The sequence below is a fragment of the Rhinolophus ferrumequinum genome, chromosome 21 (assembly GCF_004115265.2).
Source record: "Rhinolophus ferrumequinum isolate MPI-CBG mRhiFer1 chromosome 21, mRhiFer1_v1.p, whole genome shotgun sequence".
Lineage (NCBI taxonomy): Eukaryota > Metazoa > Chordata > Mammalia > Chiroptera > Rhinolophidae > Rhinolophus > Rhinolophus ferrumequinum.
The window spans coordinates 38,884,556-38,955,704 of record NC_046304.1 but is presented as its reverse complement, the minus strand read 5'-3'; the positions used below and the strand labels follow the sequence as shown (position 1 = coordinate 38,955,704).

The window sequence follows — 71,149 nt, the reverse complement described above, 5'->3', positions numbered from 1 at the left end:
TAATTTCTGCTCTCCCTTGCCTGGCACATGGCACTTAATCAGTCAGGGCTGAATGGATGACTTTGTGGCTGAGGTTACATCAGGAAAGGGAGGCCCCCCAAGAGGTTGCCAAGATTCCCAAGCCACGAAGGTCAGGAAGAGGTAAAAGATTTTAGCTTTGGGGTTTTGAAATGACCTTGGACTCCTAGTTCTCTCTCTTGGATGTTCTATACGGCACTTCAAATATTATATATATATATATATATATATATATATATATGTATATATATATATATATATATCTCCAGTCTTCCCCCCACAAGCATTATTGAGATATGATTGACATATAACATTGTGTAAGTTTAAGGCGTATAATGTGATGATTTGATACACAGATGTATCGTAAAATGATTAACACAATAAGGTTAGTTAACACCTGTATCACCTCACACGGTAATTACCATTTTTTGTGTGTGGTGAGAACAGTAATTACTCTTAGCAACTTCCAAGTATACAATATAGTATTGTTAACTGTAGTAATGATGCTCTACATTAGACCCCCCAGAACTTATTTCTCTTATAGCTGGAAGTTTGTAGCCTTTGACCAACGTCTCCCTATTTCCCCAACCTCCTGCCCCAGGAAACCACCATTCTACTCTATATTTCTATGAGTTTGATTTTTTTATATTCCACATATAAGAGATCATACAGTATTTGTCTTTCTCTGTCTGATTTATTTCACTTAGCATAATGCCCTCAAGGTCCATCCATATTGCTGCAAATAGCAGGGTTTCTTTCTTTTTTATTGCTGAATAATATTCCTCTGTGTGTGTGTGTGTGTGTGTGTGTGTGTGTGTGTGTGTATGTTTTCTTTATCCATTTTTCTTTATCCATTCTTTATCTATTCTTTATCCATTTTCTTTATCCATTCTTCTGGTGATGAACACTTAGGTTTGTTTCCATGTCTTGGCTATTGTGAATAATGCTGCAATGAACATGGGGGTGCAGGTATCTATCTGAGATAACGATTTCATTTCCTTCTGCGTATACCCAGAAGTGTGATTGCTGGATTATATGGTTGTTCTATTTTTAATTTTTTGAGGAACGTCCACGGTTTTCCATAGTGGCTGCATCAATTTGCATTCCCACCAACAGTGCACAAGGGTTCCTTTTTCTCCACATCCTCACCAACAATTGTTATCTCTTATCTTTTTGTAGAACACTTTAAATCTTGAGCCATGCTGATTTTGGGGTTTCTTCTGACCAGAAAGCTGAGTGTCTGGGATTTTTCACATTTAGCTTGTTCTGTTGTAAGGAGGAAAAAGAGAGCCTGGTGAGCCACACTTGGCTTTGGAAGCTTCTGCTCCCTACTGACTTGTATGTCCCCCTTCACTAGCCAGAACACATCACGTGACAAAGCCTGAGGGAGGCCAGTGGGTCAGAGAAGTAGCATCCTTCTCCAGAGAGGAGGAGGGACTATCTGTGAACTTGGGGACATTGTAGCACAGGCATACAAACCAGTAATTACAGGATGTGAGAAGTACCCCAGACTTCTGCATAGTGCTAGGACGGGAAAGGGGCAGGGAAAGCTTCATGGAGGAGGTAACATATGAGTTGGGTCTTGAAGAATGTGTAAGAGTTCACCTGACAGAGAAAAACAGGAAACATTTAGGCAGAGTGAAAAAGCAAATGACAAGGCCTGAAATTGCCAAAAAGCCTTGTATGCTCTCAGTGGCTGGAGCACGGAGGTGCAGGGGTTAACTCTGGAAGAGTGAACTGGACCAGGACACAGGAGCTTTGACCATCAGGTTAGGGACTTTTCTCTAAAGGTGGTGGGGAGACACTGAGGCATCTGAGCAAGGAGATACGATTTTGAACCCTGGGGTGACTGGATGGAGGGATGTTTTCATGCTAAGGACAGAGAAGCAGCCAAATACAAGGGCGCCCTAAATTGGGAGAACCCCTCCATCCCTTCCACCCCCTCACTCCCCCCACCCTCCCACTCTCCCCACCCCTGCCCAAGAGAAAGTTTTCTGCACTGGAGCCCATGTAGGAACGATCTCCTGAGGTCCCCCTTCCTGCTGCAGGGAGCGGGTACAGCTCACTGCCAACCACCTACAGGGACGCAGAAGGGACGAGCGTCCTAGCGTCTTCTTGGGGCTGAGCCCCAAGGACCCGCCTGACCCCGCGCCACCCCTCCCCCAATCCCCTGCGCTTGGAGAGAGGCCCCTCCCCGGCCTCCGGAGGCCTGGCGTGGCGGATATTTGTCTGTGATACGATTGTAATTTGGGCCCCTTTTGGCCGCAGTAAATTGTCCTGTTTGCACAGCGCCAGGCTGAAATAGACCGGCTCGCGCGCCCCAGGAAATGAGCTCACGGCCAGGCCGCCGCAGAGAGCGCGCTGCAGCCGCCCCGGCGCTCCCCGCGCCCCCGCCGGCCCGCGTGCGGGCGGAGCTGCTATTTTTTCATTTGACCGACTTAAACAGGTAATTTGAATTATGATCATGAAAAAGTGCCCCAAAGTACTCTGCCACCGAAAGCTCAGAGCAAAGCGGGAGACGCTGCCATGGGGAGTCGGGCGGCCGCAGCATCTTCCTTTGTCGGGAAGGGTGGGGGCAACCAAGGCTTGGTCTGAGATGGGCTTCTTGCGCCACCTCCCAGGAGGCAATAAAGAAAGCCAAAACCCGTGGTGACAAATTATAATTTTACAAAAATGATTTCTCAGTAGGACTTTACAGCCATGGAAAAGGACATTTGAAGCATAGCGACACCCACCTTCCCATCTCCTGCGTGCAACACAACAGCTATTTTAATTTCTCGAGTTTCTGGCGAGTCTTCACCTCTACACATGTACAGACTGGTCAGCATGTAATAATCATGGCATATATACCATTCTGTGCTCCTTTTTTCACATGCTTTTACTTTGTAAATACTGTCTCGCGTTACACAATTTTCCAATTTCCCATTTTTATTAGAGGCATAGTACTTCTTTGGATGGATGTGCCATCATTTATAGGACCATCCCCCTACGTTGGCCGGAGAAGGTGTCTCCAGTTTTTCCCTATCATAAATAACATCGCAGTAAATGTCTCGGTAGATATAGAATTGTTCTCTCTTTCTGATGAATTATTTCCTTAGGATTAATTCCCAGGAGGAAGATTATTGGGCCAAAGGCTATGAACATTTTTATGTCACTTGGTATTATTGCCAAATTGCTTTCCAAAAGGGTTGTGACTGATAATTTACAGTCTTAAAAGGAGGAGCTGACCAAATGTGTACACGGCACTTCCTTACACACAAAGACCATGACCTTGGGGATCAGAAGAGCCAGTCCCTGTGGGCAGCTCCAGGTGAGGAGAGAGGTACAGGTGAAAAATGACTAGGAGGGAGGGGTGCTGGGAGAGCCCTTCCCCCAGTGTCAGTACTTTCTGGAAGGGCAGGTGTCCTGGATTTTGGACTCCTTCTCCTGCCCTCTCTGCCCTCTCGGTCAGATGTTTGTTCAGACCCGTCATTCCCAAGCCCCCAACTCACTGTCCACCCCTCAGAGTTCCTCCTGCCAGGCTGCCTGGGAGCGGCTTAGCCTTGGCCCTGAAATAGCATGCTATTTGGCTGAGCCAGCGTTATGAGGAGCTATTCACAACTTTAGCTTCTTGTCATCTTTGTTTTCTGTGAAGCAGAGCTAAGCCCTCAATGACAGGCTAAGGAGGGGCAGCTGGAGTGGGCTTGGAGAAGCCATCTACCTCACAGTGCATCCAAGTCTTTGCCAGGTTGGGTTATGGCGGGGTCTTCTGTATTTACAAAGACCAAGACTGGGAGACACAACTTAAGACAAAACATCTGCTGTCCACACCTCAACCACCTGGTTTGCTGATGTCCTTTCTCCCACAGTGGTTTTGGTGTCACCCCAGCTGACATTGTAGACTGTTGTATTACTTTCCGGGCAACACTATAGGAAGAAAGCACTTGTAGGAGAAAACTGGGCAAAGAGAAGACCAACTTGATTTCTCCTCTCTATACTAACCCATGTATTCTTGGGACAAGCCACTCAGGGAATGTAGGTCCCAACCTTGTACAAAACAAAGTTCTGGATGGATTGGCAACATCAGTGCTGTCCTGGAGACCCAAAAGCCATTGTCAGAGTCTCATCTTCCTTCCATGGCTATACCACGGAGAAGTGAACAGAGGGGCTTGGGAATGACGGGTCGGAACACCTGACAGGGAAGGGAGAGGGCAGGACGGGGAATCTGAATATTCCTGGGATAAACTGTTACCTGCCAAGGAGAGCCGAGACCCAGGTAACATGGCGTTTTCCTCTGATCCCTCAGGTCCACAGCTCCTGTCTCCATGCCTGCTTCCTGAGGGACTGCTGGAAAGCCACCATGCTATCCTCTCTGGTAGGTGTCACATTCAGAATCCCCCCTCCACCCCAGCTCCCAACCAGGGTCCCAGGATCCAGCTATGCCTCTGACTTGCCCTCCTCCCTGGTGAAGTTCATGCCCATTGGCTACTGTGCCTGAGAGGACAGAGGGAAGCCATTATCGCTCCAGCTGCCTGGAGAGCGTGGTGCTAGCATGTTGTGGGATCCTACCATGGCTCCTTCCTGAGGCTCCTCAGCCTCACATGTAAGCAGAAGCCCACATACTGGTGATGAGTATACCCTTAGTCCCTGCTGAGTGGAAATGGGTGTGAATTGGGGGACCTGGCTGCTCACTGTTAGGTTGGTCCTTTCGTGCCTTGGGCAATGTTTTCCCACAAGTACTGCCGACTAGCAGGCATTCGTTCTCCTCCTCCCCACTCAGCCCTCTCCAGCCCCTTCGGCTCAAGTCCCTAATCTGGAATATTGTCTCAGTGCCTCCAGTTCTCACAGTCTAATTTGTTTTGTACTTGGTGACGGCACCACCCAATGAGTGCTCAACGTCATCTTCTCCAAGTGTCTGCAAGGCCCAGTAATCCAGCTTCACGTCATTGTCTTCTTTGCCTCACACTCAGTCTGTCTCCCGCACAACAGGACCCTCTGGGGGGCCCATCATTTGAACACCGTAGTCCCCAGCCCGCCTTTTAAAGCACTCCCAGATAGAAAGACAGGTGCAGAGGGCAGCTACCGTGGTGGTATCATGGTTGGGCTGTGGTGCTAAACTGCCCTGGTTTGAATCTCAGCTGCCCCATTTAATAGCAGTGTGGCCGTGGGCAAGTTATTTAACCTCTCTGTGTCCAAGTTTCCTCATTTATAAAACAGAAAACAATCCCTTAGAGCAGTTGGGAGGATTAGAGAAGATGCTTTATAAAGTATCTGGCATGTAGTGAATACTAAAAAAAAAAAGCAATTTCTTAGTGGGGAAAAAAAGCAGTTTTGTTCCATTTAACACACACTGCATGATTGTCCCATGGATCCAACACTGTGCTATAGGATGAGGTAGGTGAGACCTCTCAGAGTTGCTGCCAGGGTGGCAGGTGTGGAAACAAGCTCATGGTCACGCAGAGCACAGCCAGGGCCGTGAGAGCAAACCCTGTAAGGGCCAGAGGAAGGGGAGGGCTTCCCTGGTTGGAGAGTTGGGAAAGCGTCTTTGATACAGCGGAATTTGGGTTCAGCTTTCAATAATGCGTAGGTTTGTAAAACCTTGATGAGGAGACATTATTCCAGGTGGAAGAGAGAGCAGAAGCCACGGTAGGGAGGTAAGAGAGGGGAAGCCCTTTAACACATCAAAACAACCCCTAAACACCCGACAACGTCTAAAACTTCAATGACAACGTCTAAAACTTCAATGCCGTGACAACAAGCTTTCCCTCTCAACTCATCCTGTCAGCCGTGTGTTTCACACACAGATCTGAGAGAAGCTCCCGTGTTGATAGACTGGTCCTATGAGTTGGGCAAGAGTAGCTCCCCCTCTATTCTGAGATTTCCCACCCTGGCTGGGCCCCCCAGAACCAGACATCTGCCTGAGATGCCACAGCAGAGCCCTGAATGCTGGTGTCTGGTCCTGCCCTGGAAAAGTCCAGACTAGGGGCTGAAGGAAGGAAGCTGTTTTCTAGGAAACACATGGATTTAAGTCCTAACTCTGCTCCTCACTGCTTGTGTGCACTTAGGCAAGTGGCTAGCGGCTCTGTCTCTTGGTTTCCTGGGCTATAAAATAGAGATAGTAATAATTGTGTCTGTTCCCCAGCCCCCCAATTTGCCCTCACCACTGTTTGTATTGTCTTGAGGAACAGGAAATCCAAGTGCCTGCCATTTGGGAACTCCTCTTGCTGCCCCCCATTGAAGGCCAAGGGGGCTGTGCAACATAACCGAGGTCTGGGGTGGGCGTCTGGGATGGGCAGGGTGATCAGAGCTTGTTCGTTTCCCTGGGGCACCTGGGAGGACAAGAGGAGCCGTTCCAGCTCCTGAGGTCCCCTGATGCTCCCTGGATCCTGTCTGCTATAAGTCTCTTCTCCAGCTTTCCTGTCTGTTCTGTAAGCACCCCCTCGCCCTTTCAATAAATTCCCAGTTTGCTTGAGTCAGCTGGAATCGAGGTTTATGGCTTGCAGTCGAACAATCCTCCCAATTTAGCACGTCTGTCTAACTCATAGATTTGTCATACAGATTAAAGATGGATGCACATGACGGGCAAGGGTGCCAGAGATGGTTGTCACCATTATTATTCTCAGTTAATCTTCACAATAACCCATGCATGAGGCAGGTGGTACACCTCCTTGTCAGATGAGGAAGTAGAAGTTCAAAGAGATCAAGTGGCCCTCCCAAGTTGCCTCCCTAAATGGCAGAGCGGGGACTCAATGCCAGATATGTGTGATTGCAATGTCCCTGAGCTATACACTGTCTCTCACTGCCCCAGGGCTCCTTCTGTGCTGGCACACCTTGCCAGAGTGTAGCCCATCAGCTGAGACCACACTGCCTTCCAGAATGCCTACTGCAGCTCAGGTATTGGCCCAGGAAAGCAGGGCAGGATCCAAGAACGTTGCTCTGGGGGATGGGAGGGGGGCATCCAAGCCCTCCACATGAGCATCCTGCAGCCCAGGGCTTGTCCCTGCTGTCTCAGGTAAAACTTTGGAAACCTCAACCCCTAATTACCGCCTGGCACAGGGCACCCAGTGGTTTCCGGGTGGCTTGTATCGACTCGCGCAGTCTTCATAGGACATGGGTCTGGGCTAAATTTAAGCACCGTCACAGACAATTTAACAGTTTTCTGTGGGGGGGTAATTTAATGGTAAACCATAATTACCGATACAACTGATACCTTAATTCCCAAAACAATCTGTGGAGGTGTGTGGAATTCAAATCAGTCCAATTAGAATTCCATCTTCTCATAATAAAATACAGCATAATTGCTAATTGCCCCCCTGGCTCACAATATTTTAAGGCAGAAAGTTGGGTTTGTTTTTTAATATGGCTTTTATTTTAAAGTGTTTGTTTTCAATTTTGGACCATTGCCCACAAGAGGGAAAGGATCCAAGTCTCTGTACTCAGGGCTCTTGTAGGACCTTAGTGCTTCTCCCCTTGGCAAGAGCAAGGCCCAGGAGAGGGCCAGCTGTACATAGGGCTCCACTCATATTAGAGGCCCAGCCCTTAGCAAGGCCAGGAGACGCTCTGTTGATATAAGCCAGTTGCGTTTTAGGGTACATTTGAGTTAATAAAGAATTTCGATGAGCACTAGAGTCAGACATGCAGAGGTTGAAAGCCAGTAGGTGGTGGGACAAGTTATTTAACTTCCATGTGACTCAGTTTGCTGGTCTGTAAAATGGGTATAATAATTGAACTTCCTTGTGGAGTGGTTGTGAAGATGGCCACAGTGCCCGACACATAGTAAACACTCCAGAAATTATAGCTGTGTTGTATCATAAATTCATTCATTTGCTCACACAGCATAAATATAGATACATACCAAGCACTGCATGTGCCAGGCATGGTTTTAAGTGCTGGGGATAAAACTGTGAACATACCAGATCAAGCCCTTGCCTTTTGTAACTGTCATTCTAGTGGGGAACAGATGATGATAAACACATGAAGATGTAAGATAATCTGACCCCTGTGAGAATAATGGGCTCTGGTTCACATGGTGTGATCAGGGGTGACCTCCCTGAGGATGTGGAATCTGAGCTTATCAACCCTAGGAAGCTGAATTTACAGATGAGGAAACCGGGGCTAAAGGTTAAACTGTGAGAGGCTTATACATACCATAAAAGTTTGGGAAAGATGAGCTGGGAGGAACAACTCAAAGGAAAGGCACTAGGTGGTCAGGCAGAGAAAGCCACAGAGAAGGCATGAGGACCTGAGGGGCTGCAATCACAGCTCACTACCTTTAGTCTGGAAGACATCCTCAGGGTCACTTGGAGGTCGCAGCAGAGGAGAAAGTGCTTAGGCAGTGGTTTGAAGAGACGTGGCTTCAGATCCTGGCCCTGGACCAAGTTGCTATGAGGCCTGAGCCAACCACTGCACCTCCCCCAGGCAGCATCTGTAAACCGAGAACAAGATGTGTCACAGGGTCATTGGCAAGGGTTGTATGGGATCACGCGTCTTAAGAACTGGGCCCTTAAGAAGTTCCAACTTGGGGCTGCCGGTTGGCTCAGTGGTTAGAGCGCAGTGCTCATAACACCAAGGTTGTAGGTTCGATTCCCACATGGGCCAGTGAGCTGCGCCCCCACAACTAGATTGAAAACAATGACTTGACAAGGATCTGATGGGTCCTGAAAAACACAGTGTTCCCCAATATTCCCCAATAAAAGTTAAAAAAAAAAAAAGGAGTTCCAACTCTGTGTGTCCCCCCTACTGAAAGTGAGGCCCAGAGAGGGGAAGTGACTTGCCCAAGGTCACACAGCAAGTTGTGGCAGAGAGGAGACAGGTTTTGGTCCAGTGTTCTTACCCTTCCTGTCAGCCAGGAGGCAGCTTCTTAAGTAGCCAGGTAGAGGGTCTTTGCAGGACAGTCATTGACAGGCACCAGGCCAGAGAGGAAGTTTCAAAGGAGGGAGGATGAGGGTCAAACAAAAAGGAACCCGCCAATTAAAGTGTACCTGAGTTAATACAAAATAAGCATCCTGATTTCGAATTCAAGCTTTCATTTACTTCCAGCTGTTGGGCCTGTTGGAGACACTGGGAGGAGCAGAGCTGACTTCAGGGGTTGGGGAAGGTTGGAGGGATGGCGGGGGCTGGTCTGGAACGAAGACATATTGCTCCAGGACAACCCCCTTCTGCTGAGAAGCCCTCTGGCATTGCCAGACAGGCCCTCCCCTCCCCATTTGACAAATCCCACTTCCCAGCTGAGATCCAAGGGGCCTCCAAGATTAAAAACCTGGTCACCCACTGGTTATGGGGCAAATGGCTCCTATTACGAGAGGGCTCCAGGGGCCTGGGAACCCAGCAAGGGGTGGGCAGGCCTTTGCTGACACGTCTTATCCAGGGCCAGGGCCATTCACTGCCCACAAGGAGGTGGGGATCTGGGGGGCCCACCTGAGCTCCTTGCACCTCGCAGTAATTACCATTCTTTGGCTGGCCGCTGTACAGACCACCCCATGGATGGGAATCTGGGTCCGGGCTGAATAGGGCTTGACTTACTGCTCAGGAGCTCCCCTTCCCACGACTGGGGCCTGGGGGAAGAAGGGAGTGGGGACAGATGCAGGCTTCTAGCACCCTATGGAAGAAGAGCAGCAAGATTCAAGGACAGAGTCCCTAGAAATGAGGGCTGACAGGCTGGGAAAGTTCTTGGGGTTTAATTCACACTTTTAGCCAAGGGACTTCTTCTGCTCCCATGCCCTCGGAGGCCTTCTGGATATGACTTTAGACTCCTGGTTTCCTTAACTCATAACTTCTGTGATGGCAGATATAACTGGTACACTGAACCAATCACAACTCCTAGTATCATCAAAACGCAACTTTATTTTTGTCTCCCACGTTTCTTTAAATTTTCTTTGGTGAGAGCATTCTCCCCCGTTTCTGAATGAAAACTCTCAGAGGCCCATGACTTTTCTGCCCGCCCACTCTGAGGTTAAACAGAGTCCCGAAGTCACTTTAAATCACAAACACCATCTCAGTTCAGACACTGGAATTTCTGGGTTCTGTATAATATTACTGTAGCAAGAATGGCCCCTTAGAGTAACAATAACTAAAATAAGATAATGTCTACATTTGTATTCTGAAGCAATTCTCATTTACTCACTCATTCAGCAAACTCTGATTGAGGGTCCATATGTGGTTGATGGTAGCTGGGAAAGCTCCACAGATAGAGAAGACATCTGGATGTGTGCCGACCTGCCACCCTGCATTCAGCCACCCATTCACAATGACCAGAAACTCAATGCCACCCTGGATGAAAAGAAACTCATTTATATCTCTGTTTAGGCAACAATCAGGAACCATGGTGCTCTACAGTCTAGAGAACACTTGTAAAGACCACATCTCATTTAACCTTCAGCAGTACCCATTTTACTGATGGGGAAACTGAGCCTGAGAGAGATTAACTAATGTACCTGACAACGCTCAGTTAGTAATGGCAAATTTTAGGTTCTAACCAAAGTCTTCTAGCCCCAGCTTTGGAGCTCTCTCTGCTTCACCACAAGCCTCTTGTTCTTTTAGGGCCATGATCTGACTCTCTCTCTTTTATTGTAGGGCCACGATCTGACTCTCTCTTTTGTTGTCTGTGTGGAAGAGCAAGGCAGGGAATCTGCATTCTGAGAAATAACCAGGGAGGAAGGGTAGGCAGGCTAAATCCTTCCCCATGATCAATAGAGAATAGCCAGGTCTCAGACCAGGAAAGCTGCAAGGCAAAGGCTTTTAACTCCAAAAATTTGAGAAACCATGTAAGATCTCTAATGCTATTGGTTAGAGGAAGAACTTCAGGAAAAATTAAGATTTAAAATTAATAGAAGGAGTGAAAACACTATTTGGAAGTTGAAGGGAACAGCATGATGGCTGCCAGCAGCTCCTGGCTCACATTCAGTCTCTCAGCCACCCCAATATTAGAAGAGGTTTTCTTTTCCCAAGAGTTCAAAAAGAAGTCCCAGAATTGATCCTCATTGGCTCTGGTTGGTCATGTGTCCCTCCCTAAACCAATCACTATAGCTGGGGGATTCAGTGACCTGATTAGCCAATCCTGGGTCACATGATTGGTCTGAAGTGAGGCAAGCTGAGATCAGCTCCCCCAGAACTAAATGTATTGCAGGTAGGGAAAAAGCTATTACCAGAAGGAGGGTGAGGGGCAGGAAAATGGGAAATTAGATAAGAAAGAGGGCTTTGTACAGATTAAGGATTTCTATTTTACAAATTGGCAGTAGGCGCTAACAGGGAAAAGCTGTTATTGACATAGGGTTCAGGGAATTCAATCAGGCAGCAATGAACTTGCTGCTGTTCATGACTTCTAATCATTAAATGTCAATTAAACATACATCGTATCTATTAATGTAAATACCTTAACAATATGGCATAATGATTAAGGGAGTAGAACCTGATTCTGTCACTTACCAGTGATTTTGAGGAAGTTACTTAACTTCTCTATGACTCAGTTTCCTCATCTGCAAAATGGGTACAACAATAATTCCTGGTTTTTCTGTGCAGATTAAATGAATTTATACACATAAGGCACTTACAGCAGAGCTAGCCAGAGTGTTTGCTTCAGTTCCCAGGAGTCAGGACACCTCAGATCCTGCGGGAACCTCTAGTTCTGGCTACACAGACCTGACCAGGCTGGCCTGGCAGCGGTAGCCAACGTGAGCAGTGACCCACTTGCCCGCTGCCCTCTGTAGCCTCGCTTGGCTGACAAACAGGAAGGTGGCAGGGCTGCCTGGGTGCCCATGCCACCCCCACAGCCCTGTGTCTGGCCCCAACCTTCGTCTCTACTCGAGGCTGCGGTGAACTTGGATGGTGCTACTCTCACCGCAAGCCACAGACCATCACAAATTGCCCTGTGGTGAGTAGCGAGCACATTTATAATTGATGAAATCAGGGTGGGGAGCCAGAGCTCATTGCTGAGATGTTTAGTAAACAAGACCCTAGGCCCTTGAGTGGGAGCAGGGATGCTTGAGAGAAAACAAGGGACAGAAAAAGGGGGGAGCAGCTCCCTCGAGAGTGCTTGAAAGGCCCCAGCTGTCAGCTTGTTTTTATTATTAAACTTATTTTGAAAATTTTCAGTCGTACAGAAAAGTTGCAAGAGTATTATAAACGGCCATATACCTATCACCTACAGTCAGTCACCCATTCGTAACATTTGCCACATTTGCTTTTGTTCTTTCTCACTATACGTATGTATATTTAATATAATAACATACACATTATTATTTTTAGTCTTTTATTTTGCTGAACCATTTGAGAGGAAGTTGCAGAGATCATCACTATCCCCCCTAAATATTTCAAGGACATTCTTTTAGATACCTTCAGGAGAATGTTCAACGTAAAGAAATTGAATATCAACACAATACTATGATCTAATATATGGTCCATCTTCGAATCTCACTGATTGTCCAATAACATCCTTCAAAACAAGGTTCTTTTTTCATTCCAGCCTGGCAAACTCTTCAATAGTCTCCACAGTCAGGTAGGAGGGACGAAGTTATCGTCAGGTCAGAAAACAAGACCAAGCTTGGGATGACAAGTGGGGCCAGACTTAAGAGTTGGATAAACTTGGGGACCCCTGGAAACTTCTTCCAGAGGGACCCAGGGGATGGGAGTTCAGGTGAGCGGGAGAAGGGCACACAGATTCTGAAAGGACTGGGAGCCCAAGGGAGAGACAGGAGGCTCCCATGTTTCCTGTTACAGCATCCAATCCCTGGGCCCAGATAGGTGGGGGCTGGAGAGCTGTGTTAGAGAGACGGGGAGACGATCAATCTTTTAGGCACAGGAGTTAGGAAGAGAGAGAAAGCCTTGTCATTCGAATGTGAAGTGGCTAACTTGTATATTCACTTAACAAGTGTTTATTGCACTCTTGCTATGAACGGAGAACTATTCTAGGTGCTGGAGATACAGCTGGATAGAGCCCCAGCCCTAGCCTCATGGTGTTTATTGGGGGACGTGATCGTTTGGGTTGTTGTTACAGAGATAGTGGCTCCCCTTTTCTCGCCCCACCTGGTCCACCCACACATTTACATACCTGTTGTAGGGGGCAGGGGTGTATACTTCTCCACTCTATTAACACTGAACTTCGTCATGATGCTTCTTTGGTCAATAGAATGTGAGCGGTGTGTCATGAGCATCCTGTGACGTTCGGCTTAGCTTTTAAGTTGCTGCCATTCTCTCCGAGAAGAACATGCCCCAAAGCTGCTGGTCCAAGGAGAATGAAGAAATACTTGGAACAAACCAGTATCCAAGCCACAGCCTGGAGGCACCGTGCCCTGACAGACCCACAGGCTCCTATTTATATAGGAAGAAGAAATGTGTGCTGTCTTAAGCCCCTGAGTGTCGGGGTGGTTTGTTATGCAGCATTATTTCAGCAATAGCTGACTAAGATTGGCAGAGAGAGAATACAAACAAGCCAACTAGTAAATGTATGATGTCAGGTGGTGATAGGAACAACAGACAGAAGACTGGAGAAGGGGAAGAGGGAGGTGAATGCAACTGTAGATAAGGGTGCCCGGGGAAGGCTCTCTGATAAGGTAACAGAAATCTGAAGGAAGTGAGGCAATGCGTCGCGTGGTTATCTGGGGTAGAGAATTTCAGGCAGAGGAAATAGCAAGTGCAAAGGTCCCGAGGCAGGAATGAATTTCGTGGAGGAGCAAGACTGTGTGGCTGGAGCAGAAGGAGCCAGTGGGGACAGGGTGGGGGTGACAGGAGATGGCTTTGGGGGAGGAGGGCTGGGGACAGATCCTGTGGTAAGGATGTGGAATTTTATTCACACATCTAGTATAACTTGTTTCTAGCTGTCTGATGAAAGAGCCAGAGAACATGTGAAAAGGCAGAATGCGGAGGGAGGGGGTCACTGGTTGAGCCCCCCTGCCCTGTTTTGGGATCTTTAAGAAAAGGACCGTGTAAGCTACAGTCAAACCTGTGTCCTGAGGCCTTTTCCCAGCCCTTGTTCTCCTCCTTTTCCCTGAGGTTCCCCCTCACTTGTCTCGGTGACTGTTCCTGCCCTGACTCTGACTCCCCTCCCACCTCCGACACCGCGCTGCCTTCCCTGCTTCCCCTCCCTAGCCCTCCCCCAACACTCAGCCCTCAGTTTTCTCTTCCTTTCAGTCACAACCCCCCCCCCCCCCCCCCCCCGTCTCATCTCTCAAGGTGGGCACAACTCCCAGGTGTCTCTGGGACCCTGAGCATTCTGCCTGTGATCTTCTCACACTGGACTTAGTTTAAACTGAGCCCACCACCAGGGGATAGGCTCTCCGAGGGCTCTGAAACCTAGGAGCTCCGTAGACCTCTCCCGGAGTCCCTTCAAGTTCACAAGTCAGCACTGGCTGAGCTACTGGCTCCATTTTTCTAAACTGCAGATTTCAAATGTCACTCCTCAGGCCTTGCCTTGGGTGGTTGCTCTTCCCCAGGGGATAAAGGAACCCTCCTGGGCTGGCACTGAAGTATGTCTCTAATGGGGTCTCATCTCAGTTCACCTTTGCTCCCTGGGTAGACCTTCCCCTCCAACCTAGCAGGATCCCATCCCTCTGCCCAGGCCTCAAGCACACTTATACCTAAGCCTTTGCCTTACCTTGTGATCAACAGGTATTTCCTGAGGGCCTACTGTGTGCAAGGCACTGTCTGTGGTGCTGAGGAGCAGGGGGTACCTGGCAGACCCCTACAGCCCCCTCGGGTGCCTTCCCTCCAGGCTGGGCCACTCAGGGCCTCAGTGACCAATGCCTTTCCTGCCACGGGGCTATTAGGCTCTTAAGCATATCTTGCCTTGTGTCTGATTATTCTTTTAGATGAAGATTTCTTTCTTTTTATGTTTATTTTTTTAATTGTAAAAGTAATATGTGCTCACTTCCCTTTAAAAAAAAAAGGATGTCTTCGGCTGCTATTTCAAGGCTGCCCTCCTCTGCTAGGAAGGGGGCCTCCATCCCACTTCCTAGCAGAGGAGGGCAGCCTTGATTTCCCCAGTGGCAGATGAGGCCAGCACCAGGGACCCCACAGTACTTTGGGTGTGAGCTATGGTGCAAATAACTGAATCAAAGCCTTTTATGAGAGTGGGAAGAGTTTTCCAGGGAGACAGGAGGTGGGGAAGAAATAAGAGAGAAGATAAGAGAATTGCATTCTTGATGGAAGTTAGGGAGCCCCACAGAGGGGAGACCCAGAGTCTGGGAAGGACAAGAGAGCATTAAAATGCAGAGCCCTGAAAAGGCACCGGGAGACCCTCACTTACTGACTGCGTGACCTCAGCTTCTCTGAGATGCTGGGTTTCCCCCATGAGAACAGGCACTACCCCACGTTGTAGGGAGAAGCAAGAGCCACAAAAACCCTCATCAACTGTGATGTCAGCACAGAGGGGAGGGCATGCTGCTTTCCTGGTCTGTTTGCCTCATCCTGCACTGGGTCCTGAGTCACTCAAGGACCAGGACAACAGGGATCCATATTTCTCCTCTGTGTGCCCTAGTGCCCAGCACTGGGCAGGTGGGGACACAAACACATTTATTATGCACGTGTTGTATATTAGATACCCTACAGGGGTCCCACACATATGGCTAGAAGGAACATCAGAGCTCAGACCCACCCTCTACACAGATGGGAAAATCAAGGCTTACCAAGGTGCCTTGACTCCCCTGGTAGTGACGGAGCCAGCAATCAGACCCTGAGGAACGAGTGAGTGGGGCAATGAATGAAGTGAAATGGAGCAGCGGTCAGTGGGATCTGTGGTCTGTTGACCTTTGGTGAGTCTTAACCTTGACTCTGCTCAGTGACCGTAGGAGTACCACTGTCTTTCTGGTGCTCTCAGGCATCTCCAGGGACCCCCCTGATGTGCAAGGCATGAGAGCAGACCCCTGGGCCCAGGTGTGGGCATGTGCTGGTGGCCTTTACTGTGAGCTGCCAGCTGTGCCACCCTGCACCAGGAGCCCCAGCCGCTCCCCAGGGCGCAGCACCTCACTCCCAGCCACTCTGGCCCAATTTCTTACAGGCTGCTCTGGAGTGGCAGCGTCCCAGCACCTCTATAAATAGCATCTCTCCTGGGCTCCAGACGGCCAGTTGGCAAACACTGTAATTTGCTGAAAAGTTTGGAATGTGTCTAAAAATGAAGGCAAATGAGACCAGCCTTGAGGGGGTGCGACCGGCGTATCCATTTCAGAGAAGGCCTGAGCCAGTGTCCTGCTCTTCGCCAACGTCTTTATGGGGGCACTGCAGGCGAGGCTTCAGGGACAGGGAACAAATGTGAGATGGGAAGTAAATATTATCATTTCTACTGACAAAGGCCACCTCCTGTATTGGCTTCATCCCTGACCTTCCTGTCCAAAGAAGGAGAGGGGCTGCCACTGCTTAACCCTTTATTGGACTTTGCTGGCTAAATTGAAAAGGACGTGGTGAGCACATAAGGATTGTGAGAGCCAGAAGGAAACCGCCCAAATAATCTCGTCCACCTTGACTTTGTACACGAGGAAATGACGTGACAAAGGCCAAATAGCAAGTTGCAGCAGAACCAGATTTAGGTCGAGGTCCCTGGGCTCCCAGGTTGGGGCCAAGTGTTGGACCCATGGCCTCTGGGACGGGCCACTTCTGATAGAGATGAGGGAAGGGTCCCGTGGCTGTGTTGAGTGCTGACATCTGACTAGGCGCTGAGTCTTTCTGATATTCTGGTCTGATCCTTACTGCTCTCCTGAGAGGCACTGTCCTCAGGGCCCCCGGGGTTCACTCACCCTTACCCACAAGCCAGAGAAAGCCTGAAGTGGAACTCATAGCTCTGTCCCCAAGCCAGGATCAGGGCTTTCCCCAACTTCTAAAAAGCTATCTTTTATTCTTCTTTATGCTATCGTCAGGGATTTTGATTTTTCCCTAGAGGAAGAAGCAGAGCACTGAAATAGTGGTAGACTGGGAATCAGGAATTCTGAGGTGCAGCCCCAGATCCAGAACTATCTCATTATGTGGCCTTGGGCAAGTCATTTCCTTTCATGGAGCCTCAGTTTACCCATATATAAAACTATGACCGACAAAAAAAAGCTTCCTTTTGTGGAGGACATAACTATGTGCTTTACATGCATTACTTCTCTTTGTCCTTGTAACAACCCTATGCACAGATATATTCTTATCCCATTTTACAGATGAAGAAATTGAGGCAGAGAGGCAGATAAGTTGTTCAAAACCACACTTTTTTTTTTTTAAAGTTTGAAACCCACTGTACTAGATGTTCTGAGGTCCCTTTCAGCCCCAATAATTCTGCCCTTGGTGTCTCCCAACACTATAGGAACTAGTAAGAGCATCAGTTGGTAGCTCCTAGCTCTTGTCTGCTAAGAAGCTTTGTTTGAGGCAGGAGCAGGCGGGGAGAGGGGATAGTTCACATCCGTGGAAAGGCTGTATATCGAGAAGGAGCCAGGATGACCCGGCCTTGGCCCATCAGCTATGGCTGTGTCTCTCTCTGCAGAAGGCACCTGCCTCCCCCAAGAGGCCACCCGGCAGGGAATTGTGACTGAAAAGCGACATCTCGTGGTCAGTTGTAGTATGGCACCTCAGTAGAACTCGGCTTTATTTCCAGAACAATGAAGAATGGGGGGAAATATTAGATTAAAAATATTATAGACTTGGATAGTCATCTAAATTATTTGTAATGTTTTTAAAACAGACAGGAGCCAGTGCCTCACCACAGACCTAGAGAACCAGAACCTCAAGGAGAGGGAGGGGGGAATCTGCATTGTAGGCCCTGGCGAGAACCCCGAGTATAAATAAATGTCTTTCAAGGGGGTGCGGGAGAGCTGGTCAGAAGAACTTCTCAGTTGCAGCGCCCCCAGTTGGTGCTTCACTTCTGTCTGAGGTAACCGAACTTTCTAGGCAGCAGGCAAAATTAAATCCATTAGGCATTATTTACAAAAGGAAATCTAGCTGTACTTTAAATTCGATTTGTGCTTTATTAGGAAATAAAATGGCAGCTGGTAAAAAAAAAATAATGGTAATATGGAAATGGAATTGGTGATTTTAGATTAATGTCAATGAAATTTAGTCCAGGGGTAGAGGATACAGGAGTCTTTTTTCTTCTTCTTTCATTTAATTCAGTGGTTCTCAACTGGGGGCAATTTTGCACTGCAGAGGACGCTTAGCAATGTCTGAAGACATTGCTTTGGTTGTCACAACAAGGGGATGTGCTGGCATCTAGTGAGCAAAGGCCAGGGATGCTGTTGAACGTCTTACAATGCACAGGACAGCCCCCCACGACAAAGAATAATCCGGTCCAAAATGAGGCTCAGAGCCCTGCTTTAATGAGCGAGCACCAAGAGCTCCCATCTTCAGGCCTTCTGATGATGGGACTCTGACTCCTTCATCCTCCCCACCAGGACCTGGTGATGGGCATGTTCTTAGTCCACAATGAATGACAGGAGTATAGGGAGAGGTACTTGGAGGAAAAATATTTGATGTGGACACATTTGAAAACCTCCCTAACATGCACACAGTTCTGGGTACATTTCTACATGACACAGACTTCTTACTGCTGAAAAATCTCATTCTCCAGCTGGACAGTGCCCAACGAGACCAAATGCTCTAACGCTGCAGGTCATAGACTAGATGTGATTCAGGAGTTGGAAAGCTCTGATTCTCCAGAGGCAGCTGGCTGTGGTGGCATTGAAAGTCTCAGGTCTGCATTTTCATCTGCCACATACCAGCTCTTTATCTCTGAGCAAGTGGCCTCAGAGGCTGCCACGTGGGAGTGAAGTAATCACAGCCACTTTGGGGTCAGATGGGCCAACCGGGAGTGGGGGTCTGGGGTGGGGGAAGGGCCCAAGGGGCCTGAGCACTTGCCACATACCAATCTCATGCCATCCCCTCACAGCACAGGGCCAAATATTTTTATCCACATCTTGCAGGTGAGAAAACAGAAGCCCAAGAGGCAGTGCTGGAATTCACAAGCAGCTCTCCCTGCCTTTAATATCTGAGCTTGGCCCTAGGGCCAGTGATTCTCAACTCTGGAGACACAACAGAATCATGGGAGTGGGAGGGTTTCAAACACCCCAAGTCCCAGGCTGCACCCAGACCTTCTGCAGGTGGAGCCACGTGACAATATTTTTAAGTCCACAGGGTTTCGAGTATCCAGCCAAAGGGAAGAATGGACACTAAGGGCTGAGATAGCACTATGCACATGGTCCCTTCGTGTCACTGCGTAGTTCCAGATCCACCCTGAGCCTCTTAATTAACGTTGAAACCTACGCCAGGCTGCACTCGGCTCCCTTTACCCTGCTCTCTCGCCAAAACCTTATCACCTGCGAACATACTGTGTATTTTCCTTATTTATGATGTTCATGCTTTCTTGTTTGACACCCCCCTACCTCTGCTAGAACAGCATCTGCATGAGGGCTAGCATCTTTATCTTTGCTTCATTTTGGTTTTGTTGTTGTTGTATCCTGATCGCCAAGCGACACACACAGCACTTGGCGCATAGTAAGGGCTCAATAAATATTCATTGCATGAATGAATGAATGAATCACTGTGCTGGCCGCACGGCAGGCCTCTAAGAAATGTTACTGGAGTTGCTGTTGCTGCTGTGGTTGTGGTCTGCAGCCTTCGAATCTGAATTGCCCATATTCCGAACCGCTTGCAAACCTCAGGCCACCCAAAGTCAAGCTCAAAGTTCCTTTCCATTGGAAACACGCCTCTGTGCCCCACTCCTCAGGGCTTCCTCTTCCCGCCAGCTCTTCTTGACCACACAGTGTCCAGGGAGCAGCAGGGAGAAGTGGCAAAGTTTCAAGATTTCATTTGTAATTCCTTGCAGATGAGATGTCAGAAATATTGGAAAGGCAAAGTCATAAATCTGATCCTAATATAGCATAGAGCTTATTAATGAAGAATAAATCACCGAGAGGAACCTCCCCGGAGTGCTCCGCTGGGGACTGCGGGGTGGATGGCATATTTATATGCAAGTGCATCAGGTCTTTTACTTTCTCAGATATATGGCCAAGGCAGATTTGTCAGGGCGGTAGCCTTAACGTCAACCAATTATATTTTTTTCTAGTAAAAATTAATCTATTCTATAGAAATCTCCTAAGCATTTATTGGATTAGGACCACATCCAAATGTAGAAAATTAAACACACACACACACCACTGTGGGACTCTGGCAGGCCCTGAAATGGAACAGCTATACGCCCTTCCCCCAGATGCTCCCCGACTGAAAAACTCGGGTTGAAGCGGCGGGCAGGAGGGGCCCAACTTCACTGCACAGGTGGGGAAACCAAGACCCAGAGAGGGAATGGCCTTACTTACGGTGACCCCAATCGCTATGGCTGATGTGAGACAAGAACCCCAGGCCCTTATTCCCACCCCTAAACGATGTCCACATCCTAATTCCCTAATTGCCCTATGGGAATATGTTATCTTACGTGGCAAAAGAGACTTTCCAGGTAGGATTACATGAAGGATACTAAAATGGGGAGATTATCCTGGATGGGTCCAGTATAATCAAAGGAGTCCTTAGAAGGGAAAGAGGGAGGCCGGAGAGTCTGAGAAGGAGAAGTGAAGACGGAACAGAGGCCGGAATGACGTGGGGCCACGAGCCAAGAACCACGGTGGCCTCTAGAAGCTGGAAAAGGCAAGGAAACAGTCTCCCTTAGAGCCTCCAGAGGAAACGCAGCCCAGCTGACACCTTGATTTGGGACTGCTTACTTCCAGAACTGTAAGATATGTGTGTTGTTTTAAGCCACTAAATTTGTAGTAATTTGTTACAGCCGAAAGAGGAAGCTAACAGTGTTCAAGAGAAGCTTTGACACATGAAACTGCACTGACAGGTCTGCAGACAGTGCCAGTGAGAGACCCCTACTCCCAAGGGTCAGCGCAGAGGCTCCCTGGCGTCAAGTGGCTCTTCCTGTTCAGAAACCACGGGGCCATCGCCTCCTGCCTGCTCTTCCCCCGACTGTCCCACCCGTTTGTGCTGGCTGCAGTGGAGTCCTCTCCCATTTTCTTGGTCCCTCCTCTGCAGCTTTTCTGCAGCCCAGCCCACCTAAGTCTTGGCTGAGGAAGTTATTCCCCCACAAGGACTAGCACTACACCCTCACCTCTCCCATCCACTCCGCTGGAAGATTTTTCTTACCATGGAGAAGATAAAGAAACAGTGACCTTGTCCAAGACATTTCCTCTGCAGCCCCTCCTGTTCTCAGCCACCATCCCCACCAGCCCTCATAGCCTCAGGAGCCAAAGAGCGAGCCATCCCTTCTCAATGCCACTTTGGTGGCCTGCTCCAGACTGGCGATTTCTCTCTCCATCCCTGGGCCCTCAGGGACAGAGAGGTGGCTCAGAGTGTTCCCAGGAGGAGCATCTGGGGGACAGACCCAATCAGAGGGGAGGAGGGAAAGTGGAGACTTGTGAGAAAGAGGCTGGCCTCCTTACAGCTGTTCTCGAAGCCTGGACGGTGGCTAGGCTAGCCTAGATGGTGGCTTATTAAAGTGCATATTTCTGACACCCCAGTCATCGCATAAATGCCCCATTGCCAGGGCAGAGTCTCTAAGGGTGGCCCGGGAACCTGCAGTTTAACATGCTCTCCAGATGTGTCTTGTGACACGGAAATTATGGAGTGGAAATGGCTGTGATGTCTGCAGCCCTGGCTGAACCCCCCTAGTGTGGGAGTTATTTAACCTCTCCAAGCCCCAGGGTCACTCCCATAAACTGGGGGCCTCTGCTATGCATATGACAAGAATTATGAGGATTAATGTAAATACATAAAGCAGAGGCTGTGGGTGCTCTGCCCACATCCCCCAGAGCCCCATCATCTTGGAACCCAAAGGACCTAACTTCTGACTGCCTGAGGGCCAGAGAACGAATGCCCCCACCCACTCAGCAGGCTCGCCAATGACACAATGGAGTTGGTGGTTAAATACCCCAGCTCCCTCGTCCTTCAGACATGCTAACCCTGAGGCATGGCTGTCACACAGGCCCCCCTAGTCCCCCAGCGAGATTAAGCCCCAGTCACCCACAGAGTAACTTGTCTAATAACACACCCTTTGCAAACTGCCTTCCCTGCCTCATTCCTCACTCTCCTCCTGGAGTTTACTATGAGCACCTCTCAAATAAACACCTTGCCCTTGAATCCTTGTCTCAGGTTGGCTTCTTGGGGACCCCATGCTAAGACGAGCCCCAGAGCAGGGTCTGGCAGCCAGGAAGTGAGTCCTCTTTGGCTCTCAGTGTGACTAGGTTAGCCCAGACCAGGACAGTGGGTAGTGCTGTGGTCTGGAGGGGGGCGTGTAATCACTGCTGTCCAGGGACCCGGATGGGCCCCACCTGGCTGAAAGAAGGTCATCATGGTCCCAGGGAAACCAACTCACCCTTTCCTTTCCTAGACTCCTGATATCCACTAGCGGGGAACCAAGCTATATTCCCAACTCCAATAAACCCATCTCCCCTGATCCCAAATCTTTACATCTGAAATCACCCCTAACCGTTACCATCTCTAACGCCATCTCGCTTTCCTAGTTCCTCCAACAAAGCAAATACTCCAGGCAACACCTCGAGTCTAAATCACCTCACGTCTAAATCTTGAAGCCGCCATGCCAAGCCCCAGCTGCCTGGGCCCCCGGCCACATGAATTCTAGTCCCTCAGGGCATTGAAGTCACATCCCAGAGAAATCCCTATGATTTCATCTTCTATTTAATCTTTATTCCTCCTCATACTTTTTAAAACTTCAAATAATTTCTCATTTGTAGTAACTAGGAAGCCATAAATCGCCCCTTTATGTCTGAGGAAAATCAATTGTTATTTGACACTTTACCTTAATATTCCTGACTTCCTTCAACTGTAATAAAGCTTCCATCTGCCTTTTATTTTACAGGCAATTAGTAAGTCACCTTTTAAAAATTTCTCCACATTTTCTATCAAATGAATGCCAGGATCGAAAGGGGAGAGCTGTTTTATGGGATTGAACTCAGTGAGTAGAAGAGGTTTATCTGTAGCCTTCGCGGTACCAACACTCATTAATGGGTTTTATTGATTCGGGGGCTTTTTAACCCTTAGCAATAATACAGGTGTCACCTGCCTGCAGCACTTGGGAGGGGGTGGGGATGCTGGGAGGGGCAGGGAGAGGCCTACACAGTTCTGAGCTCTGGGCCCAAGCAGGAAAAGTAGAAAAATGAGTTATAATCCTTTGAAATGTGATCACTCCTGGCCCAACCACCCCCTCAGAGCTAAATCACAGACCAGACACCCTCTTTTCTCCTAGAAAGTTTTTGGGGGAGGTCGTTACCTCAAATTACCCAGGGGAATGTGACACTGTTGCCCTTGTCCCATGGGATCAAAGGAAAGAGGCCTGTTCTTGGGATCCGAGGACATGGCTGTCGTTGCTGGGTCTGCCTCTTTGAGCCCTGGGACCTTGGGCAGGTAAGTGAAGGAAACTGAGGTTCAGTTTTGCCAAGCTGTGAAATGCTCCCCTCCCTGTCCTCCTGCCCCCCTCACAGGGCTGTTAGGGTCTGCCCACCAGACCCCATTTGTGATAAACGCTTGGAAAACCATACGAGGCATAAGAAACTACATGAGGAACTAGCAAGAATTATGGTCACAGGTAGGAATCTCAGTCCACTAATTCCAGAATGACACCTTCCTTGCTTTTCTAGAATTCATCCTAATCTGTCCTGCACCTTCATTCTACAGGGCTAGTGGAACGTTGCTCCAGCTTTCCCCCAGCAGGTTCTTTAGAACTTCAAGCAACCTTCCCCCCTCATCCACAGGCGGCCTTCCTGCAGGTCACTGTCTGTCACCAAAGCCCTTGGAGAGCTTTCTTGGTCTAAAGAGCAGGGCTGGAAGCGTAAGAGCTGTCAGCAAGAGACAAGAGTCCATTAGCTGAGGACAGAGTCCAGGGTGAGCATAGCTAAGGTGGCAAATCTTCACCGTAGATACGATGAAGCAAGTACAGGAAATGTTCATGGTGAAATCTGCGTGGCAGGTGGATGGGTGTTCACTCTAAAATTCTTTCAACATTGCTGTATGCTTGAACTTCTTCATTAAAATGTTGGAGAGGGAAAAAGGCTGAGTCTGGGGCAACTGGTGATGGGAGAAGGGAAGTGGCATGAACAGAGGAGGAAGAAGACCAGGGGCCTTCAGCATCCAGAGAAAATTGCTTGTGGGAACTGCTACATTTGTGGGCCCAGGGCAAAATGAAAACGCAGCATCCCTTCTTCACACATTATTAAGAATATCAAGGTGACAACAGCAGGGCATTAAACTAAATGGGTTGCCCATGCATGAGGCCAGCCCTGTCTGCTGGGATGAGAGGCCTGTTTTGATCAACTTCTTCCCACCCATCTTTCCATGTCTGATCTTAAAAAAGAACAATGCTCTGAACCTAGCATCTGATGCAAGTGAACAAGAAATGGGTAGGTTGAGGCCTTTTCAAATAATAATATGAGCTAATCAATGCTCATGTCGTTCTTGCCATGTGCCAGGCACTGATTCAGCATGACATTGTATTAACTCATTTAATCCTCCCAACAACCCTATGAGATAGGACTATTATTACTCCCATTTCATAGATGAGAAAACTGAGGCACAGACAGGGTAAATCTTGCCTAAATTCTCAGAGCTTGTAAGTAGTAGAGACAGGCGTTGGTCGCAGGCAGTCTGACTCCAGAATCATGCTTTTAATCACTGCACTCTGCTGCTTCTCTATAAAAATAGCCGGAAAAAGCCCAAAAGCAACAGCCCCCTGGCTGGAATTTTTGCTTGTCCCAGGAGGGCAACCTTCTCAGCATTTCTAGCTCAGTGCTTTTCAACCACAATATCACAACACACCATCTTGAAGTATGTCATAGGTATTATATTACTAGTTTTAAAGTACCAAAGTCTGTGAATAATTGAACTTTTTAAAAAATTAGGGTAGATGCAAGTGGTTTCACTCTTACTCAGTGGCATTGCAATTGGCTTTCCTGACTGTAGGAGAAAGAGCTGCAGGAAGAGCCAGCACCAGAGTCCAACGCGGTCCCTGAAGTATAATAGATTCTCGGGGGCGTGGGACACCACTGAATATCATCACAAGGTGTGGAGCGTAGGAGAAGCAAGAACTACAGCTCTACCTTTTTAAAATGCGATTGAACAAGTGCTAATTTTTTTTTTTTAAGCAATGCTTTCTGCTTTGTAGGCTCCCTCTCTCAGCATAGCTACCCCATTGACAGCACTGACACCTGGTGACCAGAAGTGGAATTGCAGGCCTAGTGTCTGGGAAGGACCTGGCAGGATCTTCTTCCTATCTGCTGGCCTGGGAGAGAAGCTATATCCCTAACTCCAATAATCCCATCTCCCCAATCCCAAATCCCTCAGTTTGAAATTGCCCCTAACCAATACCCTCTCTAACATCCATCTCCCTCCCTAGTTCCTCAAACACAAAGCAAACACGGCCATTTCCACTCTTCAGAGACACATTGTCTCTAAATCTTGAGCCACCATACCAAAGAGTCCTAAGTGCAGTCACAGCAGGAAGCAGAAGACCAGCTATGTTTGGGTGATTCACAAAGACCCTCTGGGAAGGAGGGCCTTGTGGATGGGTAGGAATTGGCCATGGAGACAATTGGGGAAAGATGCCTGAGGAAGAGGGGACAGAACTTGAGCCAGGCTTTGTAAGAAAAGGACACAAGCCATGTTTTGTACCAGGATGCAGCCTGTGCTTATTATTGCATTTTACCCTCACAAACAACCTTGCCAGGGAGCTATTATTGCTCGCATTTTAAGATGAGGAAATTAAGATTCGGGAAGGTGAATTTACCTGTCCAAAGTGGTCAGAATGTAAATGGCAGGGCCAGCTTGCCTAGTGTGAGTAATGGAGGGTTTGGTACAGACCAGGAAGAGTTCTGGATCACCTAGGAAAAACAATTAAGCTGCAGGGTGGCTTTGGAGTGCCCTCATAGTCCTTGGCACTGAAGCCTGCCCAGTCCTCAGAGGCACTGCTAGAATGGAAAAGGGTCCCACCAAGGCAGCTGGCACTGGCTGGTCTGTGCTTCCAGGCAAGACAGAGAGGGCTGCAGAGATCGAGATTTACGATGGCCATGGCCTTCATGACTTAATGGTCAGGAGTTGAGCTATTTCATCTCATCATACAGTTTTGCCTAGAAATAGCTACAAACCTTCACTCCAGGATGGCTTTCAGTCATGAGACAGTGACCTGTGTATCTCCTAAATCATATTAATTCCCTGGGCAACAGGCCTGTGCTTCCTTCCTTCCCTCTGCAGCGTCTTTTGCCATCCACCAGTCATTTTCTTCTATAAAAGAAAAGTGTGTTTGGGCCAGCAATGCCCGAGGAACACAGAGAAGGGGCAAGAAGGCCATTCTGGTGTGGCCCTGTCTGCCCACCCAGACAGAACTAGGCAAACTGTCAAGAGCAGCAAATTGGCTTGGCCTCCCCCTTCTCTCTCTGAAGATTAACATAAATACCTGCCCACCCTCTCAGCCTCATCTAACTAGCTTCCCTTCTCATTCTCCAGCACCTCCCAGGGGTGGGACGGCTTCTGAGCCGTTCAGATGAAGGCATGAACCTTTCCTCCCAGGGGATGTAGTCCTTGACTAAGACCCTCCAGAAAACCTGTGTGTAAGGGTGTTCCCCTGAGCCCTCCCCACAAGTACAAAAGAAACTCCTCTCCACAACTGCTTAGGGGTCCAAAGGCTTGCTTTAGGGCTCTAGGGGTCCAGGCAATGAATGGAGTCATTGCAGGCATCCCATCCTGGGTGCAGGCTGGGTGATCCAACGGCAGGGCCTTGGGCATTGGCTGATGATGACTCTGGCAAACAGTCTCCTCACTGGTCCTACTCACCATCCACTCACCATCCTTCCTGACTCAGTAAGGGGCCTTGTGAAGCACTTCTTCAGATCTGTCTCTAAATATCACCCCCAACCCCCCCTTGTTTATTCTTCCTCTTCTCATCTTCCCTGGGGTTCCAACCCACACCCTCGTAGCCCTTCACAGAAAAAGCTCCTTCGTTTTTCTTTCACGATATAGCTTGATGGTCCATTACAAACCAAATCCAAATCATTAGTGACGGACAGCTGCCCTTCTCTGAAAGCTGGGAGGCTGGTCTTCAAACCCTCCCTGCGTGGTGAGAGGCAGTCGTACCCTGCCCTGCTGGAGTCATGCCCTCCCCTCACCCTCAACCCACAGAGTAAGCAGTAAATAAAAGGAAGAAAAGAAAAACAGGCCAGTGTCCATACTAAAACGGAGGACAGCTCCTAACAGGCCCCAGAGGGCCCACCAACTTGGATGTATTGATAACACACCAGCTGTCTTGCATCAACATTTGGTTATCATTTTACCTTTATAAGGAGCTCTCTCAGACCTCATCTCTTTCACAGCCAACATGTGAAATGGGCATTCTGAATAACAGCTACCATTAAAAGAAACCACCATGTGCCAGGTGTTTTCCATATGTTCTCCCATATAATCCTCATACCGACTCTGAAAAGTAAGCACTTCACAGGTAGGGCTCTGAGAGGTTCGCTTGCCCAAGATCACGCAGTTAAAAAGTACCATGGCAGGGCTAGGGTGCAGGTGGGTGCTTCTAGCTGATTTCTGGGGTGTTTGCGTACAGACCAAGGCACGGCGAAGCTGTAGTGCTGGGCTCGGCCAGCAGAGGGCGGTCGGAGGTCATGGGGCCCGGGAGTCGGCGGACTCGGCTGAAAGGTCGTGGTGTCTGGTTTTTCAGCACCCAGAGTCTGGACCATCCGGACCGCGGCTCCTCTCTCCGAGGCTGCCCAGGAGCCAAAATCTGTGGGTCGGTGGAAGCCACACACTGCCAGGCCGCTGCGGAAAACCAGGGGTGCTTTTCCCGGTGCCTGTATTTTGGGTTCTGATCCCAGTTGGTCATATCTGTTTCCCCATCTGTGAAATAGCAGGGTTAGTGGGCCCAGACCCCTGAGTCCCTGAAGGCAGTAGGAAGTGGGGAGGAGCAGGGGGGCGCCCTCTGTCATTTCAGAAAACCCAACGGTAGGGGCCACATCTACCGTCTAGAAGACTGCCCAGGGTAACCGAGGTGACAAGGGTCGAACGCCCTGCAGACACTGGTGTTAGTCTCAGTGTTCCAAAAATTAAGAAATGTCCCTGATGATCAATATGGGGAAAGAAATTAAATGCAAGTACACGCAGCTTCTTTGGTAGGTAAGAACATTAACCACAGAATTTGCCGAGTTGGGGGTTAGATTTGGTGGTCAGCAGAGTTGGGGGTCCCTTCCAGCTTTCCCAACCCTGGTGTCTTTCATCCCAGCTTTCTTCTCTCTTCCCTAAGGAGAAATTGTCAAGAGTCTCCTAAGCCTGGCTGTTCTGTGTCCTCCCCACGGTCAACACCATCAAACCTAATTACCAGAAACAGGGCTTTGTTCTAAGAGGAATGAAATGGAGCTGGACGGTGAGGGCTGGCCTCCTTTGGAGGAAAATCAAGGTGCTTGGGACGTGGTGGCAAGGGCCCCCATGGCAGTAACTTTTACCAGCCTCCCCCGGTCGAGAAAGGACTGGGTGCAAACATTTCTCCAGTGCAGGGACAGACGACCAGGCCAAGAAGTGGCCAAATGTGTGGACAGCAGTGGGGAGCTGGAGGGATTTTGTCGTGGACTGGTGCCCGGGAGCAGTCGCCGCAATGCCCTCGTCTGGCAGAGGCAAAACACAAATCCCCTGTCACCACAAGTGCCTCCTCCAGACTCTGGGACAGCCTCTTCAAGGACTGCCACCCAGGGCCTCAGAGCCTCCGCTGGCAGCTGCCTCCGAATCTAGCTCACCCCACAGAAGCATCAGCAGCATGACTATAGCACCTTTCACCTTGACCTTTCACCACAGTCTGACTCCTGTGAGGTAAGGGTGAGCGCAGAGGCACAACAGTGGTGGTCCCTGTCAGAGGAGAAAAGGTTTTTCAACAAGGGAAGTAAGAGGGCACTGAAGAGAATGTTAACACACCCTACAGGGCTTGACCCTGATCACATAGCCAGTGAGGAGAAGAGCCAGGCCTTGAAACTTCCGAGTCCCAAGTCAAGAAAGCAAGAAAGGAGGGAGGGAGACAGTGAAGGAAGTGTTAGAGGCCAGAGGGGCACCAGCTGGAGGTGACCTTGCCCTCCAGTCCCTCCCGCTGGGATTTGATTGCTCTGCAAGTTCAGTGGCATATTCAGGGTGGGTTGGACTGCTCTGTCCAAATACAGGTGCCCCCCCACCCCTGAATTTATGAGACTCCCAGACCTAGGGGGCCTGTGGCAGTAATTCAAGGATCCTTCTGCCAGCTGAGGGACATTCCAGTGGCAAATCCTAGAGACCTGTTGAACCATAGCTGCCTCCCTCGGACAAGGCTGTTCCAGTCTGCTGCCATCCTCGTCCTCGTGCCCCCTGCTGCCTTCCCCTCCTCCACCCTCAGCAGCCCACCTCAGGGCACTGATCTCCCAAATTCCCTAACAGCCTCCTTCCCCTGCTCCCTCCAGGCCCTGCCTCCCCAACCGTCCTGGGGCAGCCTGGTGCCCTTCTGCCAACATCCTCTCACCCCCCACAACTGTAGTGCCTTCTGTTGCCTCTAGACCCCTCACCTAGCATTCTCCACTCTGCATTCTGGCTCTCAGCGACACTTCTAGCATTGTCTCTCCCTGCTTTCCGCCAAAACCTTCCCTCTGGACAACCTGCTTTGCTCCTGTTCCCCATCACCCAGACTTCAGGATGCCGTGCGCGCACCCTTGCTTTGTTTCCCATCCCTCCTGACACACACACACCCCATCTCCTGCTTTCTCACACTTTCCTCCCTCCTCTGGGCGCCCTGAGTCCTACCCTTCCTTGATGGCTCTGCCCCCTGGGCCTTCCCAGTCCACCCTGCCCGGGAGACCTCTCCTCTCTGGGCATCAGTCTGGGCACCTTCTCTATTCCCTTGGCTTAGTCATTATCTTCCTTGAGAGTTGGCTGGGGCCCCCCAAGGAGCCCCTGCAGGAGGTCCCAGGGAGAGGTGGGTGTTCAGTGCCTGTTTGTGAATTAACAAGTGATAATGTATAATCCTGACACGTATAATCCTTTTCTCTGTGTAGCCAGCTCCCACAGTGCATGGAGAAGGAGATTGGTTCTGAGAAGTTTCCATGAATGCCTCTTGGAGAGACTAGCCTGCTTTACAAAGTTTATTGCAGGGCAGGCCAGGCCACTGCATCCTGAGTGGGGATCTCAGCCCTGGCTTTCTGGGCGATGAGCCTTCCACATACCCCACGCTCCTCAGCCAGTCTTAGCAGCAAGTCTGAATCCTTATCTGGACTTAACGGGTCTACCACCTTCCCTTCTCTGAACTGTAAGCTTCTGGGCTGACAGACACTGTGACCCATTCATCCTACCATCCCAGAGCACCCAGTATGTCACATGTGCGTACCAGCTTCGCTGGTGGTGTTACCAGACTGCCCTAAGACTCAGAGAGGCTTGGGGACTCACCCAAGGTCCCCCAGTCAGTAAGTGACTCAATTGCGGAGCAGTGCCTGGCTCAATAAATACATGTGAAATAAACAAGACACATTCTATTCTTGCTGAAACGTGGCACGTTTATTCTCCAAGTGATTGTTCCCATCCCCTGCCATCCTTTGCCCAAACTGTCCCCCCTTCTGCTGGCCCTCTCTCTCTGCTATTCTCCCTGTAGCCATGCCAGGCTCACACCTTCAAGTGCTCCAAGATGACTTCTGTGACCACTCCAGTCCCAGATGAGCTTCCAGGCTGCAAATGCCTGTGGATGCCACAGTTTTAGTACTAACATCTTCTGTCACCTCAGCACTTAGCATCTTGACATATTCTTGTTTATGCTATTGTTTTACATGACTATGTCTCATCTCTGAAATCGGACTGTATGACAGACAAAGAGAGGGACCAAGGTTGATCGTTGTGTTTTGCTAAGCTTTCAGGATAGAGCTGAGTCCATGGAGAATACCCAGAGCTGCCTTAATTTCCATTTTGGAACAAGATGAGGTAACAACGTACAGTGGCCGGCCCTGTGTCCCGCTCCTCCCACCCAGCTATGTCTCTGACTACATTTCTCACCACTCTCCACCTCACTCACTCTGTTCTAGCCTTATTACCATTAATTATTCCTCTGCCTCAGGGCATTTGCACATGCTGTTCTTTTGGCCTGGACTGTTCTCCTGGATGTCACCATGCTCCCTCTCTTCTTCCCTCCCTCATATCCATCAGGTCTCTGCTCCGATGTCACCTTATCAGAGTAGCCATCCCTGCCCACCCTGTGTAAGACAACACAAGCCCTCACCCACACTAGCTCTCCACTCCCTTACTCTGGTTTATGTTTCACCTCAGCACTTAGCATCCTGACATATTCTTGTTTATGCCTGTATTGCTCTTCTGCCCCTGTTAGAAGGTAAGCTCCATGAGGGCAGGAACTTGACCTGTGTTATTCACTCCAGCACTTAAGGCGGTAGGGACTCAATAAATATTTGTTGGCTATAGTTAACAGCAGAGGGGTGGGGACAATGTCCAGCCCACTGGCTTTCACATTTCTTCCATTTAAAATACAGAAAATAAAAGTTGAGGTGGACGAAGCCAGGGGCTATGTTGGAAAGGAGGGGTTCAGTAACCTGAAGGTAGCTCTCTTCCCTCCCTTCCTGTCTGCATGCAGCTATGGAGTCGCAGGGGTAATGGGACTTACACCCCATCCCTTCCCACCTTTATATGGTCGAAAGGGGGTCCTCACACTCTGGAAGAGGTAGAAGCTTAGGCCCAGGCTCCGTGCAGAATGCGCTGCAGTTCTGGTTCTAACCACCAGATAGCGCACCAGGGCCCATGGTCCCGTTCCCAAGCTAGAATGTTTCTGCTTTAAAACCTTGAACCAGGTTTTCTTACTCTTCGTCTCAGTGTAGGTGAAAGCACCTCTACAGACTATCAGGAGGACCCTTTGACCAGGACCCTTTGAGATGCTTTGAAGGTCCAAGATCTGGGACATTAACTGTTTGGGTGCTGAACGAGGGAGTTGTTTTGCTGGTTAAGCCGAAAGAGATGAACGCTGCTGCTATTTGAAAACGTAACCACACACATTAAGCTCTCAAAACTAACCCCAAGCTGATGCCATTCATCAGTGTGTGCACATGTGTGTGTGCACGTGTGTGTGACCGGTCAAAGAGCCTGTACATCAGGGTTTCAGAGCTCATCTCTGTGTCCCGCTATCTGAGAATTGGAAAAAAACTCCCTACAATGGCTGGTGAGGGAGAACATTCACGTGTACAGAGGGAGAGGGATGTGGGGACACCGTTGTCCTGATGTGCCTCCTAGCGTGTCTAGTTGTGTGTGCATGTGGTTGGGAGTACCTTATCGAGCATTTGTGGCTGTGCCGTGTTTCTGTGCCTGCCCCTGCTTTGGTATTTCTGCCCAGATGACGGGCTCTGCCATAAGGGTGAGGAGGTACATGAAGTAGCATCTCTTGAGAGCGTCTGTCATGGACACACACGTGGTGCTGGTGCGCTCTCTTCAATTCTGTGTGACATGTGGCCCGAATGCATGGGGTCTATGTAGGGACTGCAAGGGCCCAGGCCGGAGGCAGGCGTATGCGTACGAGAGCTTATGTGTGTGGGGTACCCCTGGTGACCTTCCTCTCCCAGGGCTCAGGCAAGGCCAGCATGCTTTCTAGTTCCTGGATGTTTTACTTCTCCATGACACAGAGTCCAGGCTGCTGCTCTCCTCGGTTTACATTGCACCTGCCTTTCTCCCTGGCTGAGCATGCCTTAGAGGAGATTGTTTATTTCTTCAATTAAAAGAAGAAAGGCCCTGGGAGCCTGTACACTCAAAATTACCACATTGTAAAATGCTCCGACATTCATGAAACAATAAACCTCATGGTGGTGTCTCAGCTACCCTGGCCCAGGTTCTTCCCTACCCTGCACTAAGGAGTTCACCTCCTCCCTGGACTTGGGCAGTCCTTCTTCTGAGGCAGGGAAGATTTGTGGCCAAATAGGCCCCATGAGTCTCTGTTTGCATGTGTGATTGCATGTTAAGTTTTCAGTTCCCACTGGTCTTCTCTGCCTCAGTTCGGTATTCAGGAAAGCCTAGAAAGCAGAAAACCCAGGTTCTAGCACCCCCACCCTGGCTGTGTGACCTTGGACAAGGCCCCTAAACTCTCTGGGCTTCAGACTCCTCCGTGATAAAATGAAGCTGGTGCACACTATGACCTGAAGTGCCCTCCTGCTGGGACACAGAGCCATCTGAGGCCCTTTGTTAAGTAGAACCTTGTACAGTGAGTATAGAAGGCGTCAGCATTAGCCCCATGTTATAGGAGAAGTAGGTGAAGGTCGGCAGGATTCTTCCTGGGACACTGCTTTCTCCACAACACCGCCCTGAAACAGACAAAGACAGAGAGAGCAGCGCAGGACACAGACATGTGCTCACCACCGTGTGCTGTGATCGTCTCCTACAACAACCCAAATAGCCAGGAGGGAATTGATGAGAACTTGTCTCACAGCCTAACACAGTAATTATTGGTATTCATAATGATGCCCCAAGGCATTACATTCCCCTGAAATGCCTTTGGAATCATCAAAGAAAGATTAAACCATGCCTCGTATAATTGCTCTTTGAAATAACCTTCTATTTTATTCTCTTGCTTGGAAAATTGATAACCTATGGATTTTCAATTAACTTTAAGTTACGAGGAATATTCAGTTTACCCACGTATCTTATCCATTTTCTGTTCCCTTTTAGAAGTTTATTATCCATCTCAGTCTGTCTCCCTGAGGATGACAAGGTGGGGAGTGGAAAAATCAGAGATCTGCCCAGGCTCTAGCCCTTCCTAAGACTGACACTCTGCAAGTCACCTAGCCTCCCCAGCCTCGGTGTCCTTACTTGTAAAAAGTGGATTCATGCCAGCCTCACTCCCTCAGGGTCAAGTAGTTTATGGGTGTGTTAGCAAATGTCATATCTGAGCAAACGAGAGCTGCTCAGGAACACTTGAGAACTGCTTGGTGAGACCCCAGGCTCAGCCAGCAAAATTGCTAGCTTGGGCAAGGAGAACAGGACAGGTGTCCTGGACCCATGGTTTTCCCAATAGCAAAGTGTGCAGTCTTGGGCAAGTCACTAGGCCTCTCTGGGCCTCAGTTTTGTCATCTGTAAAATGGGAGCAGACAGACTTGGAAAAGACCGGAGATTGCAAATTGCCATTTTGAGAACCAAAATCTGCCCGTGGGCCTCTTTTAATTGACCGGTAGCATTTTTAATTCATTACCAACATTTGAAAATTGAGAGATTGTCTATAAAAATCTAGAATCGTGGTTCTTTTTAAAAACAGGAAAGGTCTGGTAAAACTAGGCCCATGTTCTTGCAAGGCAAAATTGGCCAGTGCCAAGTAGCTGTTGGGGCCCCTCTCTCACTGCACTCCTCTGTCTCCCTCCCAGCTGGCTTTCCTAGCTTGTGTGTACTGGTCTGGCCCCATGTGGGGTTGTGACCCCTAGACTGAGTGATCTCTAAGGATCCTTCCTAGGGGAGAGAGAGCAACCTAGGACCTGCCTAGGGCCACCCTTTCCACTTGGACCCTGGCTGGGGAGGTTGCATTCCTTCAGCAATTTCCAAGCTGATACAGAGCAAAACACTGTGGGGGAGACCCCCCCCCCACCCTCACAGCCCTTACAGCCAGAGCCAGTAACTCACAGCTGTGGTTACCCGCGCGCTGATTTCTGTTTTAAAAAATACTGCTGGATAAACAGTGAGGGAAACCCGAGCTGTTCCCACACCACATAAATCCCCAGTTTGCTGTCCTATCTGGTTAGCTGGTTTTCCCCCAAATAATGGCACTGCTGCCTTGCAAGCAAGGGCTGCAAAAGTGCGCCCCGGGAAGTGGGTGACCAGGAGTCTCCCAGGCTGGCGCCCTGCCCAGCCAGCACTGGTGGCCTCACTCCTTCTCTCTTTCAGCACTTCCTGCCCAGGGGCACTCACCTTTGTCCTCACTCTCTCCACCTTGATGCCCTTCCTCCCTCTTTCCTCTTCCCTTCTGCTTTGTCTCACTCAAAAGGCCTCCATGGGAGACCTTCCTGGGGGACCCTGGGCTCCTCCTGCAACCAGAAGGCCCACAGCCAAAGGCAAACCTACCCAACTACCACACACCCTGCTGGAATGCTTCCTTTAGAGTTTCCTTCCAGAACCTTCTGTCAAAGTGCAAATATCCTGGCTGAGAAGGTAAGGCCTGAGCCTTCTTCATCAGGATGACTTTGGTCTTAGATTAAGGTTTCCAGACTTAGGGGGGCAAAAAAAGACACCCAGCTAAATTTGAATTTCAGACAAACAACAAATAACTTTTTAGCATACGTCACCAGTATCGCATGGAACATATTTAACCGGGCTCCCTGTATTTTATCTGGTTGCCCTTACTTAGAGCCTTTCCTTTAGTTCAACACACCTCTAACTCCTTCAGGCACAGAAGCCCTAGAAAGGGCATGTTTGCTGAGCACCTCCTGAGTGTATGTATGTGGTCTACACAGCAAGCCTCCACTTTGCAGTTGAGGAACACGAGGTCACGTGACCTCCAAGAGCCAGGGTTCTGATGCAGGCCCCTCTATGTATTGGGTTTTTCAGTCATCTGCCCAGAATCTTAGTAACAGACAAGGTATGACTAGCACCAAATGTTTAAAAAATATATTCATGAGAGAAAACATTCGACTGAGGAAACTCTCATTAACTCAGTGTTTTCTGGGATTTAAGAAAAGACCACATTATTGGTTCCCTAGGGCGGAATGTCTTGGCCCCACCTTGCAGGCTTCACAGGGGCACCTGCAATAGTCCTGAGGCCTGCATTCTGTGGTTTACTCAACCCTGTCCTGTCCATCCTATTATTTGAGCCTCACAAAGTCCTATGGGGTAGTATGACCCTGCTGCCGTAAAGCTTTCTGAGGAGCAAACGACATACACAGTCCAAATAAATGCCAGGCCCAGGGGTAAATATCCTAATCCAGTGTGAGTTCCACCATATTCAACGCTTGTCTGTCTCCTGTTTCCATCCCCTGAGGTCTTGCTCAGTAACAGGTGTCTTGTCCAGTTCACATGTTCAGTATTTCACAGGACCTTCTGGAGTTGTCCTTAAGGAGAAAATCTCAGGTATTTTCTTCATCATCGTCATCCAGCTATTACCACTGAAAACTGTGTACCAGATTTTGGTGAGAGCTTTCCTACTTCACCTCACTCACTTCTCTCAGCAACCTAATGGGGAAAGAAGAAAAAGCTTACTCCCGTTTTACAAATGAGAAAACTGAGGCTCAAGTGATCAAGTGAGTTGCTCAAGGCCATTCAACTTACTAGTGGCAAAGGTAGGATTGGAACCCATGCCCTCCTGGTTCCCAAGGCCATGATCTTGACCTTCTGTTATGTTGCCATAGGAAAAGGTATTGGGGGGCTTGGATGGGCCATCTTCATCCTCCACTGAGATGTGACATGCCCTGTGGTCCAGCAGAATAAAGAAAGAGAAGGCATAATAATTCTCCACATGTATCACCCTTTATAGTCAGCCAGCTCTTTTCACAGACATCAGTTCATTTATCCTCAGAACAGCCACAGGAGGCTGGTACTGTCATCTTCATTTTGCCAGTGAGAAAACCGACGCTCAGGAAAGGGGTGTAACTTGCCTGAGACCCCACAGCTGAGGAAAGGCAAGAGAGAAGACTTGAATTCAAGTCTTCTGCCTAAAGGCCCCAGGTTCTCCCTCAGGCACCCTGCAAGTCCCCGCACAAATGGGTGGGGTGGCCAAGCACAGAAGTGGGTCTGTAGTGCCAAGGACACGCCTGTTTGTCATGCGTAATGGGGGAAATTCCAAAAGTTCTTTGGGATGGCTCAGGTGTGGCCCTCCTCAGGGGCCCTCAAGAACCCTCCCCCTAACGCACGCTTTTCCTTTTCCTCCCCCTACCACCCCCAACAACAACCAGAAACGGGAGCCCCTCCCTTCCTGAAAACCCTGCTCTTCTTGGCCGCCCAGCCTCAGGGTTGAGCCTTTTTTCCACAAACAGCCACTTCCATCCATCTCTGTCTCGTGGGCCTGTGGGGCCTTGACAGGGAAATGCTGACTTTGAGGAGGTTAAAGGTGCTGGTGCCCGGCCTTCATCTAACAAATGGGTTGCCGAGAGGGGAGGAACCGCTGTTGTTTTTTCCTGGCCTCAGAAGAGGGGCCTGTCAGGAAGATGTAGAGGCCAGCAGGGCCCCCAGCCGCGCCCTGCAGGGTAGCTGACAGACACCGGCAGCTGTGTGGGCGCCGGGGTGCCAGGGCCCTGCACAGAGTACCCCTGCTACGCCCCCTCCCTGCTGCCCCTCCTGACCTCTCCACCCACTCCACCATGACCCAGGGCCCACCCCTTCTAGGGGCAAAGGGCCAGGCGGCTGGGTCTCCCTGGGATGGGGTCCCTGGACCAGATGTGAAGGCAGAGCAGGAATCTGGTTACAGCCTGCCGGGGCCAGGCCCCAGGAAGGTTTACCTAGAGAAGCTGACAGACCAGATATTCCTCCCAGAATATCTGAGGGATTCCTTCTAGAGCCCCCACAACCTGGAGCGTCTCGAGGGACCTCTCAAGGCTGTTTCTGTAGAATTTCTCAGTGCTCCCCAGTCCTACAGTCTCCCTTTGGAATCGTTGAGTTAAGAATGAGATATGCTAGAAAGCGAGCCTCATTTATCTGTTACCTACTTCACAATTCACATAAATTATTCATTTAAAAATTTCAAATGTCTGTGCAGTAGGCATTCTGATGCAGTGGGGCCAGGCTGCCTGGATTTGAATTCTGGATCTTCCATTTCCCAGCTATGTGACCTTGTGCAGGTTACACAGTCTCTCTGTGCTTCAGAGTCCTCTTCTGAAAAATGGAGATGATGAGAGAAACAATTGCCTCAGAGGGCCTTTGTGGGGATCCATTGGGGGAATATATGTGAGATGCTAAGATCAGTGGATGAATGTCCGCTATCATCAGTGGATGAATGGACTATCATCCCAGATGAGGGAACAGAGAAGCTCAGAGAGGTGAGGTTTCTTGTCCCAAGACACACAGCGAGAAAGTGGCAGACCCAGGATTTAAACTCACATAGGTTTAAGCCCAAAGTCCATGCATCAGTCCAAGCTGCTCCAGACACCTGAAGACAATTCCTGGTTCTGCCATTTCTTAGCTGTGTGATTCTGAGCAGCCCATGTCATCTGTCTGAGCCTCATTTCGCTTGCTTGTAAAAGTAGAACTCAATTCTCACTTTACCCATACTGGGGGAGTGGTGAGCTTCAGAGAAGAAATGTGTATGCAACAGCAGAGTCCCAGACAAAGCAAAGAGATGAGTCTAGTTTGTGGCTATGGCTCCATCCCCTCTGCTGCCCTACAATGCCCATTCCAAAAGATGAAATACCTGTTTCAAGAAGAGCATGTACGCAGCCTCCAGGCTGCAGAGCTAAGACCCCTCCTCCTTTGAAACCAGCCAGCAAAGATGGAATGGTCCGTGCCCATTTCAGCCCCAATCGTGCCACTCTGGATCATGGAAATATTCAGTGGGAGAGGAGCTCTGGGCTCGTGGGCTGGGACTGTCATCCTCCAAGAAACTACATTAACCCTCCAGAAAGACCAGCGAGGCCGTGGGATGAAGTAGAGGGACTGACTGGTTAAAATGGCAATTGGCCCTCCTGTGATAGGTACCAGCTAGGAAGACCACGTGACTGTTTGCCAAAGAGAACTCCTTTGGGAATGAGAATACCCCTGATTCTATTTCTGTGCCCCAAAGTCCATGGAAGCCTTGGCCTCTGGGAGTGGAGAGGGGGAAGCAGGTTGGTGAAGGTTAGGAGGCCAGGGAGCAGGTGGGGGAGGCCTGGAGAAACTTCAAGGACTTTACCTACAGAGGCTTTCCTTTGCCGTGGAGAAAAATGACTTGAAACCCCTCTAGAGAAGAGTGTGGCTAATTGGCATTAAGTTGGGGGTTAAAGAGCGGAAGGAAGAATCTGATTGTTTTTTTAAGTTACTGAGAAAGTGAGAATGTCACTTTGGGCAGAGAGAAAAAAATTTTTTCTGGAGTATGTCTTTCTTTATACCACAGACCCTAGTGGGCCACGGAGACTTGCAAAAAAAGATTTCTTTTAATCCACCTTCCTTTTTGCAAGCAGCAGTAGAAGGGCTTTTAAATCAAATGCAATCAGCAAACTTGTCTCTTGCACTTATTCCCTGCTTCACTCCCTGGAATTTGGCACTTGATGGATTCTGGATCTGACTTAAGGCTTTTTCCAAATCCAAGACTTGGGGAATTTTGTTAACAGTGCAATAAAATAACTTCATAGTGTTACAGGAGGCACATTAAAGAAGTTGTGTGTGTGTGTGCTGCTCTCTCTCCTTCAAAAAAAAATACAGACAATGTTTCTTTAAAAGTCTCCATCTGCAAATCCCATTAGATGTGCATATAAGGTTTCCGATGATTAATAGTTGCCTGCTCGGGTTTTGGTTGGAGGGGATCGTGTGGGTGCGGGTTAACCCCTCCCTCTCCTCTCTCACATTTCACTTCAGAAATTTGTCACTCTCTCCCCACCGCAGCATTTAAAAGTGTGTCTCAGCAGCCCTGGTCCGGCCCTCTGCAGGCATTTGCTGTGGGCTCCAGGACGAGCACTCCATCAGCTGGTGCTTCTGGGCTGGGACAGTGAAAATGTTTAGTGTCATCGGCAACAAATACATGTACAGGGGACCCCAATAGGCAGGCTGGTGTGTCGGGGAGCAGGAAGCCAGGAGTGAAGTCCGACAGAGGTGTGTGTATACATATACGTGTAGCTGGACACATGTGCGCGGACTTTAAAAAGCGACTTTAGTTTTGGTTTTTGTCTCGGTTCCTGGGGTGAACTTTCTATTGAACATTTTTCCCTCCTATTTGATTTTTTTTTTTTTTGCATTTTTAAAAATTTGAATATAAACAGTGTAAGAATCAAACCTTTGAAAGACTGAGGCGTGCAGCAGACGGCAGATGGATCCTGTGGCCAGCAGCTGCATGAGGAGCCCCCACCCCCCAGCTCCTGTCTGGGGCTGCCTTCGAAATCCCCACTCCGAAGGCAGTGGGGCCTCAGGGCTACCCCACTACCCGCCAACCCCATTCTCCTTCCACCAGAAACCAGACTTCCCGGCGACAGCGACAGCAGCATACCCCGACTTCTCGGCCTCCTGCTTGGCGGCCACCCCACACAGCCTTCCCCAGGAGGAGCGCGTCTTCACTGAGCAGCACCCTGCCTTCCCACAGCCCCCTGACTGGCATTTCCCTGTCTCCGAGACCCGGCGCAGGCTCAACCCAGGCCCAGCTGGGGGCTCTAGGGAGATGGGGGCCAGCAGCCCAAGCCTGATGGACGCCACGGGAGGCCCAGGTGAGGACTACGAGGTCCTTGGAAGCACTGCCAACGAGACAGAGAAGAAGTCAACTAGACGGAAAAAGGAGAATTCAGGTAGGTGGCTGAAGAGCAGCTGACCATTCTTTTACTGTGCAATCTTGGAGAGGTCACTTGCTCTCTCTGAGCTCAATTGCCCTGACCCATGAATTGTGACCAGTACTATCTAAAGGCAAGAATTACCTTTGGGATTTCTTCTACTTCAGAGTTCTAGAATCCTCTGGTGATGGGGGCTGTGTCTGTGTTCCCAGCACTCCTGGGCCCTAGGAAGGATGTGCCAGCAAGAGAATAAAACAGGATCCACAGAGACTTGGAGGATATGTGGGATGGAGCCTCAGTACAAGCTGGCAAGGGCTGGAGAAGGGCTTTCCTGAACCCCAGCAGCCTCTGGGTCATGCTTCTCCCCACCGTGCTCCAGCTGGATCCAAATGATCTGCAGAGCCCCAGGGTTTGCTCAACAGGGCAGTCAGAGGCTTGGAGGGCTAGGACTGAGGCTAGCACCCTGGGCAGTCAAGCAGAGCCAAGATCCTATGACTCCAGGAGACTGGAGGCAGAGAAGCAGGCCTAGGGCTGGGATGAGAGCGGCAAGGAGTAGGGAAGCTGGAGTATGAGATTTGGGGCAGACTGCCCACAAGGTATCACCCTGCCCAGTTGGACTGTGCCCAGGCCAAGGGGGCAGCTCAGTATGCTAAGTTCTCGTTGACCCCCAGAAAAGGCCCTCCTAAGGGGTCACTGGCCTTGGGGAGAGTCAGGAAGGCAGGCAGCTGAGGGCAAGCACTGGACCTCAGAATGCAGGTAAAACCCCGCTCGGTGTTGGAGCCCCAGAGGCCAGAGGATGGAGTTGGTTGGCCCACTTGTTGAGATCCCAGCTAAACTCCATCTCCTCCCTGTGGTAGAAACCTGTTGTTTCCTCCTCTCCCCATGGGGGCATCCCCGGCTTCTCTCGCTGCCTATTCACCTTTCCTATCATTCTTTGGCCCCGCCTTGCCCAAAACAAGGCAGTGTCCATGCCTCCTGCCCCCATGGCCCGCTATGTCCTCCTGACAGCCGCCCTTGGGGCAACATCTGTACCTACGGAGGACCTTCTCATGGGGCTAACCAGCACAGGCAGAAAATGAGAGTGCCAACCAACCAATGAGAAGGTGCTTTGCAAAGCACCTTCAATGTAGCACAAATTTCCCAAGTATCTTCTCTTTGTCAATCACTGGCCAAAGCACTGGGGATGCAGAGATGAATAAGATGGTCTCGACCCTCCCCCACCCAAAGAGTTTAAACTGAGAAGGCAGAGAGGTCTGCAGATGCCTGTCTGGCAGTGGATGTGCTATAATCAGGGAGGTTCAAGGTACGGTGGGCAACACTCATTAGTTCTTTTTGAGTCCCAGCAGTTTGCGAGGCAAGTACAGCAAGTCTTACCAGTATCTTGGTTCTTACACGTGTGGAAAAGGAGATTCGGAAAATTTGAGGGGATCCCTGCTAGGATGGAGTCTAAAGAGAGTGAACCACTCATCTCAGTTTGCCCAGGACTTCTCTGATTTTAGCATTGAAAGTCCAGTGTGCCAGAAAACCCTCAGCTCCGCACAAACCAGGACAGTTGGTCACCCTCGAAGTGAGCTCAAACCCGGAACTTCAGATCCCAGATCCCACACCCTTCAGTAGGTTTCAAGCACAATAGTCATTTTGACATATTTGGTCTCCATGCTTGAAGAATCCCCTCAACACACTCATAATAGATGGGAATGACCACAACCCTCCTGGCTGTTCAATAGAAGGGACTTTTAAATCGTCAACCGGTTAAATCCTGAATTACTCCCAGCCCTGGTTGGAGATTTGCCGATGATCGGGCACTTTCTGCTTCTTCTCTCCAAGGAGCTCTCAGCAACTTGGTCCTGTGCCTGGCTGAAGAGCTCTCCCCTCTGTGGGCCGGCCACCGTAGCTCCATCTCTGCCCACACCTCCCTTGGCTGCATCCAGCCACTTTCCTGGGAACTGGGAGCCAAGGCACTGGGAAGGCATGGGCAAAGCCAAGGGCTGGGCTTAGGCAAAATCATTCCGTGTTTCAGCAAGATCCAAATGAGTGTCTTTCCTTTTGGCCGGTGGCCCATGGAACTGCATTAGGGAGTAAGCTCTCATGCCAAGCAGCTGACCATCCCCAAAAGCACATGGGCACCCTCTCCTGAATGCCCTGCACTCTTCACAGGGTCAGCCTCGGGCTGGGAGAGGTTCCCACCCCTGGGATCCCTCTCAAGGTCCCCTTAGGAGCAGTAGCAGTCATACAAGGTAGGGCATATAGCAAGGTGACTTTCCTTCATTCTCTGGGGTTCCAGACCCACCCTCTGTTCAACACGGAAATCTTTATCTCCCTGTTGGTTGCCTGAGTCTTCCTCTGGAATTTAACTGGAAGGGACGGAAGGAGGAAAGACCAACTTTTAAGAGCCTAAAGAAAGGGGAACGTGATGGGCAAGGCTCACAACCCACTCCAGGAATCTACTCACAAGAGACAAACCCACAGAGGACCCCGTCCGCCTCCCACCAATCCTGAGTCACTGGTTGGATACTGTCTTATTTGAAATTTTAATATTTTGTTCATCATGGTTTTTTTTGCATTAATTTTGATTCTTAAAAACATTGCACTAACAGGATTTCTCTCGATTACTGAGGTTTTAGGTGCCCCTTGCGCTCAACGCCTCCCCCTGGCCCCTGCTAAGCCATCTCTGGAAGGGTAACTAGTATTGATCAGAAATGTGTTTTTCTTAGTGCTTCACAGTCAAGCAGACAGGTTGCAGTGTCAGCACTGCATGACTTTGGGAAAATTGTAAACTTCTTGGAGCCTCAGTTTCCCCAGCTGTAAAATGAGACTACAGCCACAGCACCTTCTCTACAGAATCTCTGTGAAGGGTAAATGCAGTGATCCACAAGAGTAACCTTGTGTCTGGCCCGTGAGTTCAATCAATAGCCGCCATGAATGGCATTAGGCCCATATTTACCGAACCAGCCTTTGGAACATAGCGTCTAACAAATCTTCCTACATTTGTGGGGTCAATGGAATTGAATCTTTCAAATGCATTGTCTCAGAAATTCCTGAGTCTGGAATATAAGACATGGGAACTTCTTGCAAACATTGTTGGTCCTAAAATCCAATTGTCATCGATTAGGAGCTTGGAGCTCAGAGATCTGCTGGGGAGGCTGGGGGTGAGTTGTGCCTGTTGAATGTGTCCCATACTGGCTGGCCAAGGAGGCACCGGTAACAGAAATTTAGTAAAGTGTGTTTCAAGAGGAAACGTTCTATGCTTTCCCCTCTCCTTCCTCTGCCAGCCCCAACTGCTCCCCCTTCACTCCCACTGGAAGTAGAGCTGACGTGCTCAAGTAAATGATCAGGAAAGTGGGGATCCCTGGCCCCCCCACCCTGAGACCTTCTGTTGGTTCGCACGCAGCACAAAACTGATTGAGGAGACCAGTGTGATGTTATCTCACCCCAATCACTCTCAGACCCGGGCCAGTGGGTGTTAAAGACCCCTGCTGGCAGGGACAGCTGTGAGGCCACTGTTGTTTGCCCCCAATCTGTCGTTGCTACCGTGGTTGTCTTTAATTTATGGGGATGAGGGATTTCGCAGTGATTTCCTGACAGGGTTCAAGGGAAGGTCGCGCGTGATCGGCCTGGCTGCAGGTGAATCTGATCGCCCACGGGGGAGAGCCGCTGTGCTAGGGCTCAGCACTGCTGGCTGCGCTCTCACATGCTCATTCTGCCTTCATCAGACTCGCTTTGTCCCATCCTCCCTCAGCTCCAACACGTGTGCCTCCCCAGGCTCTCCCTCCCTGATTTCCCTCCCCTGCAAGACCTGATCTCCACCTGCCCCTACCCAACCACGTGCACTCTCATTTCTCTGGAGGTTTAAAACCTTCCACAAATTGGCCCCTTTTGCCCTTTTGCCACCTGCTCTCCCTCCACAGGCCAACCCTCTCACCTCCGCTCACCTTGCCACAAGCCATACCAGTTTACTTGCCTTGCAAACACACCTTGCTTTTTCTCCCCCACTCTTCTGCCGATTGAAGTCCTACATATTTCAACATCCAGCTTGCAAACCACCCCCTTCAAGAATCCTTTCTTTCTTTTAAGTTTATGAGTCCACTGGTACATAGCATCATTTCAGGGAAAGCTATAGTTAAGAAATTTCAAATCATGGTATCCCCTAGAACCTGTGCTGATTTTCTAAATATAGTTTATAACTTCATAGTTCTCCTGAGACTTCTTACCGTGGGATATCTTGGATTTGAAATCTACTTTTTTTTTTTAATGGTCAAAAACACAGAACCAAATTTACCATCATAACCATTTTTAAGTGCATGGTACAGTGGTGTTAACTATATGCACATTGTTGTGTAACAGAGCTCTAGAAGTTTTTCATCTTGTAAAACTGAAACTCTATACCCATTGAACAACTTCCTTCTCCCTCGTCCCAGGCCTGGGAACCAGCATTCTACTTTTTGTTTCTAAGAGGTTGACTACTTCAGTTACCGCATATAAGTGGAATCATGCAGTGTTTGTCTTTTTGTGACTGGCTTATTTTACGTAGCATAATGTCCTTGAGGTTCATTCGTGTTGTAGCATATAACAGGATTTCCTTCTTTTTTAAGGCTAAATAATATTCCATTGTATGTATGTACCACATATTCTTTATCCATTCATCTATTGATGGACAGACACTTGGGTTGCTTCTACCTCTTGGCTATTATGAATAATTCTGCAATGAACATGGGTGTACAAATATTTCTTCTAGATCCTGCTTTTGAATTCTTTTGGATATTTACCCAGAAGTGGGATTTCTGGATCATATGATAATTCTATTTTTAATGTTTCGGGGAACCACTATACTCTTTTCCATAGCCACTATACCATTTTACAATTCCACCAAGAGTGTGTGAAGGTTTCAGTTTCTCCACATCTTCACCAACGCTTGTTATTTTCTGGGTTTGTTTGTTTTTGTTGGTGGTCCTCCTAATCGAAGTGAGGGGATATCTTATTGTGGTTTTGATTTGTATTTCCCCAATTATTGGTGATGTTGAGCATATTTTCATATGCTTTTTGGCCATTTGTATATCTTCTTTGGAGAAATGTTCATTCAAGTCCTTTGCCCATTTTTTTATTGGATTGTTTGATTTTTGTTGTTGACTTGTTGGATTTCTTTATATATTCTAGATATTAACCCCTTAACAGATACGTGATTTGCAAATATTTTCTCCCATTCTGTAGGATATATTTTCATTCTGTTGATTGTTCCCTTTGCTTCACAGAAGGTTTTAAGTTTGAGGTAGTCCCATTTGTCTGTTTTTGCTTTTGTTGCTTGTGCTTTTGGTGTCATATCCAAGGAATCATTGCCAAACCCAATATCATGAAGTTTCCTCCCATGTTTTCTTTTAGGAGTTTTATACTTTTAGGTCTATGTTCAGGTCTTTAATTCAGTTTTAGTTAATTTTTAAATATAGTGAAGGTAAGGGTCCAACTTCCTTCTGTTGCATGTAGATAGTTTTCCCAACACAATTTGTTGAAGACTGTTCTTTCCCCATCAAGTATCCTTGGCACCTCTGTTGAACAGCATTTGACCATGTAGGTGAGAATTTACTTTTAGGCATCTATCCTGTTCCATTGGTCTATATGTCTGTCTTTATGACAGTATCATACTGTTTTGATTACAGTAGCTTTGTAATATGTTTTGAAATCAGGAATTATGAAGCCTCCATCTTTTCTTTCTCAAAATTGTTCTGTCTATTCAAGGTCTTTTGAGATTCTGTATGAATTTTAGATTTTTCTTTCTATTTTTGCAAAAAATGCTATTGTGATTTGATAGGGATTGCACTGAATCTGTAGATCACTTTGGGTAATATGGACATTTGAATAATATTAAGTCTTCTAATCTATAAACATAGGATGTCTTTCCATTTATTTGTCTTCTTTAATTTCTTTCAGCAATGATTTGTGGTTTTAAGTGTGTATTTTGCTGCCTTAGTTAAGTTTATTCCTAAGTAATTTATTCTTTTTGATGCTATTGTAAACATAAATTGTTTTCTTCATTTCTTTTTCAGATTGTTCATTGCTAGTGTATAGAAAAGCAGCTCATTTTTGCATGTTGATTTTATATCCTACAACTTTGCTGAATTCATTTATTAGTTCTAAGAGATTTTTTGTGGAATCTTTAGGGTTCCACATACAAGATCATGTCATCTGCAAACAGAGATCGTTTTACTTCTTCCTTTCCAATTCAGACGTCTTGTCTTTCATTTTCTTGTCTGATTGCTCTGGCTAGGACTTCCAGTATTATGTTGAATAGATGTAGCAACACTGAGCATCCTTGTCTTGTTCCTGATCTTAGAAGAAAAGCTTTCAGTTTTTCACCATTGAATATGTTAGCTATAAGATTTTATGGCTTTTATTATGTTGAGATAATTTCCTTCTATTTCTAGTTTGTTGAGTGTCCTAGAATCCTTTCTTGACATCCTCCTCCCTCACTCTCACAGAACAAGCCTTGTTTATACCTCCTCCATTTTAGCATCAAACCACAGTTGGCCTTGTATCCAGAGTTACAGATGCATATGCCTGCCCTTCTCCCCAAAATTGAAGTGTCTGGAGGGCCAGAATGATATCTGATTCACCTGTGCAGTTTCCCTAACACCTACTGAAACATTTTCACACGGGAGGAGCTCCTTCAATGTCTGGTCCATAGTCTCTATTGCAGCCTGGCATTCATTCATTCATTCATTTTGTCACCTTCTCTCTGAGTGTGGCGCCACTGCCTAGCATGAGGGTTTCCACCATGTGTGATATACTTCTGTAAAATGCATCAGAACTTTTACAATCTCACTCATAAAAAAATGTGCAGAGAGCCAGACTTCAATCATAAAATCAGCCCAGAGTCAAAGAGAGAGAGAGAGAGTGCTGGGGTCAGAAAGATACATAAACAGCCACATGCAAGCTGGGCTGACTCTACAAGAACCCCCACGGGGTACTGGGGCCAGCTGCCAAGTACCAGGGCCACTATAGGAAATAAGTGGATCTGCTGTGGCTGAGTGATAAAGTGGATCCACCATGGCAGAGGACTTAGGGAGGCTGCCATGACTGGGCAGCTAGAGGGCCCATCTGTCACATGTATAGGTGGCTGTGTTCTCTAGGGTAGAGGAAAGGGCACCTTGTTCTAATTTACAGAGAGGTCCCCTAGGGCCGAGAATCAGCCTTGCCAACCACCCCTCACGGCTTTGCTCCCTCTCCTCAGTGGTGAGCACTTGACTAAGGGACATTAGGGGGTGTCTTAGTTCGCTCAGGCTGTCATAACAAAATACTATAGACTGTGTGGCTTAAATGATAGACATTTATTTTCTCACAGTTCTAGAAGCTAGAAGTTAAAGACCAAGATGTGGCAGGTTTGGTTCTTCCTGAGGCTTCTCACTGTGGCTTGCAAATGGCCCCCTTCTTGCTGTATCCTCACAAGGTCTTTCCTCGTGTGTGAATGTCCCTGGTGTCTGTCTATATGTCTTAATCTATGACCCTCCTTTTAAAGACATCAGTCAGATTAGATTAGGGCCCACTCTAGCGGCCTCATTTTAACTTAATAACCTCTTGAAAGGCCCTGTCTCCAAATACAGTCACATTTTGAGGTACTGGGGCTGGGATTTCAACATATAAATTAGGCAGGAGGGATACAATTCAGCCCGTAAACAGGGGGTCTAGGGACAGGGAGAAGGTTCCAGCAGTGTCACAAATGTTCCAGTTAAAAACCCCATTAGTAAAAGCAACATCTCAGACGTGGGCACAACCTCAGAGCTTTCCTAGCTTGACATCCTGTTAGGCACTAGGGTTTTTTCACCCAGATAGAGTGTTATTTTGTCAATAAGCAGGCCCTGCATTCTTATACCCACAAAGAGAGATGAAAAAAGTGGAGGCAGTTTTAGGCGTGAGTCTCTAAGGAAGTGGGCTGTTCAACAGAGGAAGAAAGAAAGGAGGTGATAACAAAGTAAATGGACAACTTCAGGGAGTGTCACTTGGGTCACTAGAGTGATGCTGAGTCCCAGGCTGGGTGATCTCACATCCACCCCCATCCACTTGCTGGCCACAGCCTAGCAATGGGGGGACGGGAGAGGGGAGTAACGGTAAGTGCACTAACAGGGGAGACCTAGTTCAAGTCTTGGATCCACAATTTCCTGGCTGTGTGAACTCAGTCAAGTCCTAAACTTCACTGAGTCCTGGTCTCCTCCTCTGAAAAATGAGGATACTGCTATCTCATAGGGTTGCTATGGGACTAGATAAGATCACAGCTATAAAGATCCCAGCCAGCACTTGGTAACCCTTCAGCCCATTTTCCTCAAACCTACCAATGAGCACCCTTCTCCTTTCAAAGTCTTCCCCGATCCTGGCTGCATTCCACGTTGCATCCGGCTAGGCAGTGACCCAAGCTCCGAAGGAGCCTGTACAGTGTGCCAGCAGCCAGGCCTTCCTGCCACTGTAGGCTCACTGGTCCAAGATTGTTGCAGTGCTGGACAGGGTGTGGTTTCAGGGCCACACAACAGCTGCAAACCCTTCTCATCCCAACTCCAACCCTAGAGCCCCATTATGGAAGAAGCCTTAGGCTCCAGGGCAGCCAGCTAGGGAGGAGAGACAGAAAGTCCACACTCCATCCCTCTGGGCACCCCCTGCCTCCTGGTTAGATAGAGCTCCTTCCCCTCCTCCTCTGACAGGTAGAGATCAGGAGCCCAGTGCAGGAATCCAGGTGTTGGCCATTGTCTGAACTCAGAGGCATCAGCGTAAATCCCGTGCCTGAGCCTGCTCAGGCCCCACCCAGATACATTCTGGAAGTCCTGGAGAAAGTCCGTTTCCACTGGGGCAGCAGGATTCTGACCAGCTTCTAAGATGTAAGGGTCCAAAGAGCCCATGGATCATGAGGTCAGTTGAGGGACCACCTCAGCTGCCGACCATCCTGCCGTGCTGGGGGCTCAGGAGTCCCATCCCACGCACTTATTTCTCAGGCTTGAATAAATTAGGGCACCTGGGCCCAAGGAGGTGGGGATGACCCCAGAGGCAGAGCAGCCCTTTCTCTCTGAGGGGCAGGACCCCTGCACACCCCTGGAGCCAGACTCTTTCCCCAAGGCCCTCTCTGCTCATTGAGTCAGGTTTCCCTGGCCTCTAGCCAGCATTTCTCCCCCACCCCCCACCCCAGTCTTTTATATTTCATGTTTTTCCCTGTTTTCCTTGAGTGCAGTGGTGGAGGAATAGTGTAAGCAGTGGGGCCTGGGGCCTGAAGCCCACACTTCCTTTGGTGGCAGCTAAAGGCGACATCTGGAACTTATAAACACAAACAAAGCCCAGCGCTGCCCAGGCCTCCCCCAACTCATCTTGGAGGCTTGCTGCTGCCCCCACCTCTCATTTCCACGGCCTCCCTGCCCCCTCACTTCTCGGTTCCCCTCTTCCACAGGCCCCACACCCCATCCCATCGCACCATCTATTTCACTCTCCCTCACCACCCTCCACCCTCACTGCCCTACCCCACCTGGGACTCTCAGCAAAGACTACTATAGCACCAGACATTCTCATTCCAGAAGAATCTGCTTCTCTCCCAGAAAACATACCCTGAATTCCCCAGCCCCACTGCTGGGCTCCTCAAAGAGGCTGGGAACCCAACCCATATCTCTTCTGGCACCTACAGGAGAGGGAGAAGGCCTGGACACTGAGGTGGGCAGGACCCAGTGAGAAAGGCGGGCCAGTCCCAGGAAGCCAGGGAGGTCCTGGAAGCCAACAATCAACTGGCCTTGGGCTGGCTCCACCCAGGTCTTGTCTGCTTTGATGGGTTTGACTCCTCCTTCTGAAGTTGAAAGTGTCAGAACTAACAAGAACATCAAAGGTGTGTGCTGTGAAGGAAGCCAGACACCATTTTCAGGTTTGTCAGGGTCTCACCTACTGACATCATGCCCTAAATATCCTCCCCCTCTCCCTTCCCTGGGGAGTCCCAAGGAGACAGACATGGACCCAGACACAGAGGCTGTCCCTGGAGCACAGCCTCCATGCTGATCGTCCCCCCCCACCCGGGGCAGTGTGACAGAGTGGCTACAACCCTGCATGGGGCCCACGGGACTTCTGGCAAGCCATTCAGTTTCTGGGTCTTAATATCCTCATCTGTTTAATGGCTAATGTGTACCTTACCTACCTCACAGAATAACAAAGAGGTTACAATGGGAAGCAGGCTAATATGTGGAAATAGCTTCCTATCAAGGAAATCTGAGTTCTAGGTTCAATCCTGCCACTAATTTGCTGTGTGTCTTTAGGAAAGTCTCTTACCTACTCTAGGCTCACCAGTACAATGAAAAGGTGATGTTAGGTCATCACCAAGTTCCCTTCCAGCTCTACTCTTCTATGATTCTGTAGTACATATGAAAGCCCAAAAGAAATTCATTATCAACTGCAAAGTGCTGTTTAAATACATGGCCCATGGCTTTCTATCTGGTCTTGGATAGAAATTTATGTAAAATAACTGTGAGAGTTGGGGGGTAGAGATATAGGACTCCAAAAAGGCACGTTCCCCAGAGTCTGTCTGAACTTCCTTGTAGCTCCGATAAAGCTGTCTGCTGACTTTAGGAAGGCCTGCCAAAAGTGACAGCTATTTATGAAATAATTTACTTTGGGTGGTGTAAAAGCTCATGGTGGAAACCGCAATCACACACACATCCTGTTTGCATTTCTCTGGGTTCTGCCTACTGTTCCATCATGGCCCTGCTCCCCCAGAGGGTTGTGCAGGGATTGGAGCAGGGCAGGCAGCTCCTCCCTAACCATGGAGTTGGCCAGCTGAGCACCAGCCTCCTCTCTCTGCAGTCCTAGAAGAGGCACCCGCTGCCCCTGAGAGAGAAGCAGGATCTGGAGGACTGATGAGTGATTCTTATCAATGCTACTTACTGTGTCTGAAATCACGGCCCCCTGGAAGGCTGACACAATAGTATCCATGGTGGCCAGAGACACAGCTCCAAGCAGAGATGTAGAAAAGTAGTGAAGGGGAAATAGTTAAAAGACCAAACATTGAAAAGGCATCCCTTTCACACAGCTCTGGAGACGTGGTACCTCGAGCAGCATTGTTTCTCACCGCCGTGAATCATCTCTCCATCTCCAGTATAACCTCTTCTGACAGTTTTGTCCGCGTCTCTGTGGTGTGCCAGGCAATGTGCCCGGTGTTAGACACACCCGACCCATCTCATTGCCCCTTTTCAGCAGCCTTCTGATTACAGTGCATGTAGCTATTCTTGTTTTGCAAAGGATGAAAGTGAAGCTCAGAGAATTTAAGAGACTTGCCCAACGTCAGCGAGCTTTTTCTTGGAGGCGGCTAAGACCCAGGCTCTCCAAGTGGTCCTCAAACACCTCTGCAAACACAGTTTCCCTGCACTCAGCTTGGAGTGAGGAGCTTTGTGTGTCAGAGGGAGAAAGAAATTCCCTGGCATAGTCCTCATCTTTGAGCTGAGGACCTTAGGAAGGCTGGGGAGATGTCTTGGGACAGAGCACACAGCAAGACCCTAGATTTGACTGAAGGGGGGAACTAGGGGCCAAGAATATGTGAAACTAGAAGGGGTTGCAGGTTCAAGGCCAGGGTTTCTCAGCAGAAGAGGGAGTAGGGCAAAGAGAAGAGGGAATCAGGGCTGCGTATTGGGAAAGGACTCTGACACCAGCTTCCCAGGGAAAAGAAGACTCACCCCAACGCCATAATTCTACACATGGAGAAACTAAGGCCCAGAGAGGGAGGGAAGCTCCCCAACAAAGGTGTACTCTTGGGATTAAGCCATCTTGGGGATCGCGTACATGTGAACCGTGCGTGTGAGCCGGTGACATACTCCCTTGCCAGCAATGGCATAGAAGTGCTCAGTTTGTCTTTTTCTATCTTGATGAAAATGCTGCAGAACAAAGAGAACCGTAACTTCCACTTCCGTTTTCATAGCTAGCTTCGGTACTTCTGGCCCTTTTGTCATTTCTATCAGTAATGAAAGTTGTTCCCCCTCTGGAAAGCTGATGAGGGACAAATATCCTCCCAGAGCCAGTATCCTACCCCCTCTAGTGGGGGTTGCCCAAGGTTCACACAGTGGTTCAGACATTCAGTTGTCTCATTTCCTCTTCTTTCCCATCCTGCGGCCCCAGTGCCTAAATCAGGATGATAGAGACGGGAGAAGAGAGTGGGTAGGGAGTGACGGCTTGGTTGACAGTGGTCAGCTGCCCACATAACAAGTCTAAGATAGACTCAAGGGGGTCCTCTCCCTAGCTCTCCTCATCTCTCTCAGGAGGATTATGTAGAGGACTATGTGGGCAGAGGTGTTGTTTTCAGGGATTCTATAGGGCACCTGTGCACACCTAAGCAGGCCTGGGGAGAAGGGGAGAAGGGATCAGCCGAGGACAGGCCCCCCAGGAACCCTGGAGGTGGAGACAAGCAGAGCTGCCATGGTCCAGCTCTAGCCCCCAGCCAGCCAGACACAAGGTGGAGAACCTGACACCAGGATTGATGACCTCAGCTCCAGTCAGGTGGATCTGGGTTCCAATCTCAGTTCTGCCACCTAAAAGCTGCCCAGCACGCTGGGCAAGGTCCTGAGCCCTCTGAGGCTGCTTCCTCCTCTCTACTGAGAAGGATTTAGCAAATAGTTAGCAAGTACCTCCTATGTGCCAGGTACAGTAGCAAGTGAGAAAAAGCAGTTACATTTCTGGGGGGGTGAGGTGGGGAGAGCTATTTATCAAATTATCACAGATCACATGGCAATGCTAAAGGGGATAATAAGAGGACCTCCTCGAACGGGTGTTCCGTGGAGAGGATTAAAGCAGCGGCTGCATCTAAGCACAGCGGAGCCTTGGAAACGCCAGTAACCTGTTATTATCCCAGCCCCTCCGATGGCATCTTGTAGAGTTGACGAATTGGCAAGAATATTTTCTTTTAGCGCTCTCAAGTTTTAAAAGCATTTTCCACACATTAGCTCGTCCAATCTTCCCAATAACTCCTAGGAGGTAGGTACTTTATTTTCCCCAGTTTCTTGATGAGGTGACTGAAGCCCAGAGAGGTTAAGTGACTTCCTCAAAAGCTCCAGCAAGCAGATCCAGGATTTTACACCCCTTCCGTTGGTAAAGGAAGGGCTGGAAAACACTGAGCCCTGGGACAGGTGGGGGCCGGAAACGAGCGGGTTTCCCGGCCTCAGTGTGGGCCCGTGGGCCGGGATGTGCTCCGGGAGCCGTCGCTCCGCCGCGTGACCGCCCGCCCTCCCCGGCGCGCGGCGGCCAAGGCCGAGGGCTCCTGGGGGACCCCGGCCGGGGCTGCACGTCCTTCCCCTCCAGCCCACGCTCCCGCTTCCGGAGGGATCTGAGCCGGCCTCCTCCGGCCGGGAGCCAGAGGCCGCCGGGCGGGCAGCCCGGGCCGAGAACGCGCGCCCTCCTGCTCCCAGGCGCGTCCGGCAGGCGGCCCATCCGGACCCGGCGCCGCGACCCCTAGTACTCTGGCCTCGGGACATCGGGAGCCCCCGGGGGCGTCCCCTCCTCCGCCTTCTCGGGTTCCCGGGACTTCAGCGGTGCCCACTCATCTTCTCTCTGGGGCTCCCGGCGGAGGCGGCGGCGCCCCAATCGCTATACGCGGCGCCTACCCGCGCCAGGAGCCGCCACCCCGGCCCTTACCCGGTGGTCAGGCCGGCGTGACACGGGGGCGGTGGACGAGAAACCTGAAATACACGGGGACTGAAGGGAAAACAGGAGAAGGACTGAGAAGGGAACTGGCACGCGGGGCTGACGCGGGGTCCCTACGTCCCCACCCAGCCCTGCGATGTGGCTGCTTGGCCAGGAGTGTGGGCAGCCTACCTGCCTTACCCACCACCCCGGTCATCCGCGTCTGAGAACAGATAATCCCCCACAACACACACATCCAGGTGGGGATAGAGGTGCAGATTTCAGTAAAGCACCTGACTCTGAGCCACCACCTCCATGTCTGTAAACCAGGACAAGGAAGTGAAAGGACTTCTCTAACTTTAAAGCCTGCAGGAAGGGTGGTTCCTGTAAACCCTGCGCTGGACACGGGCACCCATTGTTAGAAAACTGTGCAAGTGTATGGGTCTCCTTCCTGTGCCCACTCCACCCACCACCACCACTAACGTGAAGGTAGAGCCGCCTCGTGCCCTGCTCCGGAGAGAGCGATACAGTCCATTGTTTGTATAGCACTTTACAGTTTGTAAACCCTTCCTACAGTTTGTAAACTCTTTACAGTTTGTAAATCCTTCCTATATTTCATTTGAACAGTATGTGAGTCAAATTGCCTGGGTTTGATTCCTGCCTCCATCACTCACTGGCTGATGACACTGGATGAACTTGGAATGCTTACTTAATTTCTCTGTTCTAGTTTTCTGGTCTATAAAATAGGGCTACTACTAGAACTCATCTAGTTGGGTGATTGTGAGGATTAAGCCCCTGCTGTGTCTTAACTCAGAGCTTCCTTCATAGATGAACTTTCCAGACCCCTCCGCATGTCAAAGGGCGGGAAGAAGCTTAAAGCAGCACTTCTCAATTTACATGTGCACACAGCTCACATGGCGATCTGGCTGAAATGCAGATTCTGATTCAGTGGGGAGGGCCACTGAGATCCTGCAAGTCTGACCAGCTCCCTGAGGCTGCTGCCACCAGAGCACCCTTCTAGCAAGGTCTTAGAGCAGTGGTTTGTAAACTGGGCCATGCAGTCAAAATCACCTGGAAGTCTTGTTGAAACAGATCTCTGGGCCCCACTCCCAGAGTCTTCGATTCAGTGGGTCTGGGGTGAGGCACCAGGACTTGCATTTCTGACAGTTCTCAGGTAATGGATAGAGAACCTCTGTTTTAGAGCATCTTACCCAAAAGTTTAAAGCCAACTTCTAATGTCAAGCTGGGTGGGTGGGCTGAGTGGTAGAGATTATTAAACAGCCAAAGGCAGCTTCTTGTGTTTTGGGAATAACATACAGTTGCGGGGGAGAGGTGGCACCTGAGGTTGGGAATCAAAAAGCTTCCTAATTTTAAGGGGGTTAAGACACTAGAAGGAAAGATAAAGGGACAACATGGATCCTTCTCAGCATGCTTTAAAAATAAGAGAGATTAGGAAAGGCTGCCCTGCTGTGTGAGGACAAAAGAAAGGGAACAGAGGCTCCTGGGGCTCACGACTTCCTGTTTGGGGCCCTTCTCCCAGACAACCAGGAGAACCGAGGAAAACCGGAGAGTGGCAGCAAGGCCCGCAAGGAGAGGACAGCTTTCACCAAGGAGCAGCTGCGGGAGCTGGAAGCCGAGTTTGCTCACCATAACTATCTGACCAGGCTCCGGAGATATGAGATCGCCGTGAACCTGGACCTCTCTGAGCGGCAGGTGCCCCAAGGGACCCCTCTTCCTCTGGGCATCCCTCCTTTCCTTGGTTCCCTCACCACCCTCCCTTCCCACCACTGACTCCCTAAACGTCTCCTTTTTTCTTCTCCCTCTGCCCAGTCCAGTGGTTCAACTGTGGCTGTACCTGAGAATCACCTGGGGACGTTTTAATAACATCCATGCGATCATTTTCAGGGTCCTGGGATGGATTTCGGGCATCAGAGTTTTTCAAATGTCCCCCAGGTGATTCTTACACGCAGCTGGCGTGTGAGATTATTACTCCCGTGATCTGATTATTCCCAAACTTGAGTGTGTATTGGAATCACCTAAGCGCTCGTTTAAAATGCAGGTTCCAGAGCTCTGGAGAGAGATTTTGCCGTAATAATGACTGAGCCTAGCATCTGCATTTCTAATAAATTCTCCAGGTGATTCAGGTGTGTGGCTGGTTCCTGGGCGCACTATGAGAAGCACTTCCTAGCCCTTTGTTTTGGGCTTTCTTTCCCTCAGCGCTTTCCACCCACACCCATGCTCTGATGTGGAGTAAAATATAATCGTGAAAATGATTTCATAGCAGCTTTCAGTTGATAAAGCGCCCTGCCAGAGTGCTTAGATTCAAATCCTGCCTCTATCACTTCCCAACCCTGTGACCCTTGGGACGTGTCTCCCACCCTCTCTGAGTCTCCATCTGTAAAACAGGTCATAACCCCACCCTGGCAGGTAATGCTGAAGCTCAGATGAAAAAATGTGTGGACCAGAGCTACCAAGCTGGAAGGTGCTTTATACACGTGCTTAAAGATGAGGCTGGTGATCTTTTGTTCCCAGACCCTTAGGTAATAGAAGCTAGAGGTGGGGGTGTTGGCACAGGAGGGGCAGGGCATGTGAAAGGGGGTGGAGCCAGTGCACAGTGACTTGTAGAACCTGTTCCCATGTCTGTCTAGGGCTTTCTTTTTCTGGAGACACAAGACAGGCCTCTGGGCAAATTGGTGTGTCCTCCCTTTGGTCTCAGTCCCTGGACTTTTGGAGGAGTGAGGAGGGACAAGCAGTGCTTAGAGCTGGGGTCCCTGGGGCTGCACCCTGATTAGCTTGAGCATCAACGGGGGAGGTGGTTGTAGTAACCAGACTCCTTTGCTTCCTCCGTCAGGTCAAAGTGTGGTTTCAGAACCGAAGGATGAAGTGGAAGCGCGTGAAGGGGGGTCAGCCCATCTCCCCTCAGGGGCAGGACCCTGAGGATGGGGACTCTGCAGCCTCTCCAAGTTCAGAGTGAGATTCTCCATGGAGAAAAAAAGACTAAGGACTGAGCCCCCGACCCAACTACTCCCACCCCCAACCCCACTTTCACCTTCTCCCACCCACCCCAGGGCAGCATCTCCACATCTTGCAGTGACTCTTGGATATGAAGCTGCCCAGCCTTGCTGGGAGCCTTGAAGTTTCCCAGAAAGTCCTGTCCAGCATTGCTCTGTCTTAGCAGCCCCTTCCCTAGGGCCTTTGCTTCCCACAAGTCTCGTGGAATCATACAGCGGCCAGACCAGACCCAAGTGAATCCAGGGAACAGCTCCAAGGACACTGCTTCTCAGGGTCTTCTGACTGCTTTTCATACCTCCTCCTACTCCCCTCCTGCTGCACCAGCCAGGCCTCTGCCAGGTCTGGACACCACCTGGCCTGATGGGAGAGGAGACTTGGGACCAGCTGGTGACTCATGAAAGCTAATACTTCACAAGAAAGGAAATGACTGACACACACGGAGACACACACACACACACACACACACACACACACACACACCCCTAGACCACCTTTCCTTGCTGGGCTGTATATCTGAGGCTGAGGCTTTAGGGCCCTTGGATTGTCCCAAAACCCCAGGGAAAATTAGTGTGAGGAGGAATGAAGACAGAAACTCAGCTACTACAAACAAGAAACCATCCCTGTCTCCAGATTTGTTGGCTATGAGGTGGGCAAGTTTATGAGCGCCGGCTGGAAGAAGACAGTTGGAAAAACAACCTGGTGTAGGTCTCCGCAGTCCCATACAGGCCCATTTCCACTGGCTTAACTGTGGGGGTGGGGTGAGAATGGACCCAGGACACCACCTGCTTTTTCAAAATCAATTCAGGAATACAGCTGGGACTGTTGAGCAGTGCCCCAGAGCAACGGAGCAGCTATTCCTTTTAAATCCACAATTTCTGGATTGAAAAACTATTCAGATGCTCACATTATTGAGTTGAGGACTGAAAAGTGCTCCCTATGTTCTGAGGATGGAGAGATTATACTAGGGCTGCTGGGTGAAGGCCTAGAAACGTGGAAGCCTGGAGAGGAAGGTGCTCCAGCAGCAATGTCTTGTGTTTTCAAAGGACTCTGACTGCAAGTGGGAACAAAAAGACAAACAATCCTTCTTTCTCCAAGGGATGCGTTCGAGCCTATCTAGTAGTCCACAAATGCTGTTCTTGCGGGAGGACCTACTAAGTGTATGTGTGTGAACTGCCCACGTCCTCTGGCGTGACACTCCCGGACTGATGGCCAAACATCCTGGGGCAACTGAAGTCTTGGAGAGAGATCCCTTGCCTGCTCCAGTGCTCTGTCTCCCAGTGCCAGTTGTTGTCGCAGAGGGAGGTCAGCAAGAGTTTGGATCTCTTACATGTAGATTTAATCATTCACTTGTAAAAAGAACCCCACCTCCCCATCCCAAAAGGACTAATGTTGTGGGAAATGATTGCCAAATGAGATGGCTGGTTAGAGCATGCGTAATTTTTTCTGAAGCATACTTCATATATTTTCTTAAGATTACATCAAGTTAACTGTGCAAGGTCAATTCACTTAGTAAGAAAACTCCTGGAGAAATAAAATCAATAAAAAAAAAAAAAGCAAAGTTCCCAGGCCTTTTTCCTTGCAGAGCTAAGAACCATAGCCGTGTGTGCAAGCCTCTGATACTCACGTGATGATTGGCTAATATCTAGAAGCAACAAAAAAGGGGAATAATCTAGAACAAGGTATCCCCCTTTAGGTTCTTCAAAAGGTGGGGGTGCAAATGTAATCGTTGCCTCCCCCCAAAAAAAACACTTTTCTCCCGTGCAACTACATTGTCTTTATTTCTCATAAAATTTTAACTTTTTGTTTCCCCAGCCTATGGCTTATCAAACATTCAAAGTTCTGTAAACAAAAGATGAACTCTTTTGTTAATAAAGGAATCTTCACTGATCATCCCAAAATTTTAAATTCAAAGTCTGGAGGTTTTGTTTTTCAGGATAAAACAACATACACCAGTAGTAACAAACATGACACAAGAAAAAATGCCCCCAATTCTATGCCTTTTTAATTTAAAAAATTTTGTCTCATCAAGATGTCAACAATGAACAAAACAGGACTGGCTCGAGAGGGAAAGGAGGGAGCCAGGAGAGGAGCGCCTACCTGGCTAGGATTTGGCTTTGAGACAGGCCGGCTGTGCCAGATGTGACATCATCAGGAGTTGGCAAAGGAAAGCAGACTCACGAAAATCAAGGTGCTACAGGGAAGGTTCAGGTTCAAAACCAAGCAAAACACACCCCACTCAGGCACTCAAACTTGACGCGAGGGACTTCAGAGAACATCCACCTCTCTTGGTTTCCTTTGTCTGTCCAGAATATTCCTTCTCTGTCTCCCGTGCAGATCCCTTTCTCAATGCTGTTGCCTCCACTGCTGGTTCCCAAGATTTCCTCTTTCTGCCCAAAGCCTTCCCTTCTTCAAGTCCTCCCCAGATGAACCCATCTACCTACAGTTTTTTTATTGTGGTCAATAAAGTACACATAACATTTTAACCATTTTAAGTGTACAGTTCAGCGGCATGAAGTACTTTCACATTGTTGTGCAACCATTGACACTATTCTCTCCAGAACTTTTGCATCTTCCCAAACAGAAACTCTGTAGCCATTAAACAGTAACTCCCCATGTCCCCTCCCTTCCATCCACCTACATTTATATAGTGTTTACTCTGCGTTGGGCAGTGTTCTAAGAGGTAGTACTAGGTTTGCTGTCTTACAGATGAGATAAGGAAATTTGGGAGAAGTTCAGTAAACTCCCAAGGCTTTATAGACTGGTTAGTGTTTGTGGTAGAGCGTATGATTGGACCCAATTATTTCCCTCCCTCTCCGCTCGAGGAACACCTCCGTGCCCGTTGCCATATGCTGTGCCTCCCATAAGAGGAGAGGACGTCCCCGCCTCATTAACTCCAGGCTGTTCATGTGACCCGCTTCGGTCAAAAGAATGTGACCAGCAGTGCCGAGCACTGGCTCTGCCATTGCTCTTCTCCTTCTGCACGCAACTGAGACGGGCTCCACCGTTGGCCTGGATTCCAGCATGAGAAAGATGTGGAGCAAGGCCAACGCCGACCCACAACCTTCACATATGCCAGTGAGGATGTGAAAGTTTGTTGTTGGAAGCCATTGGGATTTGGGGGTCACGTGTCACTGCTGTACCACTTTGTGAAAACTGATGACACCAGTTATGACACTGGGATTTGAATCCTGGCATTCTGGCACCAGGCCAACACTCTCCTACACCCAATCTGGGAGTCGAAGGTTTCATATTCCACTGTCTACTGCCCTTTTCCACCTAGATGACTACAGGAACCACAAACTCAAGATATCTGAAGGGGGAAGTCCCCATTCCCCCAATTAGGCGGGCTCCTTGGCCTGCATTCTGAATCCTGTATTTTAACTGGTGACACCACGACCTACCTATTCACTCATACTGGAAACCTGAGACACATCCTTGATGCGAACCTCTTTGCTTTGTAGAACCAATCAATGACCCGGTTCTGTTCACTTCCCTTCCTTTGTAGATATTTCTCACACCCACTGCATTCTTCGCCTTCCCACCGCCATTACCTTTGTTCAGGCTGTCAACATCTTTCACTTGAATTAGAGCCTCCAATAGTTCTCCCTCCTTCTCCTCTGTGGTGCCTCAAAGTCCACCCCCAGAACAATCACACACACACACACACACACGCGCGCGCGCGTGCGCGCGCGCACTATCTATGTCACCCTAGATTTCAAACCTATCAGTGGCTTCCCATGAAATTGCAAATAAAGTCCAAAACCCCACAGAGGGTCTCCATACTCTGGCCCCTGTCTACCTCTACAACTTCACCCCACCACCCTACCACATGCTCCATGCACCCTTCTGCTGTACGTACCACGTGATTTCTCTCCTACATCCCATTGCTCGTTTTCTTCTGTTTGGAATGCTCTCCCAGATCCAGGACTTAGACATCCTAGGAGCACTTAAAGGGACAACTCGAAAGGAACACAGAGGAAGTCTGAACGTGTAAATAAGGCCCAAGTAATTTTCAACAGCAGGCCAATGCCTGACAGCAAGCAGCAACATTCGCCAATTTCTAAAATCAATAGGAAAAACAAAATCTCTTTCAATGTGAGAATTTTAATTTCCCCAATAAACACGGTTAATAAGTCCATTGAGGAGAAGTGAAATTAAAGGTGCATGCACACATCAATCAAGTGTTTTCCGGTTTCCTTTGAACACTCCCTGAACTACTCCCACTCTTCAGCGTTGGTGTTTGATTGACCAGTGCTAGGTGAACAGTAGCTGAAACCAGCTGCTTCTCAAGTTGGTAAAAATCCTCTGATTTTCCTGGAGTGCAAATCTGTACCAGGGAAGCAAGGCCACCCACTGACAACTCGCTGATGTGAACCAGTGACTGTGACCAGAGACGGTGGCGTGGTAGGAATCCAAACAACCAAGAATTCCTAGACAATAACTTTTCAGTAATGGATTTCTTCATCCTTGAAAGAGCATCAAAGATGAGCAAGTGTGTGGCTGCCCTTTGCAGAGAGGTAGAGTGATGAAGCGAGTAGAGAATCCATTTCTAAGTGAAAGGACCTGGGAGGGCTCAGGGCTTCAGAAATCTACCCACCTGCGTGGGCCAGGCCCTGGGATGGTAGCATGAATTTCTACAGCTCCTCTATTCAAAGAAGGAATCAGATGTCAGCCAAGGATCCACTCTTTCCTGTCTGGACCCCCAAAGTGCCATAGTTCTAGTAACCAGGAGAGCCCACGGTGGGTGGCTTGCTTTCTTCCATTGAGTGGAAATGTTTTCCATTAAGAGCTATATATTCTCCAGCCAGGCAGAGGGGCCTGTGCCAGCTAATCCCTTACAAATGCCATTGCAGAAATTGTCAACCACATCCTCTCTTGGCCACCACAGCACTGGGCTCTCACTGTGTTTCTTTTCTCCCTGGTTGCCTTCTCAGCCCCATTTGCTGCAAACCCTGAATAGACACCCTCAAAAATATCTCAAATCCATGCCCTTCTCGAATGCCACCTTGGCCATTACTATCCTTTTATTTCTGTCTTCCCACCTTGGATGTGTTCCTTTATGGCCCTTTCCATAGTTTGTAATTCTTTTATTCGTTGTTTGCTTATTCATTTGTGGTCTGCTTTCCAAGCTGGAGGGAAGAAAAGGAGCTGTGTTTCTCTGACCATTTCATTCCCAGCTGCTGGCATGATGCCTGACAATAATAAAAGCTCAATAGATAGTAATGGATGGATGGATGGATGGATGGATGGATGGATGGATGGATGACTTGTTAAATTAATGCCTGGCTTCTCAGGTCTCAAGTACCCATTGCTGGCCACATGGACCACATAGGGAAAGCTCTGGCCCAGAAGCTTGTTATACTGGCTGGCTTGACGCAGTCTGGGCTTTTAGAACCCCACAGGTCTGGCAGACCATGCCCTTGCCCAAAAAAGGGGCATTGGACACTTACCCTAGTTCTGTGGCCCAGGGGAATTGTCTCTGATGCTGGCCACAGGACTAAGATTCTCTGTCAGTCTCTCCCCTACTCTGAGCCCAGAGCCCTGTCTGAAGTCTGAATGAGCCTCTTCCCTTTGACCTGCAGTTAGTTTCAAAGAAACAGCATCCAGGGCCTGACCCGATAACAGGCTTGTGAGCAGCTTATGCATGTCTCTGAGGGTGACGCTTAATAGCTTGAAGGTGACATCAGGGTCGGGACTAATATCCGATTGAACAGAAAGAGACATGACCTAACTCGTCTCTCACCATGGGCCTGGCTGTGAGAGCTTCTCATTCTTTATTAATTTTCTAACCGGGGCTGCTGGCTCAGGACTCCAGCCTGTCCCCAGAGCTGGGGCCCATGGCTGGGCTTAACTCCAGAGTTATTAGGAAGGGAGCAGGCTCAGCTGGATCTGAGAGTCCCCATGAAGGGCGGCTACCATCGAGTCTGCGCTCATCTTGGCCAGAGCCCATTGGTCTCTTTTCTCTACCATTCAGCAGATGTACCATGCTTTGAGAAAATCCAGTAGGGCAAATTTGAAGTCCCTAAAGAATTCCTCATGGTACAGAAGAAAATTGCTGCAGCCTTCCATCAAGCAGCAGGCCTCCCCAATGCCTGTAAGGGATGGTTTTATTTGTGTCTTAAAAAAATGATTTAAAACCAGTTTTCCAGGAACACAAATCCTGTCGAAAGCACCCAGCACACCTGGCTAGAGAGCTGCAAGCCTGTGTCTGAGCTGAATGCCTGCCTGCTGGGACTATACTCTCTTCAGGTTTTCCTTTAATATTCTCTGTATGGCAGGAGGAGAAATCTCTTATTCCTTATCATCTTTCCTCCCCCAACTACTAATACACACACACACACACACACACACACACACACACACACTTTGGAAACCGACAGACTAAAGTTCCAACACAGGCTCTGCCACAAACGGGCTGTGTGGCTTTTGTCAAGTCACTTAACTTCTCCACGCCTAGTTGCTACATCCCAGTGGCCTACAGAAGTTGTGGTGCTTGAAAACATTTGAGAATGTTGAAAATGCTTTTACAAAGTAGAGATTGTATTTTACTCACAGGCTGGTGGGGGGGATTAGATTCATTCATTCATTTATTCATTTCACAAAAACATTTCTTGAATGCCAACTATGTATTTAGTCCTGAGCACGGTGAATGGAGACAGAGCCAACCAGTCCCCAGGACAATGGGGTCAGATCTGCAGAGTGTCTAGCACAGTACCTGGCTCAGAGTGGGCCCTCAGTAGGGTGAGATTCTCAATCTCTCTCCCTCTCTCTTTCTCTCTCTCTCTCTCTCTCTTTCACACACACACACATACACACACACACACACACACATACACACACACACCATGTTCCAGACAGAGTTTTCTTCTTTTCTTCTTTTTCTATAGTGAGGTTTCAACACAGTGACAACAAAAGCACAGAGCAAAGAGGAGGAGGCCTGAGTTTTAGTATCTGCTTTCCTACTCATTTGCTGTGCAACTTTAAGCAAGCCACTTACCCTCTCTGTGTCAATTTCCTGATGTGCAAAAACAAAGCATTCTAATACCTTGTTCTGCCTCGAGTACAAAAAATAAGCAGACACTATGGGCAAAATGTTTTCAAAGCACCAACGTGTCCAGATAAGAAGCACCACTGAGAAGCATTAGAGATAGTAATGAAGGTCAAGGACTTGGAGGGTGCTGGGTCCAGATTTGCTTCTGGTGTGTTGATCCAGAGCAGAACTCTCATCTACTTCCCTACCATGTCCACACACAACAGCCCTAAGCACACCCTATGATAGCCATTCAGCCATTAAAGCATCTTCCCCCCAGCCCAACACAGACACACCCTCCACGGGAGGCATCGCTCAGATCTTGCCCCAGTGGCCTGGCACCTGGGGAGGAGCAACCTCTTCGGAGGTGACCCTGGGAGGGAGTCAGAAAGTGGCTGCCCAGGGCGCTGCTTGATAGCCTTCTCCCAGGAAGTCTTGCAGTGTTCTCTGGCCAGCTCACTCTCCCTTCATTCTGTCTCCCCTCAGCACTGCTCCTCAGGACCCCACTTTCTCTTCCCAGAATGTTCAACTTGTGAAAGCTCTAGAGCAGGGAAAAGCAGGCACAACTGCCTTTTCCCAGCAGCTGCCCTGAAGGTGGCCTGGCCAGCCTGCAGGACCCCTACAGAAAGGGAGGCCAAGGGTTGAAGGCTGTTTCTTCTCGGAGAGGGTAGGGAAGACCAGTCCCCTTAAAATGCCTCTTCATCCTCAGCTACTACCCCTTAAATGTTTTCCTCACCCACCTCACCCCTGAAAGAACTAAGGAGAAGCTATTCCAGAGCCTTGGGAGGCCTAAGAGGACTGTTGGGGTCGCTGGGGTGGCTGAGGCCTGCGAGGCTGGGGACCAGCACCAGGCTCTTTAAGCTCAAGAATTTGTGGCCCTTCTGGGGGCTGCAGTGCAGGATGCGGCGGCTTCATCCCCCAAATCCCCTCTGTGTGTCCCGGATGGATCTCTGTGGAGCAGATGCCAGGGGTGGAGAGGAGGACACAATGCCCCTCTTTGTTGGGGGGATCCGAGCCGGCAGTCAGGGGAGGAAGTTAGACAGCGCTCCTGACAGCAGGCTCTGTCTGGGGTGTCTGTGAAATATGGGCCAGAGGGGCTCCTTCCCGAGACCAGTTCACGGCTGCTGACCCCCTCACCCCCGCTTTGGGCAGAGAGGACACTGCCTGTTTGGAGAGAAATGATATATGACACCCAGCTTCCTTCCCTCCTCCCCAAGGGGATGGAAGGAGCTCATGGTTGCTCCTGGGAGGTGAGGATATACGTGCATGTGTGTGCACATATGTATGTGAGTGTGTGTGTGTGTGTGTGTGTGCATGCGTACATGCGTATGGTTGCTTAAGTGTGTGCATTGTGATTATGTCTTCTGTGTGTGTGTGTTTGCGTGTGTGTGTGTGTGTGTGTCTATTCACTCCATGGCCAGAGGAGAGTTCAAAATGCTGCCCCCCAAAAAACAAACAAACAAACAAACAAACAAAATGCTGTCCAACATGGCTCCCTTTTTTAGCATGTCTGCCTTTGCCCAGACCAGGATGAGGGCCCTTAGGCCCTAGGGCCTAAACAAACTTATTTAGAGAGTTATGCTGTGAAGGGAAGGGCTGCAGCTGACTAAGCCCCTGCCCTTTGATTTCAGTCTTCAAGTAGCCACTTCTCACAGAGGAACTGTTTTCAAGATGAGCACAGCTCTTGCCTCACGAAGGCTCTGAGGAGGCTTCTAATCCAGCCATAGCCTCGGAGCCTCCAGTGGCCCCGGAGCCATTTGTCTTCAAGGGAGGAAATGTTCCCACCCACCCACCTCCTTTGTGGCCATCCAGGCCTCCACATCTGGGCCGCAGCTGGCTGCTGAGCTGCCCTTACAGGCCTGTTCTCTCCAAACGACAAGAAGACAGAGAGTTGTCAGCAAAAAAACCCCCAACTCTTCAGCCAGCTGGGAGCCATAAAAGATGGGCCTCAGTTTCCTCATCTTGTAAACTAGGGCCACGAGCAAGGGCAGCCCTGCCTTCTGAAAGAATTAAAGAATAATATAAAGTGTGGGAATATTCAATAAACTCTAAAGAGCTACCCAAAGGTTGGTAACTAGTATACATCCAACAAGTATCTGCCAGGTATATGGTTACACTAGGGATGGGCATTATGAGAGAGTAAGAAAAACCGTATTTTTTACATCAGAGCCAGTGAAGTCTATTCTCTGTTGCTGCCTATTGAGGTGGGTGGGCATTTTATGCCCATTATGCAGATGAGGAAAACGAAGTTCTGAGAGTTGGGGGAACTTGTCCAAGGTCACACATCTACTCTGTGTTAGAAATGACGGCACCTTGCTTTATGTCATTTGGGCTACTGTATGGGACTTGTTATACAGTCCTTCTGGCGAGCCAGGCCGGTCCACGAAACTGGACCTGAGATGGGGGATGGAATCGGTGTGATGTCACATGCAGGGAGGCTTGGGCTCAGTTAATTATTGTCATGTCCTGACCAGTTTCTGAGCCTTGAGCAGTTCCCTCCCTCTACCCCATCTGCCAAAGGATTAGGTCTTTGGAGTCTGTGCTGCCATTCTGCCTCCCCTGTCCTCGAAGAGCCTGGAGCCTCACCCAGGAAGAACCCAGATGGCTAAGTGACATGGGAAAGTGCTAAAAGATGGAGTGGAGAACACTGTGCTCATAACATCAAGGTCGCCGGTTCGAGTCCCACATGGGCCAGTGAGCTGCGCCCTCCACAACTAGATTGAAAAAACAATGATTTGACATCCTGGAAAAATACACTGTTCCCCAATATTCCCCAATAATAATAATAATAATAAAAAGATGGAGTGGAAAGAATCTGGCCTTTAGAGTCAAACTGGTTTGGTCTGAATCTTGGTTCCACCTCTTCCTAAGTGTGGGAGCTTAGCCAGGCCATGGTCTCTAAGCCTCAGTCTCCCCATCTGAAAGGCGACTCATCTATGGCTCTGAGCTACTTCGATGATTAAATAAGCTAACGTGTGAAAGAGGCCAGGCCTTGGACCTAGTCAGTATTCAAAGAGAGTGGATTGCTGTGCTCTTTCACCAGAGAAGAAGTGACGTATGAGATACAAGACTAGTGAGTCTAGGGGAGGAGGCAGGCGAGGCCTCATGGGCTCTGGCACCAAGAAGAGATGGCTGGAACAAAGGACTGAAGCTTGGGTGAGACAGGACTGGACAAGATGGCGAAGAAGCAGAGGATGCGTGTTTCCTCCCTACTGGAGGAATCCTATGACTGAACACCACCATGGGCAGAGTTGACCATCTCATCTAGCTCCTTTGACCCACAGGAAACTGAGGCCCAGAAAGAAGGGACTAGTTCAGGGTCACACGAGTCATTCATGACTGACTCCTGACTCCCTCCAGTGCTCAATTCACCTCCCAGGAGGCCTGGGTGGGGCCAAGGAAGGGCCGGGGCCCGGGGGGACAACTTGCTCCCATCAGTGGCAGGTCAGGAGAGGGGCAAGAGGAAGGACTGGACCAGAGACAGCAGCCAAATCCTGGGCTCCCGCCCTTCTATCCGGGGCCTGATGTCCTCTCGACAGGTCAGATCTGCCAGCGGAAGCTGCCTGGCCAGCCCTGCAGGTCCCTATCTGTCTAGACTGTTTGCTGGCCTATCCCGCCGAGAAACTCGACTCAAGGGGGGCTGGAGTGGGCAGGATGGCCTTGGAGGTCCCCGACAGCTCCGGAAGTCTGCACGCAGAGTCTCTGGAAGACTGAGAGGTGTTGTCTCTGCAGAAAAGCCGTCGGACATTTCCGTGTGACGGTGACACAAACCATTCCTTCCTCCATAATCACCCTCGCTGCAGCCCTGGCTCAGGGCAGACAGCCTGCCGTGCATGGGCTTTATTTTCAAATCCCTCTTGCTTTTTTTTAATATCCCTGTGAATGCCTGAACGCCCAGGCAGAGGAAAGCACTCAAATCTGTCCTTGAGTGTGCTGCTGGTGATGTGATGGCCCAGACGGGACCCTCCGAGCTCTGCGGCAGAAACAAACCCCTTGCTGATGTAATTTAAAAGAATAACCTCCCAATTTTCTCATCTCCCTTTGCTGGATACACCTTATCAAATGACAAGAGAAGCCAATGTTTGGTTAAATGGTTCAGAGGTTAATACTCAACAGATGGAAGATATTTTTGCCTTTTTTTCCCCCTGATCCAGGAGATCTGGTCTGCTCCTCTTGCTGGATACATGAGGCTGGGGGACCCATGGGCATTCTTCCCATCATGCCCTTTGAGGGAGCCCATTTCCCCCCACAATCGCACAGGAGACGCTGGGGGACTGTATGGATTGCTCCGTCCAATGCCTTACCACTGGCCACGTGTGGCCATTAAGCTCTTGAAATGTGGCTAGTCCCAGTCAAGATGTGCTGTGTGAAACACAGGTCAATTCAAAGACTAAGTATGAAAAAAGAATGCCTAACATCTCATTATTTGCTTTATTGTTTACACAATGAAATGATAATATTTTAGATAATATTGGGTACAATAAATTATATTATTAAAATTAATTTCACCAATTTAGTTTTATTTTTTTTAATGTGGCTACTAAAACATTTAGAATTACATGTGGCTCTCCTTCTACTGGTCAAAGCTAGTATAGAACATGCCTCAGAGTTACCCCACTCCCACCCCCGCCACGTGAACGCCAACTCAGAGCTCTGTTTCTAAAAATAGTAACAAGTCTAATAATCAGAATGTTAAAATGTACAACACAATAACTAGAGTTAACACTGCTGTGTGGCATATTTGAAAGGTGGTGCTGGAGGAGAGCTCTACGATACCCTGGACCACCAGAAAGATGAACCACTGGGTCCTACAGCAAACGAAGCCTGAGACATCGCTGGAGGCACAAATGACAAAACTGAAGCTGTCCTACTTCAGGCACATCATGAGAAGGCAGGGTTCTTTGGAAAAAACAATAATGCTGAGAAAAACGGACGGCAGCAGGAAAAGAGGAAGAGGAAGAATATATGAGGTGGATTGACGTCACTTATTCATACGGTCGCCTGGAGTTGGAACCAACACAATAGCATGTCACACACACACACACACACACACACACACACACACACACACAAACACACACACGTAGATCCAAAAATTTCTCATCACAAGGAAAATAACCTTTCTTTCTTTCTCTCTCTCTCTCTCTCTCTCTCTCTCTCTCTTTCTTTCTTCCTTTCCTTCTTTCCTTCCTTCCTTCTTCCTTTCTTTCTGAAATGATAGACATTAACTAAACTTATTGTGGTAACCATTTCACAATATATGTAAGTCAAGTCATTATGCTGTACACCTGAAACTTATCACTGCTGTATGTCAATTATATTTCCATAAAACTGAAAGAAAAAAAATGTTAATATTCATTAAATCCTCCCTCTGGGCCAGGTGCTGTGCATCATTGCATTTCATCCTCACAATAACACCACGAAGATGTAACTATTATCCCCATTTGACAAATGACTATACCAAGGCACATGGAAACACAGCAAACAAGGGGCAGAGTTGGGCATCCAAGCCAGGCCTGTGAGACCCCAGCTCTGGACACCTGTACCAGCCCACCTCACCGCACAGCTCCCCTGGCTCTCAGAATTATGGGGCCACTGAGGTTCTTCCTCTCTATCAAACAAGGTGCTGGGGTACGTTTAAGAGCCCAGGATTCTGAAAGCATCACGTCTGTGTTCTACCACTCCAATGATTTTCCACAGAGACATGGCCAGACCCAGAAATATGGGATCTGAAAGAAAAGAGGCAGGCATTAATAGAAAGCAGGTTGTGGGCAACAAAAGTCCTCGGAGAAATGCAAAGTCCTTTCCTCCATCCAACTTCCTTTAGCTGAGGTTGGTGGGTGCTTCCCTGGGGTAGAGGTGTGGTCACCAGTGGATACTTCAGTTGCCATCACAGGGCTAATCTTTACTCCCACTGTATTCCAGGAATAGACACAGAGCAGATAACTAACGTGCAGTGGAATTGTGGGGTGCTGCTGATCTATCCTGGCCGGGGAGTCACAAGATCCCCAGCTAGCCAACTCAAACTCTGTGACCTTGGGCCAGTAACTCACCTTTCTACTTCTCTCTTCCTTCAACGACAAAATCAGATCCCTGAGTCTGAAAGGATGGCCCCTACACAGCCCTTGCTCATTCCCTCCCACTCTTCCCTTTCCTCGCATTGCTCCTTGGGATAGCACCCCCCAATCCAGGATTGCAAAGGACACGAAGGGGGAGGTCAGTTCCGGGGGGAATGTGAGACTGGGTGAGAAGCTTGGGAACTCACCCACAGACTCCGGGTGCTGGAGGCAGCAAGCCCTGAGATGTCACCTTCACAGAGGAGGAAACAGAGGCCCAGACATGGCCAGGGCCACACACAGCACAGGGCCCAACCCATCCTTCAATCCCTGGCTTTGAATTCAGCTGTTGTAATCCCCCCATTAAACAACAGTTGGCCAATGATTAAGGGCCCACCATCCTGCTTGAAGACCAAAAGCCGTCACGACCCTCCCCCCCAATTCCTTTTAAACCAAATCAATAACTTCTATAAATGTGCCAGATTTTGGCCTCTGAAGATGCACACAGCCCAGACCCTGCCCTCAGAGGCTTCCCATCTACTGGGGAAGGAGACACAGGGCAGACAACTATAACAAAAGTGGCAACAGATACGGAGAACAGCTGTAGTTTTAGAGTCAAACCCTGGCTTCCATTCCCAGATCCACATCTACCTTTTCGGGAGGCATAACTCTCAGACCACAAACTTCAGTATGGGAGAAGGAAAGCTTGGTTTTCTATAATTCAACTCAGTGCCTGTTTTCAGGCCTGATCCTGACAGGCTGCAGAGCGCTTTAACTTCAGTGCTTCCATTTTCTTCCCCATGTGCCCAGGGTTTGTGCCACAGGGCCAGTCTCTTACCTAAGGAAGAAGGGGCATGCAGACTCCAAGTGTCCTGTCCTCCCTGGTGCCTGCTGGGATGCCCATTTTCTCGGTGGCTGCTGTGCCCGTGGGCCTAGACTCTCTCATCTGTGGTCCACGGGTTTGCTGGTCTACCTACAACAGCAAGCCTTCTGCCCAGGGTTCAGCCTCTTGTACCTGCCACACTGTCAGGAAGTTGTTTGTAAAAACACATAAACGAACAGGTATTAGAGACACTTGTTAATTTATAATGGCATCA

The 71,149-nt window shown here is 49.2% G+C and overlaps 1 protein-coding gene across 3 annotated transcripts; it reads left to right on the top strand.

The window, feature by feature from the left end:
- The first annotated feature begins 39,497 nt into the window (after window positions 1–39,497).
- Window positions 39,498–59,536, top strand: MEOX1 (mesenchyme homeobox 1). Of its 3 annotated transcripts, XM_033089171.1 has the most exons (4): window positions 39,498–39,681; window positions 40,037–40,364; window positions 55,495–55,667; window positions 56,806–59,536. In XM_033089171.1, exons 2-4 carry the CDS (start codon window positions 40,241–40,243, stop codon window positions 56,926–56,928), a joined length of 420 nt encoding a protein of 139 aa, XP_032945062.1. In that variant the 5' UTR covers window positions 39,498–39,681; window positions 40,037–40,240; the 3' UTR covers window positions 56,929–59,536. The 3 variants fall into 3 exon arrangements, with proteins under 3 accessions (XP_032945062.1, XP_032945061.1, XP_032945063.1); XM_033089170.1 differs by having other exon boundaries at window positions 39,498–40,364; XM_033089172.1 differs by lacking the exon at window positions 55,495–55,667 and having other exon boundaries at window positions 39,498–40,364.
- The last annotated feature ends 11,613 nt before the right edge of the window (window positions 59,537–71,149 follow it).

Excerpts from the sequence above, each read along its gene's own strand:
- MEOX1 (XM_033089170.1), top strand. The coding sequence starts at position 39,896 with ATGGATCCTGTGGCCAGCAGCTGCATGAGGAGCCCCCACCCCCCAGCT. Across the intron at positions 40,365-55,494 it reads ACGGAAAAAGGAGAATTCAG|ACAACCAGGAGAACCGAGGA; the intron begins GTAGGTGGCTGA and ends CCCTTCTCCCAG. Across the intron at positions 55,668-56,805 it reads TGGACCTCTCTGAGCGGCAG|GTCAAAGTGTGGTTTCAGAA; the intron begins GTGCCCCAAGGG and ends TTCCTCCGTCAG.